This window comes from Glycine max, chromosome 14 (genome assembly GCF_000004515.6).
Source record: "Glycine max cultivar Williams 82 chromosome 14, Glycine_max_v4.0, whole genome shotgun sequence".
In the NCBI taxonomy this organism is placed as follows: domain Eukaryota; kingdom Viridiplantae; phylum Streptophyta; class Magnoliopsida; order Fabales; family Fabaceae; genus Glycine; species Glycine max.
Window position 1 is genome coordinate 11,128,180 of NC_038250.2, and position 72,089 is coordinate 11,200,268.

At 34.2% G+C, this 72,089-nt stretch overlaps 5 protein-coding genes and 1 long non-coding RNA gene across 10 annotated transcripts in view; 4 read left to right on the top strand and 2 right to left on the bottom strand.

The window, feature by feature from the left end:
- LOC100796601 (uncharacterized) overlaps nucleotides 1–3,034 on the bottom strand; it is a 5,232-nt gene extending 2,198 nt beyond the window's left edge. The window contains exons 1-5 of one of the 5 annotated variants that reach the window (XR_005888331.1): nucleotides 2,276–3,021; nucleotides 2,098–2,190; nucleotides 1,742–1,858; nucleotides 1,096–1,151; nucleotides 1–829 (exon numbers count right to left, since the gene is read on the bottom strand). The exon at nucleotides 1–829 is cut by the window's left edge and continues 487 nt beyond it. Coding sequence is in view for 1 of the 5 variants with exons in the window: in XM_014767164.3 (XP_014622650.1) it covers nucleotides 1,742–1,858; nucleotides 2,098–2,190; nucleotides 2,276–2,278 (213 nt within the window). In the remaining 4 variants the exon portion in view is untranslated. Of the gene's footprint in view, nucleotides 830–1,095; nucleotides 1,152–1,741; nucleotides 1,859–2,097; nucleotides 2,191–2,275 lie in introns of all 5 variants that reach the window. The other 4 variants (XR_005888332.1, XR_417947.4, XR_417946.4 and 1 more) reach the window with 4 other exon arrangements.
- Nucleotides 3,035–14,797: 11,763 nt separating this feature from the next.
- LOC100820594 (ubiquitin carboxyl-terminal hydrolase 18) lies at nucleotides 14,798–22,066 on the top strand. Its single transcript, XM_003545369.5, has 11 exons — nucleotides 14,798–15,308; nucleotides 15,731–15,944; nucleotides 16,558–16,646; nucleotides 16,750–16,835; nucleotides 16,914–17,076; nucleotides 17,211–17,334; nucleotides 18,336–18,493; nucleotides 19,357–19,441; nucleotides 19,707–19,919; nucleotides 20,037–20,098; nucleotides 21,159–22,066. The coding sequence occupies exons 1-11, from the start codon at nucleotides 15,040–15,042 to the stop codon at nucleotides 21,883–21,885; spliced, it is 2,190 nt and encodes a 729-aa protein (XP_003545417.1). The 5' UTR covers nucleotides 14,798–15,039; the 3' UTR covers nucleotides 21,886–22,066.
- Nucleotides 22,067–25,941: 3,875 nt separating this feature from the next.
- LOC121173426 (uncharacterized) lies at nucleotides 25,942–26,329 on the top strand. The gene is made up of 2 exons (XR_005888333.1): nucleotides 25,942–25,979; nucleotides 26,063–26,329. It is a non-coding gene; the product is annotated as an uncharacterized lncRNA (long non-coding RNA).
- A 7,870-nt stretch (nucleotides 26,330–34,199) lies between these two features.
- On the top strand, nucleotides 34,200–36,585 carry LOC100797130 (F-box only protein 13). The gene is made up of 2 exons (XM_003544527.5): nucleotides 34,200–34,496; nucleotides 35,079–36,585. Exon 2 carries the CDS (start codon nucleotides 35,103–35,105, stop codon nucleotides 36,324–36,326), a length of 1,224 nt encoding a protein of 407 aa, XP_003544575.1. The 5' UTR covers nucleotides 34,200–34,496; nucleotides 35,079–35,102; the 3' UTR covers nucleotides 36,327–36,585.
- Nucleotides 36,586–39,239: 2,654 nt separating this feature from the next.
- On the top strand, nucleotides 39,240–42,335 carry LOC100798732 (E3 ubiquitin-protein ligase AIP2). Its single transcript, XM_003544530.5, has 5 exons — nucleotides 39,240–39,597; nucleotides 40,574–40,799; nucleotides 40,906–41,108; nucleotides 41,753–41,968; nucleotides 42,112–42,335. Exons 1-5 carry the CDS (start codon nucleotides 39,451–39,453, stop codon nucleotides 42,259–42,261), a joined length of 942 nt encoding a protein of 313 aa, XP_003544578.1. The 5' UTR covers nucleotides 39,240–39,450; the 3' UTR covers nucleotides 42,262–42,335.
- A 1,611-nt stretch (nucleotides 42,336–43,946) lies between these two features.
- Nucleotides 43,947–48,093, bottom strand: LOC100797674 (RNA demethylase ALKBH9B). Its single transcript, XM_003544528.5, has 6 exons — nucleotides 47,757–48,093; nucleotides 47,174–47,662; nucleotides 45,643–45,728; nucleotides 45,196–45,506; nucleotides 44,972–45,043; nucleotides 43,947–44,885 (listed from the first exon to the last, which is right to left on the bottom strand). The coding sequence occupies exons 1-6, from the start codon at nucleotides 47,956–47,958 to the stop codon at nucleotides 44,477–44,479; spliced, it is 1,569 nt and encodes a 522-aa protein (XP_003544576.1). The 5' UTR covers nucleotides 47,959–48,093; the 3' UTR covers nucleotides 43,947–44,476.
- Nucleotides 48,094–72,089: the final 23,996 nt, after the last annotated feature.

The following is a 72,089-nucleotide window of genomic DNA, read 5'->3' on the forward strand; positions in this document are numbered from 1 at the left end:
GAATCTGAGTATTTTACCTAAAAGACTTGAAGTAATATTCAAAGAATTGAAGTAATATTCACCTAAAAGACTAGCGTAAGGCAAGGAGATAGACTGCCCAATGAATAACACCCAAGTAAAAATGAAATAACACCCAGTAGGTGAGAGGAACCAACAAGCAAGTAAGTGCTTAAATCTCAGCAAGTTAATTATCCAGAACAGGGGCATTCTAAACTTGAGCAAAAATAAAATATCAAGACATAGATTTCAAGTTAATTATGGCAATGCCTTGTATCACTGGACAGCAGCCCCCACCTAAAGAGAGAAAAGTGAAAAACTAAGATCATTTACAAGCAAGCACACACATTGAGAAGGTCTTGATAAATCGGACAGCATCTAAGCCTGCCAGATCATAATAGTTATAGATACCCCCAAAGAATGAATGCAATAATACCACGAATTATGCATCCAATTCTCTATAATCACAATCCAAAATTGATTTCCAAATAGCTCATTGAAAACCCATGGCACTGAAATCAACAATAAGAAAATGACACTGAAATCAACAATGATAAAATAAAGGTTTTCTGCTGGATTAGGAAACTTGCCTCAAAAAAGGTGTCACCGTATCACGGTTGCCATAAAAACTTAATTACGTGAGTTAAGAAATTAACAAAAGGATAGAATAAATTGAGAAAACTTAAGTGCCGTCCCTTCCCAGTTATTTGAAAAATCTCAAAGCTTAGACTCTGTCCAATTAAAAAGCAAATTGCAATACTTGTAACAACAATTGCCATGACATCGTCTCTCTATAGAGCCTGGTCAAAATTCTCCTTCAAACTGCGCATTACTAGAGAGAAAAAGAATTTAGCAGCATAGAGTAATCTTAAGCAATATGAAGAAAATAGAGTGATAATGAAAAATGTGGACAAGGAAACATCAAGGGAGATACACATGTAGATATCAATTAAGGGAGATAAATTCATGAATGATTATTATACAAAGCATTCTTAACTGGGGGGTGGGGGTTGTTAAGATATTAAAACAAGATGCTTATGGGCTGGTTTAAACTTACAAACCAAATTTCAGAAAACTAAGTTAATAGTAGAAGCCTACTTGTGACTTAAGTGATTATAGCAAGAATCAAGGGCCATAAGGTTCCCATCAGCAACCTATAAAACATACATTAAAACGAACTCAATCACACTTCAAAAGCTTGTGTATCAAAATAATGATTTGGTTAACATACGCTTGCTGAAAATTAGAGTTAAAACTCATTAAAGCACCAGCAAAGGGAAGGCTACAGACGAGAATTTAGACAAAAGCATAACCTTAGGAAAATAAAATATTTTAATGAAGTTATAAAAACTAGAAAATATATCTTCGTAGTATTTCTAAATATGGGGTGTCGGATTAAATAATATTTACTAAATTTTACATTAAAAAATGGACAATAAATAGCAAAGAAAAAACACAAACATGAGACTTTTGCCACAAATCCATAGACATCACAGCATTTTTTTTTTTAAAAAAAGGACTCAAGTCAAGGGGCCAAGCCTACTCAATTTTTTCTCTATATAGCCAGACCAATCAATAAAATAATGACACAGTTCCTCTTCATTTATGATTATGCCAGATGAGTAACTACCAAAATTAGTCCAGAGTCATATACATCAAGTCATCAATGTATGTGTTCTCGCATTACTATAATCCCAATAAAAAGAGCCATCAAGATTCAAGATAAAAAAGAAAGCAAACTTACATAGTTCCGAAGCTCCTGTTGCAAATGCTTAACTAAAACATTACTCTCTGTAGAAGCAACTTCTTGAAACATTAAAGTAGATAGCTTTTTTTCAACTTCAATCTTCTGATGCAAACACTGGAAATAGGAATCATGATGCAATGCAATCATAAGATAATAACCCTACTGGAAAAGGGAATACAACAATGAAATGAAGCATGTAAAATACATTCCTCAACCAGAAAAAGGTCTACATGAATTTCAGAGGCTTAACACCAAATCAAATTTCATATTGCAGAGTGAGTATAGCTTTGTTCACACATGATATTCTTAAAGGAACAATAAAAGCCAGCAAGCAGCTAATTAGAGATCCAAACCTTATCAAGTTGATCCTTAAGATGTTTCAGTTGTTCTTTTAGCAGCTCTGCTTCTCTCTCAGCATTATTAGCTCTGCATTCCATTTGTTCAAGCTACAAGAAAAACAATACACAGCTCAAATAATAATGCATAGTTGTAAATAGCTTTTGAGTCTGAACAACAAACATAACCACTTACCATCCCCTTTCCCGCTACTCCTCTTCACCTCCTCGCCCTCACCGTACACTCCCACCCTTTCGTCCCTCCTCCTGCTCTTCGAATCCCCCGCCGTCTTTGACTTCTTCAATCCCTCCTCGCGGCCATTCCACTGGTCTCCCCCGCCTCCGCCATCCTTGTGTCGCTTCGACGATGACGCGTACTCGTCGGAATACTCCCCGTTCCAGTGTGCGTCCTTCGAATCCAGCCTCCGCTTCTCCGCGGAACTCGAATCCTTCTTCGCGCCGCCGCCGCCACCGCTCTCCTCCTTGCTCCTCCGATCCTTGGCGCCGGAATCTCGCTCGGAGTCGGAGTGCTCCCTCGCGTCACGTGAACTGTGCTTGCTCGATTTGTGCTTTGAACTGTGTGGCATCACGAAAGCGAGACGCGGAACAACAAAACCCTACTCGGCGAATTCGAATCGGGAGAAGTTTGGTGAATCAAAAAGGGAAACCCTAATTTGGAAGGAAACGAGTAACAAAGAACAAAACCCTACCCGACTCTCTCTCTCTCTTTATTTCTTTTTCTCTTCGGGTGTGTTTATGTGAACTTGTGAAGGGTGTATTTTTTGCTTTATCGGCGTTAATGAATAATGAGAAATGGAGGGGAGGGTCTTACTCTAGGGAATGAGAGGTGGGTTTGGAGTGTGAGGTTGAAGGAGGGGTCTGGAGTGTTGAAGAGGTTGGAAGGGGTAGAGTCGCGTGACTTAATTATTTCCAAAACAAAGACGATCCTATATAAAACCCGTCTTCCAACACTATTTCACAAATACATTCTAAGGCGGTTTTATAAATAATCGTCGTAGAACACAAAATCGCCTTTGTTTTAAATTTCAATATTTACAAAAATGTTACCGGCATGCATTTTAAGACGGGTCTATGACAATTATTGTCGAATCCGGGTCATAGAAAGTAATTTTTTTAGTAAGTCTTATTTAAAACCTTGATGTTGCCACCGAAATCACGATCACAGACCGATATTTAAAACCCTGGTCTTAAGAATTGGGAGAGAGCCTGTTTGAAGCAGTCTTCAAAAGCACCCAGGCGTCAATGCATTGTCCCTTGGCAGGAACCACCTCCATGTATGATCAAATGTAATGTTGATGCTGTCATCTTTGGCCCTCAAAGACTTTTTGGTGCTGGTATGTGTCTGAGATTTTTGCTTGCAAAATCAATCTGTTTGGAGGATTCTATTCAACCTGTGGAGGCGGAACCAAGCTATTCCTTGGTTGCTAGAGTTAGGTTTGCAACATGTTATTTTTTAGTTATATTTCAAAACAATGGTAGATGGTGTCAGGGGGAGTGGTACAACACACTCTCGACTTGGTCTATACTTTTTTTTTTGCAAAATACTCATATCATTTTGTTTAGAATCAAGTGTTGAATACATGATAAAACATGATCAACATTATGGAGACTAGGAAATAAAAGAGCTGCCCTAGCAAGCTCGTAAGCTTCTCTATTAGCTTGTCTTCTAATAAAAGGAACTCGATAAGTTAGGTTATCTTCTAAAATCTCCCTACAACTCTAGATGATGCTTCCTAGTTTGGAATTATCTATAGTCACCAATGTTACTCTTTCAGCTACCGATTTATTATCAATCTTCAAAATGACTTTTTCAAGGCCAAAGGATTGCAGAAACTGCAATGCTGAGAGAAGGCTCCAAGCTTCATCTTCAGTGACTGAAAGAAACTAGCATCTACATTACATTTCAAAGACCCAGGTTGAGGAGGAATCCAAATATCCCTAGTAGGTGATGTTTATTGGCATAGACGTGATCCAATTTCCCTATTCACTCTCGACCAAGACTGGAAGAACTCATCTCCTTGAGCTATCACATGCGAATCTGGGTAAGCTTTGTTGTCCCACACTTTATCATTCCTCCGCCTCCAAAGCAACATAGCCATTTGTTGTTGATGATGATCATGCAAGTCGTTGAAGAGTGCAAAGATGAATTCTGCAAAAGTCTCAACATTAGAAGCAATATCCTCAACAAGGTGCCTTAAGTGCAAATGATTCCAGCAACTTGTATTTGCATTACATAGGGAAAAGCAATGGAATGTAGATTCAACATCTTCTTCACAAAATTAATGGACAGATGATGGGGCAATCCACTCCACAAGATTTTAGGTTTATTCTGGTAGGGATACAGTGCCTGCAGGATCTCTGCAACATATTTTTAACTCTCGTTGGAACCTTCAAAGCCCATAATTTCTGCCAATCATCGAGAACATGGAACTCACTTACATCTGTTAGGTTAAGCATGATAAGCTTATAGGCACTTCTCATAGAGTAGATGCCATCCTTAGATGCTTCCCAAATAATAGAATCTTGTTTTGACAAATCCAAGATAGGCATTCGAAGAATAATTAACCTCAACATCTTCCTACACAAAAATTTGAGAGATCCTATCAATCCTCCTACAACAGTTAACCTCATCAATAAGCTCACACACCCGTAACCCTTCCAAGCCTTGTTGCACTTGGGTGTATAAATAGATATGTTTGATATTGCTGCAACTAATCAGTGGCCAGCCGTGTAAGTGCTAACTGAATTCTGGTAAAAAAATCCTAAGTTGTTATAACAAAATTGTTGATAGAATATTTGGGAAGATTCTTCAGCAATTTTGGTGATTTATGATCCTTATCTCTTTTAGACTAATCCTTGATGTGCGCTAGTTTATTGCGTATCCTTTGGGGCTTGTGCTCATGGGCTGTTTTGCTAACAACACCCTTTTCCGAAAAAATCACCTTGTCCTCAAGGTGATATTGCAACTTTAGGTCATCCTAGTGCTCCCAAGTGGTATCTTTCAGAGCTAATCCCAACCACTGAACCAGAACGAGCTTCGAAGGCGAAACACCAATGGTATCCCATTTCCAGTCAAGGATTGTTAAAGGTTCAACCACTGGGTGGTTATCAGAATTCGTTGGGGGCAAAGTATCAATATCCTCTGGTGGTTGTCCCTAATGGGTCATGCCCATCAAACTGCGGTACCTCAAGTTTCATATGAGGATGAGTGTGGGAGGGGGTGGGGTGATCTTGGGGTGAGGGTGGTTGGACTGTAAGTGTTGCAAGATGCTCTAAAATAGAGTCGATCTTAATGTTCATGATGGACTGAGCTTGCAAGATGGAAGCATGGTTTTGAGTAAGGCAATGAACAACCTCCTCGAGGTCGTTCTGTGGTGGCCTACCTGGTATTGTGCTCAGACATAAGGATGACAGGTTGGACCAATTGTTATGAACTAGCTAAGGAAGAAGAAGGAAACAAAAAGGTAATTCTCTATATTTTATTTATGCATTGAAGTTGTATATATAGATATGTTTGATATTGCTACAACCAATCATTAGCCGGCCGTAAAAGTGCTAATGGAATTCTGGTAAAAGAATCCTAAGTTATTATAACTAACAAAATTGCTAATAGAATATTTGGTGATTTCTGATCCTTATCTTCTTCAGACTTAATCCTTAAGTGTTGGTTTGCTACGTGTCCTTTTGGGCCTGTGCTCATGGGTTGTTTTGCTAACAAATTATTTCACATATAATCAAGGCAAAATTGTATTTTTGGTCCCCCTAGTTGTCTCCAATTTCGATTTTAGCCTCCCTTTAAATTTATTCATGAATTTAATCCCCCAATTATGTCAAATCATGTAAATGTGGTCCTCAAGCCTATATTTTTGAACGCAATCAACATTCAAATATGGGCTTAAGGACCAAATTTACAGGATTTGACATAATTGGAGACTAAATTCTTGAATAAATTTAAAGGGGAACTAAAATCGAAATTGGAGATAGGTAGGGAGACCAAAAATACAATTTTGTCTATAATCAATACACAAACAATTTTTATAACAATACTTAATAAAAAAATAAATATAATAGCAAATGAGAGTTTAGAAAAAGCTAAGTCAGGGTCAAAGGGCGTTATGTAATAAATTATAATCAACCCCGTCGGGTTAATCGTGTGCAGTAAATGATCTATAAATAAAAAAACACCAATACTTCTTTCATTGCATTGATATGATTTTGAATTTAGCCTCATATGAACTCAAACTCTATAGATAAAATAAAAATGTAAGATATCTAAGAACCCAACAAAAAGGTAATTACACATAAATAAGTTAAGTTAAGCATGGTGGCTTGCGTTTGAAACATGATTTACTGCCAAATTAAATAACGAATTATAATTATTATTTCTAACAATCACCAAAGGAGAAAAGAATACGAGAGAAAAATCTTGTTCATGCAAAACTTGTTCGAGAGTGGAAATTATGACTAGTCTCATGCAAAACTTGCATGATCAAACGCACCAGATTTTCTTAAAAAATTTCCAAACCATGATTGTAAGATTTGGATATTATTAATGATTATAGTATGTTCTTGATAACTGCTAAATATGAGTTATTTTGATAATAAAAATATATTGAAAATATCTTTACAAATATTTATTTAGCAGTTATCTTTGGCTTAAATATTAAGATTTGATATTTTTCTTATTTATGCGTTGCAGATATGAAAATGATAGATTAATGGAGAAAAAGATCCATAAAATATCCAAAATATCAAGAAATCTCAAGAAGATATGATTACAAGAAAAACAAATCCAAAAGATATCAAAAATATCAAAAAGGAAGATTTTTAGCTTCAAGCCCTCATTCATTCTAAAGCCCTCAATAGCCATGAGTGGCTAAACCCCTAGTTAGGGCCTGAGAGACCTAAAAGCCAAGCGATGTATGATGTACTCACTATTTATCAATGCAAAGGTGCTTTCTATTCTATTATATTTTCTGCTTTTATCTTGCATTATTCATCTTTATATTCTGTTAGGGGTTAGACGTTCGAAAGAGGGTAACTTCTAATAGAACAAAAAGAAAGGATTTCATAAAAAAATCATTACTAGGAATAGAATGATAATTTTATGCCCATGCATTCTTGCAAACATCTAGAATTCATACTTTATGCATTTTATTTGTTGAGTCTTTGCAAAGGAATTTGGAAGATAGATAAATAAAATAGCCTTCGTGAGGAATCAGGGGCAAGTAATTGAACAGATGTGGGTGTAGAACAGAATCACCTAAATTGATAAAGAAAAATCATAAACTCATACATCCTAAGCAAATCAGGCAGGCTAGGTCCCAACCTTATCATATTCTGATTTTATTTCTTTTATCTTCTATTTTTATCTTTTATTTTTCTTATCTTATCTTTTCTTATCTTTATCTTAATCTTTTATTTTTCTTATCTTTTATCTTCTATTTTCTCTTATCTTTATCATATCTTAATATTTTATCTTCTATTTTGATATTTAAATCTTTTATCTTTTCTTTTAAATCTTTATCTTATCTCCTATATTTTCTTATCTTTATTTTAAATTATTTATCTATTGCTTTTAAATTGGGTTTGCATTAATATAAGTACAAATAAAGTTTGTGTAGATTCGACACTCGAACTTCCGAGTACTTTACTACTTGTGACAATTTGGTACACTTGCCAACGAGTTAACAAGTTTTTGGCACCGTTGTCGGGGACTTTGTTTTTCGTACTTGATTATTTGCATATTTCTATTTTAAAGCAATTAATTTTCACTTTTATTTTTTATTTTACTTTCTTTTTTTTTTCAAAAAAAAAAAAAAACTTTTTCGTGTGAGTCTATACTTGCAGGATAAAACCTTAGAAGAACTTGATCCATGGGAGACATTTCCAAGATGGAAGATATTTATAAGAGGTGGACTAAGTATCTTGTCAGCACGCGATCAAGGGTCAATCACCCACCACCGGTAAATTGTGATTTTTGTGGAGGAGAACATTTCAATGATAACTGTCATCTCTACTCCATGAAAAATTCTTGGTGGGGACAGGAGATACACCCTTACAATCAATATGAAGAAGAAAAAACTCTAACTCTTGAAAGTGTGTTTGCAGAATTCATGGCATACCATGCTACCTCTACAACCAATCAAAACTCGATACAAAACTAGAAAATTCAGATTGGCAAGAGCTACTCTATGGAAAATTATCAGTGGGAGCAAGAGTTACAACCCTACAATCACTATGAAGAAGAAAAAACTTCTAATCTGGATAATTTGTTGATGTAATACAAGGAAGTCATTGAATCTACTCAACGAGCATTTAAAAGTCTAGAAATTAAAGTTGGTAAGCTAGCATAAGAAGTGACTAAATTTGTGATCAGAAGAGAAGAAAACTTTGTAGAGGTTGAAGCTCATGAGGAAATCCTTGTAGAAGAACATGACTCAAAAGAAAGAGATGAAGAGAAAGAAGAAGAGAAGAAAGAATAAGAAGGAGAAAAGAAGGAAAAGGAAGAAAACGGTGAGGAGAAAGTACAACAATGGGAGAAGCACTCACAAGTAGAAATTCAACAAGAAAGTATTCTCCAAGTCAATACCCCTCCTCATCAACTAATTGTCAAGGAAAAAAGATATGGAGAACATGAGAAAATCTTAAGTGTCATTCTTTCCTTGATCGCTACCATTTCTCTTGCAATAATGTGGAAGGTGCTTCCAAAATACACGAGTTTCATGGTGTCTCTAACTAAGAGGCGAAAATGCAAGGAAGATGTTTATGTGACCTTCATGCCACCTTGAAGGCATTGGACTCGTCAAGCTAATGACTTTAAAGAAGCGCTTACTGGGAGGCAACCCAGGATTTCTTACCCTATCTTTCTTTTAGTTAATTGCATTATGTGTTATTTCCTTTCTTTATTTTGATTTTGTGCATTTTAATTTCAGCAATTTAATTCTAGTAGTTTAAATTTAGTCATTGAATAAAGATTGCATGATATTTGTGAAGTCACTATTTAGGCTTTTTCCGAAGGATTCAACACTTGAAATGTTGCTTGACAATTGGGAAAATACTGGTTTCCTAGAAGCAAGAGTCAGTCAAACAGTGGAACATGAATCACAAAGAGAGAAAAGGTTAGCTTGATGGAAAGAAATCATGGTTCGGTAAGCCGATAACTTTATCTTGTCCCGGTGAGCTGTGTGAACTTAATTATGAGAGAACATCTGTTTTTAAATTTCTAATTTTGCATCATTCTTAGACTGTTGGATTATTTGCATAAGGTGGATATGATCAAGGCCATGTTTCTTTTTATTTTAGCCACTCAGCACCTATGATGAATTCATCCCTTGCACCCTTGTTGAGCCAAAAGTAATAATGATTTGTTTGAATAAACCCCTGAGCCTAATTTTGATATCCTTGACCTTGTTTTAGGATTCTAAGAGAGCATAAGGGTTTCAAGTTATGATAAGTCCTTAATTTGGGGGATTGCTAAAGGAATTTTCCTTAAAATAAAAAAGCAGCACACAATATGGCACCCTCAGAAGCTTGTAAGCCCAAAGTATTCTTATTAAAAAAAAAGAAAAAAAAATTGCAAATAAGGGCATAAAAAAAAAAGGTGCCATAAGTGCTAAGGTAAAAAAAAAGTAATTTTGAAATAAGGGCAGAAAAAGAGAGGTTTCATAAGTGCCAAGAAGAAAAATGTTGTTAGAGGAATAAATGCTAAAAAATAAATAAGCCTAGGCAAGAAATAAGTGAAAGTTTTTCTAAGGATGCATGCTCTCTTATAATCCTAAGTTTTTGAAATCCCAGACAAACCATGATTTCTTGTTTAGCCAGGCCCCGTTACAAGCCAATAAAGGTCCCTAGTGATCCACCAAGTGTAAGTAAGAATAACTTTAACTGAGAAGAAGTGCAAAATTTGGGAATCTTAATTGCAGGTCGTAGAATTTCAAACACTCACCCCACACACTTGTGCACAGAGAGAAACACTAACCTTGTGAGGAAAGTGAGGCAAGCCAACTTGATTAATTTTCGATACTAACTATTTTCATCTCGATGTTGTTTGTGCTTCCATTGTGAGATTATGGCAAATGCGGAAAGGACCAGTTGAAAGAATTTGAAAAAAATTACAGCTATTGAAAGTGTTGGAGCATTCGGAGCCTGCTCTCATTTATTTTTGTTGTTTTTGCTTGAGGACAAGCAAAGCTTTAATTTGGGAGATTTTGATAACTGCTAGATATAAGTTATTTTGATAATAAAAATATATTGAAAATATCTTTAAAAATATTTATTTAGCAGTTATATTTGGCTTAACTATTAAGATTTGATATTTCTCTTATTTATGGGTTGCAGATATGAAAATGAGAGATTAAGGGAGAAAAAGATTCAGAAAATATCAAAAATATTTAAAAATCTCAAGAAGATATGATTACAAAAATTCAAAAGATATCAAAAATATCAAAAAGGAAGATTTTTAGCATCAAGCCCAAGTCCACTACAACAACTATAAAAAGAGAGTCAAGCCAAGTAGAAAAAACACAACACCACATAACCCCCTCTCCTAGGGGTTTCATTTACCCCTCTTATCCCATCATTTCTTATACCTCATTCATTGTAAAGCCCACCTCATTCATTGTAAAGCCTCCAATGGCTATGAGTGGCTAAACCCCTAGTTGGCCTAAAAGCCAAGCGATGTATGATGTACTCACTATTTATCAATGCAAAGATGCTTTCTATTTTATTATATTTTCTGCTTTTATCTTGCATTATTCATCTTTATATATTCTGTTAGGCGTTAGACGTTCGGGAGAGGATAACTTCTAAATAAGATTTAAAGAAGGTATGCATGCATTGATTTTAGAGGTTAGACCCTCAGAAGAGGGTAACTCCTAATAGAACAAAAAGAAAGGATTTCATAAGAAAATCATTGCTAGGAATAGAATGATAATTTTATGCCCATGCATTCTTGCAAACATCTAGAATTCATACTTTATGAATTTTATTTTATTTGTTGAAAGATAGATAAATAAAATAGGCTTGTTATCCTGAGGAATCAGGAGCAAGTAATTGAACAGATGTGGGTAGAACAGAATCACCTAAATGGATAAAGAAAAAATCATAAACTCATACATCCTAGGCAAATCAGGCAGGCTAGGTCCCAACCTTATCATATTCTGATTTTATTTCTTTTATCTTCTATTTTTATCTTTTATTTTTCTTTTCTTATCTTTATCTTAATCTTTTATTTTTCTTATCTTTTATCTTCTATTTTCTCTTATCTTTATCATATCTTAATATTTTATCTTCTATTTTAATCTTTAAATCTTTTATCTTTTCTTTTAAATCTTTATCTTATCTCCTATATTTTCTTATCTTTATTTTAAATTATTTATCTATTGCTTTTAAATTGGGTTTACATTAATCTAAGTACAAATAAAGTCTGTGTAGATTCGACACTCGGACTTCCGAGTACTTTACTACTTGTGATAATTTGTTACACTTGCCAACGAGTTAATAGTTCTCGCACAAAATCATGACATGTCAAACTCATAGCTTTTCTCTTGAAAAATAACATGTAATTAGCTATAAACATTAGGTAAATTATGATAATCTCCATAGTGCATGACCACCATTCCTCCTTTCGCCCCTTCACCTCTACCATTAGATCTCGCAGTTGCATCCCTTCCGCAACCACCCCATCATCGACACTTCACCTTCACCACCAAATCTCACTATCACACCCCTTTTGCAACCACCCCCACTAGATCTCTATTGGGGTTTCCCCATCTATATATATTGTTGAAAATATTCTAAACAAACCATGAGTGGAAAGAACCACATCTCATGGACCATGCATTACATAGGAATCACTAAGGGATTAGAATGCGCCTTTGTAGGGTGCTTTCAAGTGATGGGTTGTCTTTGATTATCAAGCGTTGAAAGTATAACACCTCTACTCAATCCATGTGTGCAACAATCGGAGAAAAGTCTTGATGGTAAACATAGTAATATGGTTTAATACACTTATCTCTATCAATTCATGTATTTTCACCTCTCTCGTATATACAAGAATAATCTGATCCACATCTCACTCATATCTTATCAAATCTTATTTGATGTTGATAATCATCTTATCAAATCGTATTTGATATAAATCTTTGATCTTATGAAATGTCATTCGATTAGATATACAAATTTATGTGATCAGATATATAAATAATTAATTAAATCATATCTAAATAATTTATCTTATCAAATTCTGTCTTTTTAATTAAATCTTATTTAATTAATATGTAGTTAATTAATTAAATCATATTTTATTAATTAACTATGAGCTAAATTAAATCACAGTTGATTTATTCATCTGCTTCAATTGATTCCTCTATGCATGCGACACTATAGGCTTTAACTAGAATGGCAATAACATTATCTTTATAATATTATAGACAATGATTGACATCTAGCAATACATTGTTGTCACATAAACCACGAGAAAATCGGTGATTTGATTTCTACCTTAGCACAATCATTTCATTGTGTAGTCTTTGTCCCTTCATCCAAATGTCTTTATCGAACACGAGACACAAAAGTGTCACCTTGTTAAGTCCAATCATCTATTTCTCGATACCCAAGTGGACGTGTACACACAAATGAGTCCTATATTTCATATTGACCCATTTTCGCGTGGTCACACATGTAGCGCATCCCACTCTTTCAAGGGACCCATAGACATAACTCCTGCTATGTAGGGGGAATGATTCTTATCTACATCACTTACATTTCTCAACATAATTCATTGCACACACAAGTATTACTTTTATGATCACCTTGTTACATATGACGTTTGATGACATTAAAGCCTACATGTAGGGATCGTAGTGACTTCAAGTTGAATGATTACTATCACATAATGATTAGCATGATAAGCGTTTATGACACTTGCATAACTATTATGAAACCTTTTCATGGTGAGTCAATCTAGTATAAATATTACTCCCAATGTTTATACCTATGTGCTGACTTGATATTTCATATCCATGACATGTGAGATGCAGTCATCCATCTACTCACACAATAGTCTTAATATATTATCGTCGTCATAGTTAACAATAATACTCTTCTACAAACATTTAAGAATAACATTTTATCACTCAATGAATCTCACATCATTGGATAATTCACCTATTCTAAGGATGTTACCTTATTATTCAACAAATTAATAATATAATGATTGAAATGCATATAAACCAAAGTCATGATATAAAATATAGTCTAAAATGGATTGACCACTAAGGCTCATTCCAACAATCTCTCACCAGCACTAGTGCCATCGGGCATAAACCTAATACCTATTGGTCTAGTGTGAACATTATGCTTTTGCTAAGCAATGTGTCTCCATAAGTGGGTTAACGACCTTCTCTAATGTTAGCTCTCTACATATCTCTCGAATGAAATGGAAGCGTCCAAGTATATGGGTTTAGATAACTAGTGAGACCTAGGTTCCTTAGCCTGCGGGATTACTCCTTTGTTATCACAATCGAGGTCAATCAGGCCTGCGATGCTAGGAACAATGCCAAGTCCAGTAATAAACATCCCGATCCAAACATCCCACTCCTCAGCTTGCACCAAAGGCATCTATATACTCAGTATTTGTAGAATAATGGATGATTGTCCCTTGCCTGGAACTCTTCCAACTTACAACTTCACCATTAAGGCAAAATACAAACCCTGATTGCGATTGAGAATCATCCCTATCTCGAAAGCTAGTGTAAAATGAATCCTTAGTCCTTCCCAAGTACTTTAGGATATTATTGACAACGGTTTGGTGACCTTCACCAAGATTAGTTTAGTATATGTTCATCATACTCAAAGAATATGAGACGTTTGATCGAGTACACATCATGACATACATGATAGATCCTATTGCTAAAGCATATGGAATCCTACTCATGTGATCCCTTTCATCTAATGTAGTAGGGCACTATCCCTTGGAAAAGTATATGCCATGTGACAGACAAGAAACCTTTTAATTTCTTAATCCCCACGTACCCTTCATATAAATAAATAATGAAGATTAAAATATGTTTAATTCCTACTAAATAACTAAATCTTGTATTTGTTTATTGATAAATTTTTTCTTTACATTGAGTCCCTAATAAAATAATAATTTTGTTTTTTTTGTCATTGACACTTTTCTTAGTTCATAATAAATTAACCAATTTTGTTTTTATTCCATGATATTCTTTTCCACTTTGTTATTAATATTTTTCAAAATAAATAATAAAAAATAAATTTTTTTACCAGAAAATAAACATAAAATTTGTTAATTTATCATAAACATTAAAGTGTCAAGAATAAAAAATACTTTATTTTATTTTATCAAGAAGTAAAAATGAGTTTTTTTTATTATAGAGTAAATATAAAATTTAAATATTTAAGTATCAGGAACTTTTAGCTAATAATCAATAACAATCTTTTAATTAAATTAAATTTGATAATTTTACCTCGCTTTTTTTTTTTTCTGCTTTATTAAGTTGTTATCACGCTTTTCTTTCTCTCTCCCACGATCATTCCCATATGATATGATAGGGCAATAGGGTATTCATTGTTTAAAGTATGACATTAAAGGAAAGTGAGAAGAAAAAAAATACTGTTATCTTATATTATCATATAGTAGTATCATATATTATATTATATTACTACATAATATTATAATTATATAATATATTATATTAATTATTATATATATTAACGAGTTTACGAAAGTTCCTGGTACGAAGCAACAGAGATTCAGGAGGAGCCAGAGTGAGTGATACAGAGAAAGAAGAAAGATTTAAAATTGGAAGAGGAACAATTGGAAGGAGAAAACCCTAATTGGAGGATGTGATTTATTGCATAATCGATGGAAAAACCCTAGATTCGGAGCAGGGGGCGCAATCGACGACGCCGTAGATGCTTGTTGCGGTTGGAGCGTCGTGGGATCTGAATTGGTTCCTGCAATTGTTGCTCTCCGTCATCGTCGTGGCCATTGGGGTTCACTACTTCGTCAAGGTCACCGCTTCCAAATACTTCTTGGTCGACGCCAATTTCGAAGGGGACCACCACCACGCCCTCGCCACCGACGCCATGCCCGGTGCCCTCGCTGCCGCCGATCCTCTCTGTGCCGTCTGCGCCACGCCAGCCCCTAAGAAGTGCTCGCGCTGCAAAGCCGTTAGATATTGGTATGGTACCTTCCTTCAATCATCAATGTGATTGTGATCGTTATGATTATGAGGAGTTTTATTAATTGATTGATTGATTGATTAATTAATTAATGTATTTATTTAATGTTATGGTAATTTAGAGAATGGTGCTTCTTTTGGTAGTATTTTTGATTCGTAGGTAGCTGAGGTTTTACAATAACTCATACTCGCTATCCAACCAATTGAGCTAGACCCCCTTCGTCTTCTTGTGGTAGTTTTTGGTTGTTACTTGTTGGTTAATTAAGTCTTGGTGTGAAATGAATTCTGGGTTTGCTAATGAAATTGACGAGTTTATTTATTTATTTTCTTAAAAGAAATTTGGTGGGAATAGTAAGTGTTTGTTTTTAAATGGGTAAGAAGGGGATGGCTGAATTTAATTTGCATTTGTGTGGATTTTGCAGTTCGCAAGCATGTCAGCAGTCTCACTGGATGTCTGGGCATAAGACAGTGTGCAAGGATTTTCGTGAGACCAGTGCAAGAAGCTCGGCTCAGAATGGGGTAATTAATCGTGGGTTTAAGGCTTCTGCTGCTGGGGGTAAAAGCTTATCAACGATTGCGCTGATACCTGGCTGTGGAGCAGGAGCAATTTCCAGGCCAATCAAGCAGGCTAAAGATGTAATTTTCTATAATGGAAGTGTTAAATAATTTCGTGTTATGGGCTTTTCTTATTGCGGGTAGTGAGAGGGAAAGGGAAACTTTGAGTGCTAGATTTTGTTGCCTTGAGATGATGTGCCAAAAAGCATGCACCTTAGTGAAGAAAAATACTAATACATGTGGCTATTTTTCATTAGTCTTCCTTATTTCCAATTTGCAAAACAGTAAGCTACTTGCTGCAAAGGGGCCTGGAAGACTGAAGTTGTTAGTTTTATTATTTTACCCCTTAGCATCATGATTAGAATGTTAAATTGTTGGGCTTTTTGAACTTTTTTTTTTGTTATAATCGATCAGTTATCGATCAGAGGTATGTCTCCCCTGAACTTCATAAAGCACCAGTGCCGTGCTCTTGATTTTTGTTTTGGGGTCTTAGACCCTTGAATTGGAAGTCACATTGGAATGACTTGCTCTTTAGTCTTTACTCATCAGGCAGCTCCTCAATCAGCTCAGGGTGCTGACCCTTTCTAGTGCCTTGCCTCAGTGTCGTTGAGTCTCTGACATTATTTTGTTTACAGGCTAAATCTGATATATTTTCTCACCTGCGCATTAAAATTATATGCTTTGTCTTGTTCAGGTTCTTTTTTCTTACGATGAATTTGTCAAGTTTTTCAACTGGGACAAGCCAGGATTTCCTCCTTGTGGACTCTTGAATTGTGGAAACAGGTTTGCCCTTTTTCACGACTGAGCTTCAGCTTTATTGCTCTATCTGTGATAATAGTGATAAGAGGATATGGAAAGTAATTTTCATTTATTGCAAATTTTTTAGTTGCTTTGCAAATGTGGTTCTTCAGTGCCTCTCATTCACAAAGCCACTTGTCGCCTACTTGTTGGAGAAGGGCCACCGTAGAGAATGTAATGTCATAACTCTGACCTTGTTTTGCTGGATGTCAACTATTATTCATGCTTATGTTGTTGTTGTTGGTTCTTCAGGCAGTTGTAATGATTGGTGCTTCCTATGTGAATTTGAAAATCATGTTGAAAGAACAAGGCTAAGTTCACAGGCATTTTCTCCCATGAATATTCTCTCTCGTTTGCCTAATATTGGTGGTACACTGGGCTATGGAAGACAAGAGGATGCTCATGAGTTCATGAGGTTTGTTTTTCCTTGCAATGTTATCGTTTCACTTTTTTTAGTGAATTGTTTTGAATGATGTCTAGATCTTACATTGTGTTTGGTAAGATGTAGAAGGTAAGTTTTTTGTTTTTTTTTTCAATACCTTTTTGTAGGTTTTCCATTGATACTATGCAATCTGTTTGCCTTGATGAATTTGGTGGAGAAAAAGCTGTCCCTCCTAACCTTCAGGAGACCACCCTTATTCAACACATTTTTGGTGGTCGTCTTCAATCTGAGGTTAGACATCTAATCAGACTGAAATAAACATTTCTTGTTAGAATGAATGCCTTTCTATTGTTTCATTACAAATATAATGTAAATAGAGACTAATGATTAATTTGTCATGGGATTATTAAGTGAAACTTGCTGTGTTTTTTTGCCTATCTTTGAACTTTATAAGTTAGTCTGACTAAATGCTAAGACTCCAAATCATCCAACTCTATTTAAGGTTGGACTATGGAGAGTAACCTAATATTCTATTTGATTTCTATTTTCAAGAACAATTTTATGTTTTTAGAAATAATAAATATTAATAAAACCTGTTAGAATGAATGTTTTCTGGTCTTAATTTTTGTAAGCAGTTAACAGGATACATGTGTCAACAAGAAGAATACAATTACAGTAGTTTATGGTTTGGAAAAAATAAAAAAGCATTAATTTATGGAAATTTTGTAAATTTGTAACTAGCATGATGGCTGTCAAATCTGGATTCATAAAAATATTGTGTATCCAGGTTTCATGAATCGTGATCAATAATTGAAGATGCATCTATATATTGGCATTTCAAAGTTGAAGGTAATAAAGGGAAATATAAACTTCAAATTAGATCAAGATTCAAGTTGTAGCAGTCTCAATGACAGAAAGGGGGAAAAAACAGTGACTGCATAAATTCAGCTTTATAGCCCATTAAATAAACCAAAAAATTAAGCGTCTCACTATTTCCTATTCCAAATGCATAATCTAATGATCATCATTCTTCATCCCCACAATTAATGCCATTTAGTTCATCCTTACGGAAATGCTGTGGTACTTTCTGTTATTCCAATGTTTGTGTGTCTGTGATAGTGACATGGCAAATTCTTTGAAAGATAATTGTTCTGCAGCACTCTAATGGAAGAAGCCTTTTCAGTTTACTAGGGAATAACACGCTTATAAAATGTTATAAAATGCATTTTGTTATTTTGATACTGACATGGATGTGACCATATGTCTTATTCTTTTTTCTTGTGAAACTATAGGTGATTTGCACAAAATGTAATAAGATTTCAAATCAGTATGAAAATATGATGGACTTGACAGTTGAAATTCATGGAGATGCTGCTTCCTTGGAGGAATGTCTAGACCAGTTTACTGCCAGGGAGCGGCTTGATGGGGAAAATATGTATAAATGTGAGGGGTAAGGATGCTCTTCCTATTGAAAGATACTTGTACCATAACAATGTTTAATATCACATTAAATATTGTTTCTTCACCATTGATGTCAGCATCCCTTAAAAATAATATTTAGTTATAATAACTGTTTTTGTAGTTTGATTAATTGAATGTAGAGGATTACATGATGTTTTTAGATTATGAATTGAAATGGAAAGCATCCCTCTTCCCTCTAGGAAGAAAATTAAGTTCACGAAGATGTTCTGTAGTGGTAAACCATGAATGGTAACAATGTAATGAATTAATAATATTATTAGCTTCAAAACTCAATTCCAATAATATAGTCACTATATTAGTCTCATGTGCTTAAAGTTGACCATAGCCCTTAATTTTGACGACCAAGATATCAAGGCTGTTAAGACTATAGGCCTTCTATAAAAATTTTGTAATATGATAGAAACTTTTTGTACTGACCCCTGTCCCCTTAAAATGATACAAACTGATAATTTTACTGTACAAACATTTATTGGATTCAATTATGTATGTTATGCGTTCAAGTTATCCATTTTTTTGGTTTAGCTTTTATTAAAGAATTTGGAAGGTGGTGATTATACAGTATATCCTGTCAAGTCATGGTACTTAAGTTGATGTATGAAAATGGCTTTGTAGTTTTCTGGCTGTAGCAAAATATGTTTTGCTTGAGAATGAACCATAAAATTTATCCTTAATTTAGCAGTTGCTTTTGGTCTGATTATGCCAGATTTCTTATTTATTTGGCCGGAATCAAGTTTTATCAATGAAAATAGAATGCAAACATTTGCTTTTGATAATGCATTTTTGCTGTTAGGAAGATCCTGCTCTTAAACAAGTTTTCCTGCTGCTTGTCAGGTGCAAGGATTATGTCAAAGCATGGAAACGCCTTACTGTGAAATGCGCTCCAAATATTCTTACAATTGCCTTGAAAAGATTTCAGGTATTGGTAATTTGATCTAGACTGCCTGGCTAAGTTGTCATGCTATAAGTTGTTTAAACTTTAGATATCAATTGTATAATTTCTAGTACTTTCCCATCATGTGCTTCATGTGATATGAATTGTATGGATATGGATTTAGCATGATTATATACCATACTTGATTTTAATCCCTACTAGTATATAAAACCATGAAAGGCTTGTATGCATTGTGAGCTATTCTTATCATGTTTTCTCATTTCTTTATTTTGGTGTTGTGTACATGCAGAGTGGGAGGTTTGGAAAACTTAACAAGAGAATATCCTTCCCTGAGACTTTAAATCTTAGCCCTTATATGAGTGAAGCTGGAGATGGATCTGATATTTATAAGCTATACGGTGTTGTAGTACATATTGATATGCTAAATGCTTCATTTTTTGGTCATTACATCTGTTACATCAAAGATTTCCAGGGAAACTGGTATAGGATTGATGACTGGAAGGTAGATTTCTTTGTCTCCCGATACAAGTTGTAATATTTTTCTTTTTAGTCTCTAAGTACCCTGTATAATGTGCTTGAACTGTCAGTATCCTCATTTGTGTTGCATGACATTTCTCAGGTTATGACTGTGGAGGTGGAAGAGGTACTTTCTCAGGGAGCATACATGCTCTTGTATAGCAGGTATTCCTTTGATTATGTGCTGAAGAGGCTAATGCTCACTTATTTCTCTCTCTCACACAGTATTTGTGCTTCCTATTTTCACTTCTGCTGCCTGAATGATGTTTCCCAATTAGCTGGTTCTGTTAACATTGTGTTGAGAGCTTGTGAGTACAACTTTGAGTGTCTTTGCCTTTGGTAGGTGGTTTTATGACTAACATGGCCTGTGTTGGATTGTTTGGTCTTTGGAATCATGGAACATGGCAACTGTTAGAACACCAGCTCTACCTTTTTATATGGAGTAAATTATCAAATCACTCATTTTAGTCCTTGAAATTATGAAGAAAACAAAAGTAGTCTCTCAAATTGACAGCTAGTGATTATTGAAGCAAACAAATACCTGATGTTAGGATCTGTCAACTTTAATGTGCATTAGTAAATCTGGTCCCTAACATCTGGGACCAAATTGACTGGTGGTTGTCAAATTCAAGGAACAAATTGATTGATGTGGTAATGTTAGTGACAAAATTTTGACCTAGGATGCAATTTTGGGACCTAATTGATAGGCTGTTGTTAAAGTTAGGGAGGGATGTAATTTGGTTATTTATAATATTTAAGGACTGGATTTGTTTGGTGCCAATTTCATAGATTAGTTGATGATTTAGATACATCTCCCAGAGAAAGATTAAGTTCTGGTCTTTTTTCTTTGTTAAGCTTCATCTTTCATTGTACTCTGTCATGGCCTTTTCTTTGTTTTACATGGGCAACCTGATGTCTTGGTGATAAATTCAGTTTTATCTAGTTTGCTTAGATAATTTGAGATTGGGTGTGTAGTTTTGCATTTCGATGTGTGTAGTGGCATTTGCTCCGATTTCTAGGTGTGATTCCTAATTTTTGGAACTGAAGTTGGTTTGCACCTATTGATAACTGGTTATTTGAACCTATGACCTATCTTTATGAGGTTTGATGATATGAATGATTCCAATAATTGATGTGTCAAATGCATGTAACTTTTTAATAGTAATATTTGTCAATTTCTTTCTGAGAAAAGTGGTAAAGCATTGCTCAATTTGATCCTGGGCAGGTGTAGTGCCCGGCCATCAGGCCTTCAAATTCAAACTAGTGAATCTTCAGGGATAGCAGAAGTTCAAACAGAAGTGGAAGTGGAGCCTGGACAAACTGAACAAGATGAATGCCTCTCAAATATGAAGGCTTTGACTTGTAGTAGAGGTTCTGAGGTTTTGCCATCTGATGTTAGTCCAGAATTGAAGGTTTCTTCCAGCTATGACTGTGAGTCTTTTGCTGGATTGAACTCACCAGTCAAAAGAGAACAGTTTAATGATGTGGACATGATGGATGTTGATTCAACTGGTATTGTGAATGAGATTTCTTGTGGTGCTGTTGAATCATCTTATGTGCCCATTTCTCAAACAGACAGTGATTTGGGGGATGTAGATATGGGCAGATCATTAGAAGAGACTTCAGGCTGCAAGGAAGAGCAAGATGATACTGATATGGTTAGTTCTGGTCTTTGTTCGGGTCCACCAAATGACAATTCCTTTGATAAGCACCCTTCCGTTTCACGTGATCATCAAAACATGGAAGAAGATTCAGAACATATCGATGTGGTTAACTGCAAGTTGATTACAGCCAAAGATAATGCATGCTATTCTAATGGATATGTCAGTGCAAATGAGCCTTCAATTCCAGTTGAAGACGCAGGCTCACAAATTTCTGGCATCAGTTCTTTTCCCACTGAAAATGACAAAGGAAATGGAATTAAGAAAGTGGAAATATCAGCCGACATCTAGATGCAGCTATTTTTGTTATCTCTTCATATCATTTAATTATCCCATCATCGAAAAAGGTGGTGAGTTGGGAAATTTTTGTCCGGGGTTTCATTATTTGCAGGACCTTGGATCTTATTTCTAACATTTTTAGATGGATATCCTATTTTAATTTTACTGATAGAATACAAGTCCTTTGTCCTTATATCCTCCCTCCAATCTTGTACATACGAGAAACATAATTCTTCCAAGTTGCTGTGGACCTCCATTGTCGGGTTGGTTTAATCATTTTGACTAATATTTTTTTCCCAAGATTTTAACCATATATATATATATATATATATATATATATATGTATATATTAAAATTCAATGTTTATTAAATTAATTAGTTACACGCAAACGTTGTTATATGTAATTGATGACACGAGTTTAAAATGAGCATAATGTTAAACTTAATCGTGTGGCATCTTCCTACATTTTAACAATCTCAACCTACACCATTTGTACATTCCAAGTTAGGTAACCTGGAATATAAAACCTTCATTTCGGATTAACCTTTGGGAGTTGCTAGGTGCATCCAGCAATATTGTTGGTGCACCCAGCAATTTATTGAAACTATCATTTTACCCTTCATTAAAAAAGTTTAAAATATTTAAATAGTTTTCTTCTCCTCTCTCGGAATCACTCAGCCACTTCTTCTTTCTTCTGCTTTTCTTCCTTTGCTTACCTCTTCCGCGAGCCTTCTCCTCCACCGCGAGCCCACCTGCTGCTTCTTTCGGTTGGACGCCATTTCCGTTCGAGGTAGGTGTCCCTAATCTTCCCTTTGCTTTTATTATGCACTGTAGTTGTAGCATTTAGGGTAGGTTAGAAGAACCTTAGGTTAGGGGAACCTTAGGGTAGAAGACGAGAGCAGGAGACGCCGGAAAAAATGGGGAAATGGCTGACGGCGGAGTCTTCCGGAAGTTCCGGAAGAACCTTTTCCGGAAAGTTTCCGGAAGAAGTGTTCTTCCGGAAGTAACCAAACGTCTTCCGGAAGAACACTTCTTCCGGAAGACTCCCGGAAAAGGTTCTTCCGGGAACTTTCCGGAAGAAGTGGTTCATCCGGAAGAATTTCGGAAGACGCCCTCTTCCGGAAGAACTTTCAAATTTCCGGAAGACCTTTTCGGAAGAATCACTTCTTCCGGAATGTTTCCGGAAGAACCACTTCTTCCGGAAGTGGTTTTTTTGTTTTTTTTTTTTGCTTTTTATTTTTTTTTTAATTTTTTTAAACAGAAATTGTTTTGTTTTTTTTAAAATGAATTATTGTATTTATTTTGGTTATTTTGTTTTTTAGATTTTATGAAAAATGAGGTTTGGGTTTTTGATGTGATGTTTTTTTTATAATTTAAATTGTGTATTTTTACTAAATATTAATTTGTAAATTATTTGTTTTATTACAAATGAAGTATTTTATTTTCTAAAAAAATTGTGGATGTTTACTAAATAATTTTTTTTACATTAGTTGTTTAATTTTTTTTTAAAATTAAGTTGTGGATGTTTAGTAATGAATTATTTTTATATTAGTTGTGTTTTTTTTTTTATAAATGAAGTTGTTTATTTATTTTTTTTAAAAAAATTAACTTGTGGATGTTTACTAAGTAATTTAGTTGTGTTTTTTTTTAGAAATGAAGTTTCTTATTTTTTTTTTAAATTAAGAGTTGGATGTTTACTAATTAATTTTTTTTACATTAGTTGTGTTTTTTTTTATAAATGAAGTTGTTTAATTTTTTTTAAAAAATTAAGTTGTGGATGTTTAGTAATGAATTATTTTTATATTAGTTGTGTTTTTTTTTTATAAATGAAGTTGTTTATTTTTTTTTAAAAAAAATTAACTTGTGGATGTTTACTAAGTAATTTAGTTGTGTTTTTTTTTAGAAATGAAGTTTCTTATTTTTTTTTAAATTAAGAGTTGGATGTTTACTAATTAATTTTTTTTACATTAGTTGTGTTTTTTTTTATAAATGAAGTTGTTTAATTTTTTTTTAAAATTAAGTTGTGGATGTTTAGTAATGAATTATTTTTATATTAGTTGTGTTTTTTTTTATAAACGAAGTTGTTTAATTTTTTTTTAAAATTAAGTTGTGCATGTTTATTAATATTTTTTTTTACATTAGTTGTTTTTTTTTTATAAATGAAGTTGTTTAATTTTTTTTTAAATTAGGTTGTGTATGTTTTAAAATAATTTGATTTAAGTTAGTCTTATTTGTTTATAAATAAAGTTGTTTTTTTATAAAGAAAATTGTGTATATTTTGACCGAAAAAAATACGTGTTCGACATGATTTACAGATCATGGCCAGAACACGAGGTTTAGGTCGTGCCATAGGTAGAGTTGTAGGCAGAGATAGACCTGCTGACGAGGATGCTGGCGATGTTCCCGAGAGGCGTAGCCCTACGGCCTCAGCCCGTAGGCTACGCGTTCATCAGATGACTACGGAGGGACGTAATATGGCTGAGGACGTCGCTGCCATGACTAATGATGTCCCTGAGCAGCCTACGGAGGCACCTGAGATGCGTGCGGACGCACAGGGTGCTGATAGTGGTGAGGGGTCAGATGGTGATGATGCTGCAGAGGGATTCCCTGGTGGTCCACGAGACCCGTCAGTGCTCACATCATTTGCCGAGCATGTTGCACATGCCGTGTGGAGTGGACAGGTATTTTAATTTGTTAATTATTTGCCATTGTTTATTTATTTGTTTATGATTAATTTTTTTTAATAATTGTATAATTTGTACTTCAAATCAGGAACGTCCTGATTTGAAGTTAGTGTCACATGGGAGGAAGGTGACACTGATTGGGAGGCCAGTGCCTGAGATTGAAGGCCTGGTGGCTGTCACAGGATTAAGTCCAGTGATAGATTGTTCAGTTATTACTGGCGATCCTGGACTTATATTCGCATTTTGTGGAGAGGTGACACAGTGAGACTAGCACCTTCCACCTTCCTGTAGGAGAGCTGACGATCACATTGGATGATGTGTCGTCAATCCTACATTTGCCCATCACTGGCGCCTTGCACAGTTTCCACGCCCTTTCTACGGAGGAGGCCATATTCTTGCTTACGGAATTGCTGGAAGTGTCTGCGGAGGAGGCCAGAGCGAAGACAGCACTCACACGTGGAGCATATGTACGATTAGGGTGGGTTCGAGACATATATGAGACCAGATGTCAGGCCCGATGGTGGATTGTCGCTGCTCGCGCTTATCTACTGCACCTTGTCGGTTGCACTCTTTTTGCTAATAAGAGTGCAACATACGTGCATGTGGTCTACCTTGACGCTTTCCGGGACCTCGCTCATAGTCATGGTTACGCTTGGGGGGTTGCGGCGCTGGTTCATATGTATGACCAGTTAGATGAGGCTTGTAGGACCATCACCCGACAGCTTGCGGGGTACTTGGCGCTACTTCAGGTAAATTTTGTGTTTATTAATATGTTAGGTTCGATTATGATTTAAACATGTTTTTATGTTATGTTAACCTCAATTATTGTGTAGTGCTGGATCTATGAGCACTTCCCTAGTGTGCACCAGTGCGTGACTGACGATACATACCAAGAGACGTCCCCACGTGCTTCCCGGTGGTTGACGTCGAAGGCGCACATGAAGGGCATCACAGGAGTACCCTACAGGGCACGTTGTGATGGTTTGACCGTCACAGATGTGTCCTGGTTGCCGTACACGGAGCATCGGGGTGTTAGGGCGTTTCAGGAGATTTCATCGTTCCAGGGTCAGCTCAGATGGGGTCTTATGATCGTCACAGTTCGACCGGAGAGGGTGGTACGCCAGTTCGGTTACATCCAGAGCATCCCTCCGCCGCCTCTTAGTGCACGATTGTCACACAATCAGATAGATGACATGTGGATGGAGTTTGCGGATCACTTACTACCTGCGGGTCAGCTTTGTCTAGTGCCTGGGCAGGTATCTGTGGATTACATTGAGTGGTTTTTCCGCATATCTCACCCTTTCATGACACCGACCCAGGCAGCTGACCAGCAGAGGGATGCACCAGCTGCAGACCCTGAGGACTACATACAGCCGCCCAGCCCCCAGGTTCCAGTGGCATTTGACCCCCCTCCACATGTGGTAAGATTATTTGCGCGTTTAATGTTTTATGAGTTGTTGTTTATTTTGAATTTCATAATAAATGTTTTTAATGACTTTGACAGGATGATTACGAGGGATATGAGGCGATTGCACAGAGGTTGGAGCGTGTGCTCAACCTTAGGATAGTCACTGCAGGCACAGAGTTATATGACATTATGCAGGACTGCCTGACGATCGCGAGAGGGGGACCCAGTGCTGATGGGACGATCTGGGCTCGTCAGAGACGCCGCACGGACCATTGATCATTGTATTTATTTTGTTGTGTTGTAGTTGACATGAATATTTGTAATTATTACAGTTTTTGTTTAATATAGTTGACGTGTTTTGCACAGTTTATTATTTATAATATAGTTTGTTATTCCGATTGTTTGTGGTCCTTAAGCGAAGTTTACGGTTGTTTTAAATTTATTTTTAAAAAAAGGGAACCTAGAATTATGAGTTTTGTTTGTAAGAATTACATAAAAAATAAAAGTTTTTAAAATGATTAATAATTCATAAGTGAACCCTTTTTCCATGTTCAAGTACCCATGTTTGTAAGAATTACATAAATGAACCCTTTTTCCATGTTTGTAAGAATTACATAAAAAACATAAGTTTTTAGAATCATGAGTTTTGTTTGTAAGAATTACATAAATGAATCCTTTTTTCATGTTCAAGCACCCATGTTTGGGATTTTTTTGCGTGGGTGTGCCAGTGCCCTGAGACAATGGAGGGCGGCCATTTGTCATGTTTGGACGTCAAAGAACCCAAAAAAAATAGTCCCGTTCCCCGGTTCCGTCAACTAACACGTGAAAACAAAGCCTCAAAATCCAAAAAAATAGGAAATGAACGCTTTTTACATGTTCAAGTACCCATGTTTGGGATTTTTTTGCGTGGGTGTGCCAGTGCCCTGAGACAATGGAGGGCGGCCATTTCTCATGTTTAGACGTCAAAGAACCCAAAAAAAATAGTTCTGTTCCCTGGTTCCGTCAACTAACACGTGAAAACAAAGCCTCAAAATCCAAAAAAATAGGAAATAAACCCTTTTTCCATGTTCAAGTACCCATGTTTGGGATTTTTTTACGTGGGTGTGCTAGTGCCCTGAGACAATGGAGGGCGGCCATTTCTCATGTTTGGACGTCAAAGAACCCAAAAAAAATAGTCGCGTTCCCCGGTTCCGTCAACTAACACGTCAAAACAAAGCCTAAAAATCCAAAAAAATAGGAAATGAACCCTTTTAACAATTAATTTTTTGGACCACTAAAACAACACATTCAACTTTATTATGGGAATTAAACACGCCATAAACAGATAAAGGTTACATTAACAAAAAAACAAAAAATTAAACATCACATTCAGTTGTTTAGCGACGTCCCACTGAACTCGTCTTCAACATATTTAGTAAAGACAGCTAAAATTTCTATTGGTCCATATTTTTTCCAGTAGTTAGATTGTACTAACACCTTCAGCAGTTCGGCGTTGGTGATCAGCTCATTTATTTCATATTTTATAATCGTATCTGAATACTCAAACCGAGCTGGTTGGCGGAAAAACAATCGTCTTACCGTTTGTGATTCGTGAATTCCAAGTGGGGGAATCCCTTTAGGTGCAACTTGCTTGATTAAATTCTTCAGTTCATCGATGGTACATGTTGAAGGAATTTGAAATTTCTTAGGATTTTTTCCTGTGTACGCGCATCCAACAAATTTGTTCTGCGTTGGCATGTTCCATTTGCCGTTGTAATACAGGATCGCGTCATGAATACGAGGCATAATGCGTTCAAGTAAGTTTATTATTCCATCTGGTGTTCTTCCAACGGTGCATAATAACTCAATCGGACCAACACAAGAAAATTGATCATTACACATTAACATTGTGTTGACATCGTCATCATTTATCAATTTGATACACTCAAAGCGAATTTGGAAGTAAACCCCAGTATCATTGTGAATAATCGATCCATTTGGATAAATGAAAGCCAACCTTGAGTTGACAATCGTCTAACTGCTAGTTTCTCCTAGAAATGCCATAGTTTGTGTATCAGTTGGGAGATTATTTGAAAGCAAGATAATGTGTGATTTAGTAGCCTAGTCTGCCATATATATAGATGGTTGTGACCGAGCCTTTGTTTAACTTTGTTTACAAAAAAATAGACACGCGTAAATGTGTAGTCAAGTCAGCCAATGTGTTGTCGCTAATGTGTAGTCAAATCAGCCAATGTGTTGTCGAGCGACTGCTAGTTTCAAAATGTGTATTGAAGTCAGCTAATGTGTTGTCACGCTCAAACTGTAATACGCATGCATGTCATTATATGTTGTCAATTATGACAATGATGTATGCTGCACGCGTAAATGATTTTTGTTGGACCAACAATTTCCTTGCTTAACCAAACGAGTACTTGATAATATTAATTGGTTAGTAACGGGTTACAACAAATTATATCGCATAATGAATACAATTACATAAACAATGCATGTTTAGTCTTCATTTAGGTCTACATAGTGTGTTTTGAATGACATCAAGCTTGTGTATTGCTGCATTCTACTAATATATAGAATTGCCCACTGCTTTGCCTGAGAATAACAATTGCTTGACCACAACAGCGCTGGAGGCGGCAACAGACAATGGTCTTTCAAATAAACCTGTTGTACATGAACAAACATTATATCATGCGTTGACCGTGCCAAACGAACCAACGAAGTCATTGCATAATTGTTACATTAATTATATTCAATGTACCTGAACAAAATGATTTCCAAACATGTGACCGACACATATGATGCGGTGGCCAGAAGAGTCAGGTGGTGGTTGACTTCTAAGAGGGAAAAATGTCATGCTTTGTTGTTGGGACAACGATACAAGGATTACGTTATACCGTGAAGCAATCACATATCCCATGTCTGTTATATCCACCCACTTGTCCACACTAACCTGAATGAACCAAACATACACATGTAAGTAATTTAAACATTGTTATTAAAAAAAATTAACCTAAAAGCATACCTTTGAAAAGCCATCAACAAGTAGGGACAACTTTAATTGTTCAAATCTCTCTGTGCCACCGAAGAGGTTCATGTACTCATGCGACCACCTGCCAAGTTCTTTAAGCAATTCATTACGCACTAACGGCCACGAATCTTCCCCCATACCTAATAAAGCGCCAATGGACCGATATCCACAGTTACCGTCCGCTTTCACATCCACAACGTCACGAATGAAACCTTGAAAGAATGACGCAAATTAATCCAACATCGGGATGATCCTTGTTGGCTGACGCGGTTGAGAACATGATGCACTTCGTTTCACTGGAGAGTTGCTGCTTTGAACAGAATGAAAAACATCAACATACTCCCAGTAAGACGGATCACGCTTTGTGGATGTTTGACTTCTTTTCATCGGTTTCTTCGGTGCACCTTTAGTGTTCACCTTTGATGGAGGAGGGCACATAGAGTTATGATCAGGGTATGCGATTTCTCGAAGTTTACTCTTCAGAGTTACTTTGCCAGCCACATCAAGTTCATCAAACCTTTTAGATATGACCTCTATTTCTTCCTTGATGGTGACTTCCGTCTCACATAACCCTTGGTCTGAAAAGCAAAGTCTCCTCCAAAAAAGATGGACTGACTCCAATGGGATGCTGCCAGCAGTATACCTAGAAAGCTCACATGCACAAGGAAGCCCGTGCGTGCTTCTCATCACACAACCACAAGAAAAGAGATTGTTGTCGAGATAACGTAGACGGTCAATCTCAGAAGCAATATGATTTAAAGCATCCCTCGAAACCATCCCAAGAAGCCTCTTGTATAAGGTTTTTTTATATACATGGCCAACCACATGCGTACTGGTTTCAAAGGATGCTTTAATTTCGACGTGTTGCAGCGTGATCATGTTGTTCATGGCATCCCAAACACTACATAGGTCTCCAATGCTATTTTGTAGTACTCTTTTGAGAGCCCAATGAGCTGATTCAACCCTACATTTAAAATACACAACAAACATGAAAATATACAACAATTAAATACCATTTAATATTAATCGTTACTAACAAATAAAATCAGTTGTTAATACCTGTTTGTTGTTGTGTTGCCTAGGTGCATGACCTTATTCGTCCATGCTGTAATAAATTTTTCCTTGTGGGGGATAATCCATGTGTCGTTAACATAGTCAACGAACATCGGCCAAGGCGAACAAGCAACTTGAAACTTCTGATGTGACTCATGGAACTCGTATTCGGACGGAAAATCAACCAAAGTACCCCAGCTATCCATTACATAGTCCCACACATTTTTTTCCCCGATTAAAGATTTGCACTTCGCCTTCACATTCTTATCGATATGAAACCTGCACAACAAATTAGTAGACTCGGGAAACACAGTTTTCAATGCATTCATCAGTGCTAGGTCTCTGCCAGTGACAATAACAAGAGGGAGGCGATCGTGTCTTAAAAATAGGCCTCGAAATCGTTCCAAAGCCCATACAATATTATTAACACGCTCAGCCTCCAGATATGCAAACCCAGCAGAGAATGTCATCGCTGTTGGTGTCACTCCAACAAAGTCAAGTAGTGGGAGTCTGTACCTGTTTGTTTTGTAGGTACTGTCTATAAAAAACACCAGATGACATGCATTGCATAACTTTACTGCATCTGGGTGACACCAAAACAGATCACGCACAACAACTTCATCCTTCAATCTATGCCAATGAATGTATTGATCACGTTCGAGAAGCTTCATCAGATGCTGCATTTCGGTATCAACTCCTCTTATTGAAGAACGATATGCACTTCTTGCATTGTAAATTTGCTTTATCGTGGTGTAACTGTCGGCATTGTGTTCCTTCAACGTTAGCAAGATGTTTTTCGGTTTCACCATCGACTTTGTCATATCAGCAATAATTTTCTTTTCTTCCTTAGTCAATCGCCCGGCGTATGGATGCCCAACTAAGGACTTCGTCAATTCATGATTATGAATCCCACAGATCAACTTCACCATCCAACCTTCCCCTCCACGCACTGGTTTCCCACGAAGCCTGAAGGGACAACCACATTTCCTACTCCCGGTGTCTTTTCTAACGAATTCTTTATTTCTACACTTGTACGTACCACTCCTTTCACACCCAATTAACACAAATGAACTTCTTCCTCTGCTACCGGTCTCTGTGTCAGATCTCATAATCACTGCAACAAATCCATTTTCATGGGCAACTGTTCGAGCCCATTGCAAAACACCATCTCGAGTAGCGAATACCTACAACACAACCCTAACATATTAATTTTCATACAAACCATCAATTCAACCAATGACTCAAATTATCTATGATTATCTGAGATGTATTAAAAGCATTTGAACAATCGACATGTGGTTCATTCACTCCACATTCTTCTTGATTATCATAATCATAATCCATATGAACTTCTTGTGACATCGCAAAGTCATACCTCCATTGATCTTCGTCCATCTTAAGGACATATGCATCATACACAAGTACATTCAAATTATCATATAACCACATCCAAAAATTTACTACACCTTAAATAACAAACATATTAATAGCACATATGCATCATACACGACTATATTAAAATTATCATATAACCACATCGATAAATTGACTACTTATTAACTAACAACTAATACAAATATATTCTAAATTTATAACTACATTATTTACTTAAACTAAACTTATCACTATAATAAACAACTAATAAAACATTTTTGTACCATTATACATTTAAGTTACCTAAATCATTTAATATTATACCATTATACCTAATTAAATCAATAATCCACAACATATATAAAACAGAAATAAAAAAAATTATAAAACAGAAATATATATATATATATATATATATATATATATAAATTATAAAACAGAAATTTAAAAAAATTGCTAATAATTTAACATTCCGGAAGACTTTCTTCCGGAAGTTACTAAGCCCAATTCCGGAAGAAGGTCTTCCGGAAGCACTTCTTCCGGAATTGGCCTTCGTAACTTCCGGAAGACCTTCTTCCGGAAGTGGTCATTCCGGACCTTCCTCCTTCTGTGCCTAAAATTTCTTCCGAATACACTTTTTACTGTTTTTCTTCTCTATAAACTAACCGGAAAACGAAATAAATGCGTACCTCCCACGAAATAGGAACAACAGCCACTAATAAAACTTCAAATACGGAACACGGGACCACCAAATCTTCAAATAGTTCACGGGACCACCAACAGACTGCAGAAGGGACCACCACCGAAACAACAGCAAAAGGAAGAAACAAACAAAGCAAACGGAAGAAGAAACAAAGAAGAAAGCGCAGTAAAACACAGCCTGAACACGTTAATTTAAAGAAATTTACACAAGGGCAAAATCGTCATTACATATGCATTAAATATTATTTTATTTTTACTTATTATTATAAAATGAAAATTCTTTTTTCTTCATTTTGTTATAAAATAATAATCATTTTTTTAGTATATATTAACTTTTGTAATAGAAATTAAATGTTATCATAGTAAATAATTTATATTTTTAATAAAATTTATGAATTAATTAATTTTTATGGTTTAAATTATACTAAATTGTCACACAAATTAATATTTGACATGCGCGTAAAAAACAAATTATAAATATTAGTCATAATTACGTTCACTAATTATTTAATTATTTATGTATAATAGTATTAATTATTTTATAAATTAGTTTATCCAATTAAAAGTAAATTATTACAAAATAAAATATTTAAAAAAAAAAAACTAACTTCCGGAAGAAGCTTCTTCCGGAAGAAAATGAAAATCTTCCGGAAGAAGTTTCTTCCGGAAACATTCCGGATGACGTTCTTCCGGAAGTTGTTTGTGAATACTTCCGGAAGACACAAATTCTTCTTCCGGAAGAAGGTTCTTCCGGAAAAGTTCCGGAAAGAAGTTTTCCGGAAAGTTTTCGGAAGAATCTTCTTCCGGAAGAAGAATTGCTGAAGGGCAGTTTCGCCACTTCACTGTTTGCTGGGTGTCCCAGCAATAATGCTGAGTGCACGTAGCAACTCCCTTAACCTTTTCGTAATGAAATAGGGTGTAAGCTGAGATTTTTGGGGTGCTGGAAGAAGAGACCCATCTATTGACTCGTGTTTAGGCCCATGAACTAGATTTATTTCAGTAACTTGACTAGATTCCATAGGAATTTTATTTCAGCCTTTTTCTACTTCCTTCGGCAGAGGCCAATTTAACCAAATGAGGCTTTTGGGGGTGTGTTGTGAGCATCTTCTTGAGCTGAAAGCACACGAGGAGCAAGAAAAGAAAAAGAGCACAAATTAACGGCTTTTGCTTTTCAGCATTTTCCCTTCACTAATCTAATCCTCTTTTGTTTGTTTCTTCAAATATAAAAAAAAAATACTTGTCTTGTGGATGGGGCTTGAGCATTGACTTGTGGAAACACAAACATATCAAAGCAAAAGAAGACAAAAGATTCCTCAACGAGGAGCCAAAAGGGAGCAAGAATAGAGGGTTGCTTCTTGCTTTTGCTCTAGGAAGGAAGGTCAGCCGAAAACCACACACACGAGTCCCAGGCAAAAAACCAAACCCTTCCCTTTGACAATTGACATTGTTAATGTTGATCCACTTTGAAACAAAACAACTCAGTAGTGGTCCTTTCTTTCTCCTTTTTATGCAAGGTAAAATGATTAAAAAATAGCCCGCCCCCCAGCAGTTTTTTGTTTGCGTGCTGAGTGTGTACTCTTTTCCATTTTTCAACCCGAATCCAAAGCATAGATATCTATCTAGTAGTAGTGGCTAAGGCCATTAGGCAAAGTCAACGAGTTATGTTATTGTTACCTAACTTCTTTTTTTTTTTTCAAATGCTAATTACTATAGGATATTGGTTAAAGAATTAAAAAGAATTTTTTTTATTAAAATATACAAAATTATGTTATTTATAATTTTTTTAATTTTTTAATCAATGTCCTAATAGCATTAATTAATAATTTTTTTTTATCATATACATAACTTTACTCGTGATTAGTTTTCATTAAAAATCCTTACTTTAATTATCTTCAGTTGAGTCATTCTTTTGGATGAGACTTAAACTTAACATCCTAATTAAAGATATTCAGTAAACCAACCAACCAACCAAGTACTTGTGAGTATCTAAATTCTAATCTAACGGCATAGATATGCACACACAACATAGTTTGCATCGAATGTTATGTTTTTAAGAGTAAGCCACACACGGGTGTGTGGTGTGTGCCTGTCATCACATCACATGTTAGTGTCAACCATCCAATATCCAACACAAAAGAGTTTTCCCGAGGAAGCTTCCTACCTCTCTTCCTACTTGTTGGGCTCCTTCTCTCGCTTTCCCTTTTACCCTTTTTTCACTTTCTTCTGATTTCCTCCTCCAAAGTCCTTTTTAAACACACAAAATTGTGTGTTCTCCAACACACACTCACTCACCACTGTGTCCGTGTGTTTTGTTGGTTTTCTTTTCCTATCCACTCTCAACATAACAGCAGCTGCTGCTGCTTCAGTTTCTATTTTCAGGTACTTTTCTAACCTTTGATTGGTTTTGTTCTTGTGTTGTGATTATTGTGGTGTATTCTGGTTACTTATGAGTTTATTGAAATGAAAGTATGAAACCCCTTCTTCCAGTGAGTGTGTCTTTACCCTTATTGTTATCCCTTTTGTTTCATTTATCCTGGTGCGAGGGTTTCTTCTAAAAGGTTTAGTAAGGGAGAGGGAAAAAAGGAAGAGGATATTGCTTTGCATTTTGAAGTCTCAAGTTTCATGCTTTCTTCTAAAGGATAGCTTTTGAAGCTACGAGGGTTTTTTATTTTGGTGGGGGAGGGAGTTTTGCAACTTTAATTGGTTATCAAAATTCAAGAATGAGCCTTGCAATTTTGGTTGTAAATCTTGATGGGGTTGAGGAAAGAAAGGGAAAGTTTTAATCTTTTTGGGTGCAGCTAAATAACCTTTTGGGTTATTACTTATTAGTTCAGGGCCACCCATTTAATTTGAAAGTCTTCATTCACATCAATTTGGTTTTTTTCTTATGATGGTATAGGCTTTGAAAGTGGCAAAATTGATTTCTTGTTAACGTCTAAGCCCCTTTGTTTGTTTCTGCAGTTGTTTGCTCCAAGTTTCTGATCAATGGAACATAGTTTGAAAAGAAAGTCTCCAGAGAGTGGAGACAATTTACTCTTCAGCAGCTTTTCTCTGGATGACCTTAATGAAGATCTCTTGGAGAGGGTACTTTCATGGCTACCAACTTCCTCATTCTTTCGCCTCACTTCGGTGTGCAAAAGGTGGAAATCAGCTGCTGCTTCTGTTAGTTTCAAGCTTGCCTGCTCACGAGTTCCTTTGCGGGATCCTTGGTTTTTGATGGTTGCTCCCAATCTCAACCAATCTATTGTCTTTGACACTGCTGAAAACAGTTGGAAAAGACTCAATCACCCGCATCTTCCGCTCAAAGACTCTAACATTAGCTGCATGCCGGTTGCAGCCTCTGGTGGCCTTGTTTGCTACCGCAAACTTTCAGGAAACTTCATTGTGTGCAATCCTGTTACCGGATCTTGTACTGAACTCCCTCCATTGCATTTCACCCCAGAAAACCAGTCTCTCAACGCGGTTGTGATGAGTACAACTTTCAATGATCAATTGTCCTACAAGATTGTGTTAGTCTTTGGCGAACTCCCTAACCTGTTGTTTAAAGTCTACAACTCTAGCTCTGGCTGTTGGGAAGATGAGGCTGCGCTGAGGAGGAATGTTGATGACAATTCCCTGGATTGTGATTCAACTGATGATGACAATGTTGTGTACTTCCTTAGCAAGGCTGGAACTGTTGTAGCTAGTAGCATGCATAGAAGTCCATCTAAGCAATATTCATCGGTTATTACTAACAAAGAAGGTCAGGAGACAGTGTATTTTCTCAGCTCCTCAGGGATGGTAGTAGCTTGCAATTTGACATCAAAGTACTTCTTTGAGTACCCCAGGTTGCTGCCTGTTTTCAGTGAGTACTCCATTGATATTGTGGAGTGTGGCAGTGAGATGCTTGTTGTTTTGCTATCAGAATTCTTGGAAAGCGCAAGTCTTAGGGTGTGGAAATATGATGAGGCCAACCGATGCTGGAAACAGATTGCTGCAATGCCTGCAGCAATGTCTCAAGAGTGGTATGGAAAGAAGGCAGATATTAACTGTGTTGGAGCTGGCGATCGGATATTCATATGCTTGAACTCCCCTGAGCTATGTGCTTATGTTCTGTGTGATTTGGTGACCAACAAATGGACAGAGTTGCCGAAATGTTGCTTGAATGGAGAACTCATGGAGTTCATGTCTGCCTTTTCATTTGAGCCAAGGATAGAGGCTTCTGTATGACACTAAAGTGCCCGTCTGGTAACTTGATATTGGTTTTGTGTTCTGTTAGATTGATTTTCTTCCCACTTGTACTATAATTTGTCATGCAAAATAGCTAGGGCTGATTGGTATGAAAGTAGAGATGGAAGCTCTAACCAAATGATTGATATTTGATTGCTAACTGAAATATTGTAATTCTCTCCATTGATCGTTAGATGTACACTGTTTCCAGTGAATGCTATTATCAATTGAATGCCTGTGTTGATGATTCATTATCCAATGAACAATGTCATGGTTTGGTCTCAATTAATTGTTTATGTTAGCATCCATTTTAGATCTAAAAAATATAGGTAATATCAATTTGGTCTTGGAAGAAATTTTACTAGAATTTAGTTCTTCATTTAAGCATAATGGTAATTAAATAATGGGTAAAATATGTATGGGTTAGTATAAAGTTTGAAAAGTATTAATTTTGTCTTCATAAAATTTTCATATTAATTTGTCTTATGTAAAAATAAGATATATTCTTATTGGTCTTTAATAGTAATTTCATTAAATGGTAATCTAATGTGACTAATTAATTTACATGTCTAATTTGATCACGGATAAATTAAATAATTTATGGCAGTAAAATTTCTAAAATGAATTAAATAATTTATGATGGTTAAAATTTTAAAATGAGTTAAACAATTTTTGACGGTTAAAATCTATCACAAATTATAATTTTTTGTCACTTTAGGTCGATTTTATCCCACTTTTTGATGAGATTAAGAGGAAAGATGTACTAATTGTAGATTTTTGTGTCTTCTAAGTGTGCTTAAAAAGGTATAAAAAAAAAAAATTAAGTCCGCAAGTCATATTAGGAAATTATTTAATGAAATTATCATTAAAAATCAATAAAAATGTGTTTTATTTTTTATAAAGATCAAGTTAATATAAAAAATTTATAAAAATAAATTTGGTATTTTTTAAATTCTAAAGGGACCCAAAATATATTTTGTCATATATAATAATCCATTTTGACACGGAAACCCTGTTATTGAAAACGTTTAAGAATCTAATTATTTCAACCATAAATGTGACTTGTGTGCAAGACAGCAATAGGTCTTATAGACTAAAATTAAAAGTCATAAAATTATATAGATTTTGGATTTTATTTAGCAAGTTTTACCTGTAATTTTTATAGTTTTTCATAAATTTTATTTAATAATAAAAAGAGTGTGTTGCTGATACATTTCAAGTAGAGAAATGCATTTGCATATTTCGGAATTCAGATACTCTTTCTAACAATTTTCATGTGCTACCTCAGAATATTAACATTGCTATACATTATAAAGGATGCTTTTTACGGTCATCTCACTGTGTGCTGCACTCTTTTAAGTTTTAAGTTTGACGATTGAAATGAAAGATGTAGTTACATCTGATAATGTTGAAATAAATTAATGTAAATTCATTTTGCAATGTTGATGCATTAAACGCCACACATTTTTTTGAAGAATCTAACTCACGTTGTGTCTCCACCTCTATTTATCTCCATGCTATAACATCTTACACGTTGCACTATAGCATCTCATGTATGCTACCTCTTATCCCTGTTGTAAAATAGTTGATTGACAATTTCGAACATATTCACATAAATGTTTCACGATATTTTTTTAGTGAATCACTAATTTAATTCTTGAAATTATAATGACTAGTTAAACTAGTCCTTAAAATTAATAAAATTATAATATAGATCTTTAAATTGTACATTACTGTTAGTTCTTAAAAGCGTGTGATTAGTCAAATTAGTCTTTGATTTTTTTAAAAAGACAATAACTTTGAAATTGTAAATCGTAAATCAATCAAATTTCTTGGTTATTAGCTAGTGTCATCTAACACCATCAAAAAGACTGAATTGGTATATTAAATGTTTGAGTGGCACGCATATATAGTTATCAGTCACAAAAAATGATTGAAACATTAGTAGACTAATAATTGATTTTTTTTTTTCATTTCTTATGTCTTTGTTCTTTCTTCACCCATTAGTTTTGTATTAATTTTCAAATCTACCTAATGAGAAAAAACCACCACAGGGACTCCTAAAATAAAGGTGTGAAATACACAATTAAACAAGGGGTCTCAACCTTTTTAACATCATTTAACTATGCATGATTCATACAATTAAGATTCATGAAGGATTCTTAGAGTATTATGCTTACACAATAAAGATTTTTTTTATCGCCAAATATAGTTAATTGTCAGTGATGTACTCGGTAACCTTTTAGGGATGTTGTCTGAACATCTTGAAATCATGCATATGTTCTGTGTGGAGGGGAGCAGGAGCATTCAAATGATGATTGCAAGTTCTACTTCATGAAAAATTTCTTGTGGAAGCAAGAGTCACGCCATCATAATGAACTCAACGAATCAAATGATTGACATTTCAATCTTGAGAATGTTGGATGCAATTCATGGGACCAACCCAAGTAGGATTCAAAGCCGATGATAATTTATTTAAAAATCTTGAGATTCAAGTTGAGAAACTAATAGAACAAATTGCTGAAAAATCTTTTATGATCATAAAAAATATTACAGCAAAGGTTAAATCACATGAAGAGAGTATTGTAGAAAAGCAGGATTCTAAGAGAGTTGTACATTGTTAGTATAGTTATTATTTATTTACAATTAAAATATAAAACCATTTAATTAAAATACACTATGTAAATATTTATTGCACTATAATTTAATTAAAAATTAACATATATTATATGTTTTTTCATAACTATTTTAAAAATTATAATGGAAATATTTTCTGATTAATTAATAATATAATTTATTTTTATAATAACGATACATAAAAATGAAACTGTAAATGCTGCAAGAATTACAAACTAATAATGTTTACTTCGAATGATGTGGCATAAAACAATTGGGAGATTCACCCAGATACTAGTAGGCACCTTCGTAGGCGATCAGCCCTCCTGGTTTCCCCTTGCAGAAGAAAAACGATTTCCCATGGAAGCATATAAAAATTATCAAAACACGCAGAAGAAGAAGAACAACAACAAAGGGCTTCTGAATTATCGTGTTTTGATCAGAATCTGAGGAGAAAATCACATAATTTCGAATTTGAGTTTTCGTGTAGAAAAAGGAAGAGAAGAAAATGGAATCGGAGGATTTGGTCAAACAGGAATTGGAGGAATTGCAGAAACAATTGGGGAAGAAGCAAAAGTTTGAAGCTTCTGTTTCGTCTCTTAAAACCCTTCTCCAACGCACTTACCCATCAGCTTCCCCGGCGCTTCGTAAATCCGTACGCTCTTTTTTCGTTTCTTTTTCTCTATTTATGTTCCAATTTTCTCATTATAATTTGTTACTAATTGTTGCCACGTTCTTCAATTTAAATTCTTAATGTTTCAGCCTTTCAGGGTTTAGTTCCTTTTCCGCTGTTTCGTTTCGTTTGGTCCCAAAGAATTGATTTTTGATTTGCTTGGATTGATAAGTATGGTTGTGTATTTAATAATAATTTATAAAAATAGATGTTTGGTGAACCTAGCTCATATGGTTATTGTGCCAATCATTGATTCAACTGAAAAGTTTGTAGGTCATGTCATGTGTAAGCACCTAGGAAGCATGAAGCATGAACAATTTGAAACCATCTTGAATATTGTATTAACACTTTGAAGTCTTCTAGCTGCAGTTTATGCCTTGTATTTTTTTATTTTTGAATTCCAAAACAAGTTGGAACATCACAATATTATATCTATATCAAGGTTTTGAAAAACAGTTTACGACTGCAAGGTTTTTGGGGTGTCTGCAATTGCATCACAACTGCAATCTGCAATTATGGCCCTGTCAACCGCATTTCTGTACAATTTTCTGCAATGTGAAAGATTGTGACAAAACCGCAAATTAGACTGTAACCCACAATTTAAAACATTGATCTAAGTTGACTCTTGCTCATTTTTAAAGCATTGTTTCTCTCTTGTGAATTATGATTTAGAATTTTTATATTGTTAGTTTTAAATTAATTTTATATGCTCTATTATAGTAGTTTAGTGTTTAGTGTCTGTGATGTTAAAAATTTCTCGTACGTGTAGTATTGCATTTGTGTCATGTATTGTATCCGTGCTTTTTTGGTAGGCACCCTTGTGAGGCTTGTGACAGGTGTGACCTTTGAATAGGTCAACCGTTCCTCTCTCAACTTTGATGTAAAAGAAAATGTTAGTTATTGTTCGCTGAAAAGCTAAAAGCTAGGAAATTGACTGTGTTGTTGCTGGTGGTGACAGTTTTATTCAGTTCTATGCCGAGTTGCTACTGTGTTGAAGACCAGGTATACAGCACCAGGTTTCTGGAATGCTGGACTGGGCCTTTTTGAGCAGGCTCATTTGCTTGTTTCTGATCCTTCTGAGAAGGAGCACTTGAAGGCTTGCATTGCTCAGGCCAGGGAACATTTGCATCTAGAAGACAACCCATCACAAACTTTACGACCTGCAGATAATCAGGCAAACAGAGGTGATTTCTTTTCAGAATAGTTGCATTTATGTGTTGTGCGTATCCTTCAGAGGTTTTGAAATCATTGACCCTTGTCTTATGTTCATCACATTTCTCAATGATTCAGGGTATCTTTTTGAGGGCCACCTTACGGTTGATCCTGAACCACCTCAGCCGCAATGGTTGGTGCAGTCAAACCTCTTGACAACAGCTGCTACACTCTTTGCTGCTGAATCCTCTCAAGCTTCAGAAGCAAATGAAACCACTCAAGATGATGCCACAAATATGCTTGAAGATCTTCTAAATAGATTGGAAGAAGTTGTGCCCTTGGTATTTATTCAAAATATTCCATGTGCTTTTGATTACCATCGCTCATTACAGTTACAATTTTACGCTCTTAAATATCATAATGGCTTTGAATTTCTTGGTCTAGTTTCTGAAGTTGGATAAGTTTCTAGAATGAGGTATAATGTGGCTTAGTCAATGTTTGAACTGAACATAACTACATAAAACCAGGCTATTGTAGATTCATTTGAGATCATTGACAAATTGTCTAAGCTTTACTTGGAACATACCTAGTTGACTTTGAACAAGAATTTCTTCAGGTTAAATTTAACAAACCAAGCTACTTGAAATTGGTTCAATAGAATGCTTTTCCGCAATAGGTTAAAGAATCAATGCTAACAGGCTAGGAATCAAGTCAACTTCTTTTTAAATCCTTATGCATTCTATCCCTTGTCGCAGCCACTTTAGTGGATCTGTTATTGATATTGATGCATCTCTGAAGGGTAACTTGATATAAACAACTTACTCAATTCAACTCATTTTGTTAATTCTTTGGTCATATTGTAGCTCTTTTCAACTTGCTTTTTGATTGATATATATTTTGTCTATTATGAGCAGCCATTCCATTGTTACACTTTGCACTGTTCACTCAAGGAAGACTTGCTGTAATTTTTACTTTTTTGGGTTAGATGGTGGATGTAGGTCCTGTAGCTCCAAGAGCCCCTCCTGCCAGTAAAGAGGTCGTGGCAAATCTTCCGGTCATTACTCTCACAGAGGAAATCCTGGCTAATTTAGGGAAAGATGCAGAGTGTGCAATTTGCAGGGAGAACTTGGTTTTAAATGACAAAATGCAAGAGTTGCCATGCAAGCACACATTCCACCCACCATGTCTAAAGCCATGGCTGGTATTGTCCCTAACTCCACAGATCTATTGGAAATTTTATGTTCTTCTTTTGAAATCAACTTCATGCATTTTATTCTATGGAATTCTTGAAGAAATGACATGATTAGATATAAGATGTGTTCAGTTTTATCCTTTATGTGGCAGGATGAGCACAATTCTTGTCCCATCTGTCGGCATGAGCTGCAAACTGATGATCATGCCTATGAGAGCTGGAAGGAGCGTGAAAAGGAAGCTGAAGAAGAGAGGAAAGGTGCTGAAAATGCAATTCGAGGTGGTGAATACATGTATGTTTAAATGGCCATTCAATGTATGGTTAACAATATGGTTGTTCATGTAACAATGGATTTGAAATCTTTATTTGGTGAATAGTTGTGTATTCTTTATTGTTTCAAGCAATAGAGATATCTCAAATTTTTAGGGTTGTTCAAGGGTTTAACAATAGTTTCATGAAATGCACCCAATTAACAATTTAGGTTATAACTTTTTGTGTGTGTATAACAGTGGCAACAAGATTAGAACCTAAGATCTGTGCAAACTTCCCGAACTCCCTGTCACTAAGTCTATCCTAGTGGGTATTTAGTTTATAACTATCCACTTAAAGTTAAAATGTAAAATTGTAATGATTTGTAGAAAACCTATCAACGTTGAGTGGTAAACATGACACTGAAAGTGGGTTCAGCCTCACATAATACTTCTACGGAGTTGGTGTTAAGAGAATTAGGGACTACAAAGCTTAAGGATCATTTTTGGAAAAAATAAACAATTTCTTTTATTTTGAGGGACAAATAATATATTTGGAAATTTTACTAAACTACCCGTTAACCAATAAGGTCGCTGGTGATTAAGTTAACACTAGCCAATAGTTATAGAATTATTTCTTTTTAAGATTAAAATGCATGTCACGTGAAATTAATCTGAGTTGTTATCAAACTTGTCTATAGTTACTAAGGGAGTTTAACTCAGTTGATTTAATAGGGTATGTGAATTGCTGTAAACTCCTTCTGTCTTCGATTTTTATAGATAAAAAATTATCTACAGTTTCATGTGCTTAAATAAGGATGCATAATAAATAAAACAAGTAAAGAATATTGAATTGCGCATCTAAAATAGAAAAATGGTATAATTTATATGCTTTTTTTTTTGCAAGAGCTATAATTTATATGCTGGAATGTGAAGAAGGCCTATAAAAGAAATCAAAGAATTCTTACTAATATTTTATTGAAAGATGATGAAATTTGTCTGTTAGTTTGAGATAAAACCAATGCCCAAACTAAAGATGAATCCTTGATCTTGTTTGCTGGAGTCACTATTCTATCAATGGGATGGTGTCACTCACTACCTTTCAAACTAGCATCTTCAATGACCATTACTCACAACCTTTCAAACTAGCATCTTCAATGACCATTACTCAACCAATCACCTCATCGCTTACATACACTACTTTGGGAGGGTTTAAAACCCAATTTAAATTAACTTCACCGTGAAGTATTAGAATAGACTCTGCTGAGACAAAAAATATTGAACTATCAAGTTTTATAAATATGTGAGTTAATTTTAACTTACATATTGATCATATGATGAAACTTTCAAGAAATTAAGATACGCAAGTTAATTTTAACTTGCATAAAATTTAATTCATCATTTTATTTTCTATTCCTATAAATTATCCAAATAAGCCCCAAGTATGACGGCGTCAAAGAATGTTCAGCCATTGAAAATGATATTGCAACCTTTCCATAGAAGTTCCACATCATCTCAAACGAACTATACTACAAAGTACAAACAAACGTAAACCTGCTTAATGGATAAAAAAATTATTAGCATATTATACCAAAACCTTCATAAAACAATCGAAATTAATGTGGTGAACATCCACCAAAGTAAACTGTATAAGTACAAATGTAGAACCTCTCATTCACATGTAAAGAAGAAGACTAGCAAAAAACGAAAGTATCTCAGTGATGTATTTAACAGCACTCTTCAACCAATCTTTTCATAAGCAAGCAATTTCGAAGTAATTTGATCCAGCTGCTGCAAGTCTCAACCCAGCAAATCTAGCAATGCTGAATGCTGACCTCACAATGCAACCATTATTACCTCAACAATGAATATTTTCTATTTAGTCATCAGTACTGTATAAAGAGTATCAAGCTTAAAATATATCAAAATGCCTAATATAGCCCAGCCACATTTTAGCATGGCACTAAAAAACAGACGAATCACAACTTCTAGCCAAATTGCAACCATTATTAACTCGAAAGTACACTCAAATATACACTAGCGCCAGAGGCTCAGGAAACAAAGTTACCACAGCAGCACCGCAATGACTTGTGAATACACTGATAATAAAATAGCTGCTGCGCAAAGCTTCCCCAGAATACAAAGTGAAAATACCTCCATAACAAACTTCTTGATATGTAAAGGATTTCTTGAACACAACCACACATGGTTGTTACGATCAGAAAACTGTGAACCACAGGAACCTTGGATCCTAATAACACAGCATCTGTTAACTACCAGGTTTCCTACTCCACCTATTTGCAGATCTTGATGAACTTAGATTCGAGTCACGGGGCTCTGAGAACCTATCATTTCTAGTTGCAGATCTAGGTGAACTTAGATTTGAGTCACGGGGCTCCGAGAACCTATCATTTCTAGTTGCAGATCTTGGTGAATTTAGATTTGAGTCATGGGGCTCTAAGAACCTATCATTTCTAGTTGCAGATCCCATTGCATCATTCCTGCCACCTCCTCTCCTGTCTTTATGTCTCTTTGTGTGACGACTAGGTCTGTGCCCACTTGATTTCTTTTCCTGCTCAACTTCATAGGCCAATGGTTGGATCCCCTGAAGATCGGGTTCTGGAACATACCCAAAAGGCCGCTTGGACACATCCATTCTTCTAAATGTGATTGATATCCTAATAAAAGTTTAACAAAAAAACAATACAGATCAATAATACGTTATTTGTTTAAAAACCACATAGAATACCAAACCGGTTAATACCTTTTGGTAGGAACTGCAGGCACGCAATGCTTAGCTACATCAGCTCCATTTCCGTTCAAGACAAGTACAGATCTGGAGAAAAAAGACTAGGTATAAAATCCTGGTCTATAAAAGTAAGAAATTTGATGAAGAATTCAATCTAACTAGATATAAAGACATGTAATAATAGTTGAAATTTTATAACAAATAAGAATACAGAGGATAAATCCATATTGAATACTTACCCCATAGGTAACGGAATAGCAATTGAGCCATCAAATTCACCAGGGCCTACAATTTTTAAGTTTGATCCAAAAACTATATTGCACTCACTAAGAAATGATACAGTGCAAAATGGTCGAACAAAGTCATGGTTATCTATATGTGGAGGTATACAGTCCCCTTCTTCATAGATATTAACAATGCAACTATCTGGCACACAAGTAGGAGGGAGTACATGCCACTTGATAAGACGTCGAATAATGACCTTGAAAAGAGCAGGTATAGGATCAACCATTCCATTCCCAAGAATACCAGGTGGGTTACCATCTCTATCCTGTAAGCAGAAAGTTACATTTTAAGAGCTAAATCACTTTATCAAACTCATCAACAATTATACTGTGCTCCCAAGCATTAAGTTACTCTATTTCCAAATAAAGAAAATGTAAAAGAAGGACGAGAGATAGACTTACCACTGCATAATTGTAACAGCACCCAAATTGGATGGTTTGGCGTCCCTTACCCCTCATCCACTTTTGGGGAGCTGAAAACGTTTGCTCTGTAAAAGAGAAGAATTAACATCATATAGTCCATCAGAAATAACACCACCAAACAGATTTACTAAATAGTCAATAAACTATAGACAATTGGGGTGAAAAAAATATTATTTTCGGTATGTTAATGTGTATAGGTAGCATATGCATCGAGCCCACTGAATCATGATGACTTTCAGTTAATGACTTTCAGTTACAAAATAGTCAATGTTTTCTTATTTTTTAATTACGAAAATAGTCAATGTTTTCGGTTACTTAAGCAGTCAATGTTTTCTTATTTTTCTAATGTTGACAATTTTCTTCAGCGAGGCGAGACTATTTGATAAATCAGAAGCAATTATATCACTACAAAAATATTAATAGAATAACTGACATGACAGAACAAACATGGTATGGATAATTTGTAGTGTCAGATACAACAGAATAGGAAGACACACATCATTAATATAAATCTACAGCGAGTCGCAGTTATAGATAATCAAATTCATGATATTACTTTACACCAGTTAGTGGTTGTGCTTTGGAACACTATAAATCATCTAATTACATTTATATTAGGAGTAAACATATAATTCAATCCTTGAAATATGTTATTTTTGTGTTGTTTTAGTCCCCAGGAAGTTTCTGTTTATACAAATTGGTCCCCAGAGTTCTCAAGTTGCTAAGGAAAAAATCACCCCACTGAAGTTGTTAGCATGTTAACAAGTTCGCCCATCATGAGAACAATTAAACTTGCAAGACTAAAACAACACAAGCAATAAACGCCAAATCGTATATTTACAATTTTCACAAAATTCGTAGCACTAGAAGCCATTCAGAGTGACTACAATTTTGGACACAATTGTACTAGGTACATGTTATTTTCTTCTGTTCTTTCGATGCACAATAATGACAACGAGGTTTAAACCTAAGGCCTAAGCATGTAGTCAAAAGTTCAATTTTTAGGACCATGTGTACAAAATAACACATCTGTTGGGAGAGGTCAACCCCCCTTAAATGTGATCTTAGTACCTCAAGGGATTAATCGTACTAGGTACACGTTATTTTCTTCTTTTCTTTCAATGCACAATAACAGCAACGAGGTTTGAGCCTAAAGCCTAAGCATGTAGTCAAAGGTTCAATTTTTAGGTCCACGTGTACAAACTAACACATCTGCTGGGAGAGACCAATCCCTTAATGCTTCTCAGTACCTCGAGGGATTAATCTATGACTCTAGGCTGGAGCATATCCTGATTTCAGTTCAAAAAACCTAAGACTTCATGCAAACTATCCAAACCCCCAGTTCGTCATCCTCTTCTTTAATAAGAAAATGTAAATATTCATAGAAAAACATCAAAACAAAGATGGAATTTTAGTCAAAAGGTCAGTTGATGCATCACTAGACAACTACATAACAATGAAATAAAATCACATAACAAAAACACTACCCTAAAAGGATGAGATAACAAACCTTTCAATTCCCCCTTTCTCCCCATTTCCTGCAACGAGGCGACATAATTAACAATCCTCTTCTGCTCAGCAGCACTGAAAATCCCAGTGTGCAGCTCAAGCCCTTCAAGAATGTTCACAAGCTTCCCGTTAACCCTCTCAAAGCAGATAAAGTCCTTCTTTCGCCTCACATTCATGAACCTAATGTACTCCCTCTGCTCCCTCGGCAGAGTAGGCTTCTCAGCCACAACCTTAGCCACATGAGAGAAAGCATTCGAATCACCCACCGCAAAATTCCCGCCATTGTTGCTGTCTTCTTCGTCGCCGAACTCGTCATCTTCTTGGGCCATGTCGGCCCATGAAATCCTCTGGCTCGGAGTCTCCACATTGGAGTTATTCACCTCCGCCCCGTCCTTCCAACTCCCGAGAGAATGCGCGTCGCAGTTGTCGCAGTTATCCTCCACGTCGACGTCGTTTTGGTCACTGGGGATTTCGTTTTGAGGCGCTTCACCTGAAACCAAAGGAACGAAATGGTGTGAGAAGGAAAACGTTTATACCCAGATGGAAAAAACGAGAATTTCGAAGGAAAGTGAGGGTATTGCGACCTGGGTCGATGGAGCGGATGCGATCGGAGAGGGACAGGGTGCATCGAGTGCAGAGATCTCGTGAGAGGAAAGGGAGCCACGTGGCGAGAAACTCTGAAGCGGTTCGGAGATCGGAGGTGCTGTAGTTGAGGAGAAAAGGGTCGGCGTTGGAACCGTTGTTGCTGTTGGGTTGAGGTTGTCGGTGTTGTTCTTGGTCGTCCATGGCGCACTGAGTCAACTCGGAGGGTGGAATCGGAGACGAGAGAAACGCAGAGAGGAAGTAGAGACTGCACAAGAAGAAGAGAAGATACTCTGCTTCCTTCCTTCCTTTAAGATGCACACACACTTAATTTGCTTTATAAAGTTTTGGTTTTCAAAATATTTATAATTCGTTTTTCAAAATTACTTTTTTTCATCAAAACAAAATAAATCAGTCACATAGTATTTTTTAGTTTAAATGTAATTATGATTCTCTTATTTTATTCTATCCACAATTTTAGAATTGAAATATTTGATTTTTTTTTATTTTAAAAAATATGTGATTTTAGTCTTTTTATTTTAAAATAAAAATATTTAATCTTCCTATTTTAAAAAGATTACAATTTTGGTCAAAATTTTAGTTTTTTTCCATATTCTTTTTCAATTAATCATAAATCTAACATTTATTTAAGATATTATCAATAAGTAATTTTTAATTAATTACAAAATAAGAAATAAAAATAGGAAAAATTATGGGTTAAACCAAAATGGTAAATTTTCTAAAATACAGGAACTAAACTTATGGATTTTTTTTAAAATAATAATGAAAGTAAGTTAGTACAACAAATCATGCATCATTTGAAAACTTACTCATGTACCATGGCATTCACATCTCATACATATAAGAATCATGCATCACATGATTCACTCATTTCAATATACATAAAGTCATGTTCATACTCAAAAGAAATAATGTTCCCAAACATAATTCAATCACAATCAAGATTATCAAAATCGAGAGTCTACACAAACTCGTGAGAGCTCCGTAGACGTGACTCCTAGACTCATAAGAGTCTACTTTGTAAAAAACAATACCTATGGTTAAAATGGTCTTGCAACCTCTTCCAACATCTTCTTTACTCTAGTCAACTTCTCAATTTCCCTGCCTGAAATTAGTTAAGAATAACAATTGATAAGAATAAGGCTACTAGCCTACTACACAGCCAGAAAAAAATTCAGTAAAAATTTGTCAAGATTCAATAAGAACAGTTATATAAGTCAAAATGGTTAGGAACTAGGAATCAATCAACTATCCAGAGTCAAAAACAATGATTTACTCATTATACCAAAAATTAAGCTCATATAATACTTCCTAACAAGAAACAGTTAGCATGGCATGCTTCAAACTGCTTGCATAAAAATTACAAGTCATGTTGTCTCTTGTAATTTCATCTAAGTTATCACAACCCAGTCGAGAAACTACTTCTGCAAAAAGAAAGAAGCCTTTAGGACTTGAGACAAACATTTTAAACCACCCCAACCTCCCATTGCTTAACAAAAACTGTAAACAAAAAAACTAGGGAGCGTTGTGTACTTTGAACTGAAATAATAGCATCAGTTGTAGCATATCCAACTCTGTATTTATCGTACAGAGCACCAAGTTCATCTTGTACCTAACAATCTAACATCATTTATCAATTATCAGAGACATTAGGAATTTAGATTTACTGAAAGAAGTTTGTAAACTTGGGCCACTACACTTTTTAGTTTTCACAGCAGGGAATAAACCTTTAGGTATGATCCTGAAATAGATATTTTAGATGAAGCACTCCTGGGTCATGGTCGTGGCTCGTGGTACTCGCGACTTCGAAGCTTCTCTTGAGCTCGTCGTTGACACTAGTAGCAAGCTGCCAAGCTTCTCTTGAGCTCGTCATGTTCATGGGTGGGACTCGTGGCTTCCAACAGAACTAGGCAACCACCGCACCGCACTGCCGTGTCACGTGTCGTCTGGTCTCACACTCTCGCGTTGCATCGCTGCTGAATAGCTCTAACTCGCCGTGAATGAAGAACATGGACAAACACAAAATGAAAGAAGCAAAATCCCTAAATCAGAGTGAAGCAGTGGGCACAAAATGACGCCGTATCGTGGAAAAAAATTTTCCAACTGAACTCGTGTGACTTGGGCTAGACTTGCGAGTTTACACGAGTCTACCGCGAGTCCACCGAATCTATACAAAAACAAGTTTGCTTCTGAGTTGACTCGCAGGGACCAAGTAAACTCTTAAACTCGTAAGAGTCTACGAGTTGACTCTAGAGTTTGACAACCATGATCACAACCATCCTTAAGCACACTTGAATAAGTAGTACACTATTCAACCCATCCAAATTCTATATATTTTTCTATTATAGCAATTATCTATTAACACCAATAATCTGTATATCATTTCTTAATTTCTTAGGGTACTACTTCCTTTATTTCCTTTTATGTCCTATGACCTCTGTATGGTGTAAATTCTATATTTGGAGTTATATTAACCCAATCAAGTTTATTCCTATCTTGTTGGTAAGATAAGACAATTATCTATAACTTCTATGTTCACCTCAAAAGCTAGTTTAATCGGCTACTATGCCTAAAATCAGGACGAACATGAACTAATTGCATAATCCTAACGTATCGACCTTTGCTCACTAATTGTTCTACATATAGAGTTACAGAAGTCCAAATTAGGTTAAACCAAAGTCATTTGTTAACTAACATGTAAAGCTACATTTCTTATAAAGACACCTAAGCCTAGTTCAGTTATCTTTCTAACTCGTTTTTGTCACTAAAATCACGTCCAATTAAAATATAACCGGGAAGAGTAAAAACATACACCAACAACTAAAGAATGCAATAACTTGGTGACATCGTCCACCACAATCCCTACAACTCTATTGCAAGGAGACAAACTTTGCACAAACTTTGTGGCATCGTCCACTACAATTCCCACAACTCTTACTAAGGCTAAAGCATGAGTGTGATTTAAAACACGATCCCACACCACCTATATACCTCGAGTTTGAAAACTCTTAGGGGAAAATAAAAAAATATTAACTACCAGGGGCTCCGCGCTTAACCCTAAGTTCACTCTATTCTTTTGTGCTCCTAAGGCTTGGTGGCCTCCTCTATATATAGGGGAAGAAAGGGATTCATGAGATTATTTTGCCCAATGTGAGACTTAAGGTGTTTTTCCTGATCAGGTGGCCTACTTTGGAGCCGATTTTCTCTAAGATAGAATTTGGTTTACGAGGTGTTGGGACGAATTACAGCTTTTTCAGCAATCTTTCCAACTTTGCAAACAACACTAGACCTAGACAATTTTTCAAGCATTCTAACTATAAGAACTTAATCTATTACTCCTCTAATACCAAATATAATAACTACAATACTAACATGATTATATAACACACATAACATAACATAATATAATATGATAAAGACGACGATGACAACAACAACAACAACAACAATAACAACAAAAATTTATAGAAAATATGACATGAGGATCTTAATAAGGTTTCTCCTTAAGTTATATTCCTAATTCTCGAAGCTTGGGGGTGTTACATCAATCATACCCTACGAGTTTCAACCTGAATTGCCTTTGTACTTGTTATCTTATTTCTTCTTTTTTTCTTGGTTCACTCAACTTTCTTCCTTTTTCTTTTTTCTTTTATTAAACCCATTTATGCTTTAATCAACTGCCACTTTTTTCAAACCCATTACCGTTTATTTATTTTACTTTACATTATTATTTTTTCTGTTAATTTTTAAACCAAATTCGGTCCGCATAAGCCTAATAGTTGAATTTGCTTTTGTTTCCTTTGATAATTTTTCTTTCCACGTTGAACTCATAAAGAAAAAAAAAACAAAAATAATCAACAATAAAAACAAAATAGAACAAACATTAAATAAATATAAGTATATGCTACATGAACCCTAACGAAAAAGGAAAGTTTGGTCAAACATGGTAAACATAATTCCCATATAGTTTCAACGACCTTTAATGTAATTAGAGTAACAAAGCCATTTTTTACACTGAACTAGTTGTATTGCATGGACCTCATTTCCGAACGAATGCCACAATAATAAACTAGCAGCAAAAATAGGTGTCTTATTTGAGCGGGCATGACTTGCATACTAAAATATGCCTTCATTGTCCTTGACTTCCCTGAAACTTACCACTTCTTGTACCAACTCCTTTGCAAAGTTAGTTGATGTGATCACCTTACATATAACAAACATTATTAAGCACTAAGAGCTGTTACAACTATATCAAGATTCATGAACACATGAATTTTTGAGAAAGAGAGCATTATGAACAAGCAGAAATCAAGATCAAATATTTCACTATGAGCAACCACCCCCATAATAGAATTCAAATACTTTATGAAATTGAGAAAGTGGTGATATCTCAGTACCATACAAATACTATAATATGGAAAACAAATCTGTAAAGGAAGAAAGAAATATTAAACATAGGTTGATAAAACAAAATATCATCATTCTAATAGAATTATGATAGAACCATGGATAAGACAGTAATGTCTCTTACCTCTTGATAGGGCAATCAACATGAAAGTTAATAATATCAACATCAGTTTATTTATGACAAGTTAAAACTTTTGCGTCAACCTTATCTCAAGGACATCATGAACATAAAACTAAATAAAGTCAAATGTATTGTGCATTAGACATGTCAATAATGCAATGTATGTAAAAAAAAGGGATGCCAAGAAACAACTTGTGAAGGTCAAAACTCAACACAATTTATCAAATACAACAAAACATAATGATATGTGATAAAGTGTTACAAATATATTATAATATAGGCTAGCTAGTAGCTAAGCTTATAAAGCCTATGTGACTTTATGTAATTAGTTCAATTTGTACTATAATGCTTGGTAGTTGTCATAAAAATGTTTGTTAGTAATCACTACTAGCTAGTTCATCGAACTACATAATAGTTCCAGATTTAACTGATTTGTTAGGAATCTTATAAACGACTATTTTTCTTCATTGAAGATTCACTTTATTAAATGTCTCATATTTGTAGTAAATAGTAATCACACAATTCTAAGTTTTCCCTTACTTTTCTCTCATTATCTTGTATTACTTGATACTATAAATAATTAAGAAATGTTAGTAGTTCAAAAAATGAATACCGAACAATTTAATTTTTCTCAATTGCTATGAATTTTACAAGATAAACTTTACTATAGGTGCAATCTCTCATTCTAGACAAAATTCATCACTCGTAGCAATTGTCTTTGGGCAAGGGAGATGACCACATCACTATAATTAGTCCCAATTAGATTAGACAACCTGAAAAGATGCCAATATTTTTCATAATAAGGTATTTTCTATAGAACATCATAAACAAATGCAAATATATCTCTCCACAACCAATATTCAAAATTTGCAATAATCTATACTGAACCAACAACAAAGGCATGTCACTTATTTGAGCGAGCATGACTTGCATATTGAAACTTGTCATTTCTTGTACCAATCTTCTTTTGCAAAGCTAGCTAATTTAATCACCTTACATATAACAAGCATTATTAAGTAGTAAGAGTTGTTGGAAATATATTGTGATTCATGAACACAAAAAATTTGGGAGAAACACAACAATGTGAACAAGCAAATGTCAAGATCAAATATTCCACCATTAGGAACCAACCTCGGAACAGAATCCAAATTTGAGAAAGTGATGATATAATTATCAACACCATACAAGTAGACTATAATATGAGGAATAACTTAGTAAATCAAGAAATAAATGTTAAACATAGGTTGATAAAACAAAACAACATCATTCCAATAAATTATGTTAGCATAATGCATAAGATAGTATTGTCTCTTACCTCTTGACAGGAGAATTAACATGAAAGTTAATAATATCAACATCAGTTTATCCATGACAAGTTAAAACTTTTGCGTCAACCTTGTCTATCTCAAGGACATCATTAACCTAAAATGATTAAAGCCAAATGTATTGTGTATTAGACATGTCAATAATGTAATATATGCAAAAAGGGATGCAAAAAATAAATAAATTTGTCACTACTAAACAAATAGTTTTTTACGACGCATATTCTAAGACGATTCTAAAAAATTGTCTTACTATATAAGACAATGGTAATTTTGTAAATATTAGGTTTTTCAACGAAAACGATTTTTATAAAACCGTCTTAGAAACTACTATTCGATGACGGTTTTTGCAAAAACCGTCTTAGAAGGTTGTTATTCTAAGAGGGTTTTATAAAAACCGTATTTGTTGAAAGTGCCCTTTGTAACACCCCATTTTCATAAATAAATCAAAAAGAATTTTTATTTAAAAATTAATAGAATTTTAGAAAAATGATGAAATTTTTATAATTAAATAAATAAGGAGAAATAACTTTATCAATTAAAATAATGACTTGAAGGAAAATAAAAATGATATTTTATTTATTCATTTGATAGAAAATAAAATAGATTTCATTTTTATAAAATAAAAAATAGAGTAAATAAAAGGTTCAGAGTACCCTAACTATAAATAGAGATGTAAATAGGTCACCCTCTCTCAAATCCATTTTCTCTTCTTTCCTACCTAAAAACCCTCTCTTTTCTCCGCATACACTCAAATCTATCTCAGTAAAATGAAGATCTCGTACTCGTTAACCGTTGGATTGTCGTGAAATGTGAACGCTTGATTTGGAACTTATTTTTTGCACAGACCCACCGTTGACATTTTTGAGATAATGTGTGGTGGAAGAAATTTCCCTCGCACTGAGCTTTCTTTTTTCTCGCAGACACCCAAAATCTGTCCTAGTACAACTATGATCCCGAACTCGTCAACCATTGGATCACTCTGAAATTTGAACAAAACCTTGGAAACCCGTTTTCACACATTCTCACTGTTGGGATTTGAAAAATAATGTTTTCAAAGAGAAAAATTAGTCTTGCACCTTGACAGTAAAATGGAGGCTACAATCTCTTCGCCTTCTCTCTAACGTTGGGAAACCCTAACAGAGCAAATAGAGAAAAAACTTGAGGAATCTTAGGGAAATACTAGAGACACCGTTATCATTTCCGGACTACACACGTGAGCCCGCTTAGAGGTAACAGATGAGTTTATCGCAATTGGGATTAGAATGAACATGTGTAGGGATCCTTAGGGGATCAAATTGGGATTTATTTTGGGATGTTTATTGAATTATAATTTTTCCTTTATGATTATAAATACAATATTGTTGTGTTTGCAGACCAATTGATGTCCTGATGCGAATTGGTTGATAAAATTGAGTGCTCTTGGTGTTTTCGTGTTTTTAACCTAGGATTTTGATTCATTGATTTTGATATGATTGTGGGAAATTGTTTGAGGGGTTTTACTCCAGATGTTGTGAGAAAATTTTTTGTATAAATTGTTTGTACTTTGGACAAGATTTGCTAGATTGGCATGATAAATTGTTATATTGAGATTATGAAATTGTGATTAAAATTGTGCCTAAGTGGTAAATTGAATGTGTGATGAATTGTGAGATAACATGCTGCTTTGAGATCATAACATTGTTATTGGGATTGAGTATAAGTGCAAAGTTGAACATGCGTTGATTTGTGAGATACACATAAACATGTGATGATGGATTGTGACATTGTGATATGTTAAAATTGTGGACATGAAATTTGGTTGTGAATAAGTGTGTGGTTAACACTTGATGTGACAATATTTTTGTTGTGAGATGTGAATTATACAATAATTCAACTGGTATTTACCTTGAGAAAAGTTTTTATGCATAGTGTTAAAGGGAAAATGTAAGATCCTAGTTAGGAACCTAAAGTGTTAAATTGTAGCGCGATGTGTTAAACATGTTTGAAACACGAGTGTGAGGTCGTGGGTATTGTATAATTCATGAGCAGTGTCTATGTGCAAAAATTGTTTTAGGGGTTGGACTTGAATCAAGAAAGTGAGGCCTTAACGGATTCTTCGGAGTCTAGGCCTTGGGATAAAGACACTCGATTTGAGTACTCCTTTAAGCCTATGTTGATCCTATATGGTTGGAGCATTCTCACAAAACAGAGTGACCCTAAGTGGTCACCTTATGATTTTATTTAGTGAGAATGACTTGACATACCCATTATATGGTGTGTCTTGTTATGTACTCCTAAGCGCCTTAGTGTATTTTTTCATTGACATGGTACTACATTGCATATAGGCTTGAATCTTAGTATAATTGTTGCATAATGCTTGCTAATTGTCTATTATGAAATTGATGAGTGTTATTACATCTTGACCCGAGTGTGTGATTCACGTGTAGTGTGATTGGTGATTGAAAAATGAATTTTAAATGATAAAGTGGTGAAGTGACGTAGATTGTATTAAGTTGAGTTATGTTATAAATACTTTCATAATTTATTTTAATTACGTCTTTGTTTATTTGTTTTTTTAGAAATGTGATAACTCACTCCCTGTGTGCTATTTGTGTTTGAATCCTATGATGATCTCGAACCTTTTGTTCGTGGGAACAAATGACTAGGTGGATGACTTTAAAGAACCTCGTGTTAGAGGATGTTGGGACACGATGTTCTGATAGGATGTGAGATTAGGAATAAGTTTTTATTTTAATTGCATGATGTTATTTTATTTTATTTTACCTCACTGATTTAACAAAATTTATTTTGTAAACTTTGACGGCCTTGTTCTAAGCCGGATATGTTTTTAATAAGTTTTATTTGGTAATATTAAAGTGAATGTGATCCTTTTACTCATATGAGCTCCTTTATGTTAATTGAATAAAATCATTTTAGTTAATTCCATATTTTTATATGTTTTTCTTATTTATATGTATGTCGGGGTAGAGGGTGTCACACCCTCTACATATTGCTTCTGACTCTCCTTATCACTCTCACTCTCATTCTCATTTGATTTTGTCACGAACCCTAGGACCTCCTTTGTTCTTTTCATCTTCCACTCTCCCCATCTTCTTCCTTTTTCTTTTTCAAATTTGTGTCTTCACAACTCCACCGCACAAGTCAATCGATCCTCTCCCTTGTTTATTTTGCATCTCCCTTTCCCTCTTGGTCTCCGATGGTAAAGGGAGATGCGAAATAAAGGGCATGGTGGTGGTGTGGAAAGAGGCAGTGTGAGTGAAAGAGAAAGGAAGTAGGAAAAGGAGAGGCAAATGATAGGAAAGAAAAGGGACACCATCACATATGACGGTCGAAAATCACCGTGGCAGTGCTTCACAGAGGTTTCTCATGACTATGTTTTTTCTTTTTGTTTTTTGTTTTGCTCTACTTCTATCTTTGTTTACACCGTGAAGCTATATATTTTTTGTTGTTGCAGATCTTATTACTAGGTTTTTGGTCTTATGGGTTCTGTTTGTTATTGGTGTTTTTCGTTCTATTTTGAGTTGAATTCGTTGTGACAGTGCCCAAGAGTCAAGTTGTGTAGGGCGATGACTGTAGAGCCATGAGTGTTGCTGCTACACTCATGTGGTTTCAATTGTTTGTTTGTTCATGTTTTTTGCAGTGTGATTCAATTAATTATTTTATTCTTTTGTTGATTTTGGGTTTTAATTGTGCTTTGGAGACCATTGATTTTTTTGTTTTCAATTGTGTTTTGTAGACCGAGAAGGCTTTTCTGAAGCAACCAAAAGTGTTTCTCAAGTAAGCTTAGTGTTTGTTTTATGTGTTGAGGAGGGTTAGGCAAGGTTTTCTATTCTTAAGAACACCTTGGTATCAAGGCTTTTTTGGAATCTCTTGATGAAATTTCTTTTCTGTGCAGTACCATTGAGAGCACCAAAATGGTATAAATGTCCTGTTGGTGTGTCTTTTGGCTTTGGAGGAAAACTTGTGTCTTTTCATCGCAGGTCATCTATTGCATGTTCTCCGGTTGGCGCTTCAGAAGTAAGGTTTTAGTGCTTTGATCATATGTGAATGGCAAATTTCTTAACACTTTTAATTGACTTCATTCTATTTGTGATTTTCTAGGTTTATGTGCATAACTTGGTCACTGAAAATGGTCTAGTTAGTCTTTCATCTGTGGGTCATTTCCATTTTTAGTAGCAATGATGAGCAATGATCTCTTGATCTTAGTGAACACTAGACCATTGAAGTTTTGGAAAAAAACCCTTGCGCTTTTTTGTGATGTAAGTCTCTTTGGTCTTTGCTGCTTGTCTAATTTTTTATAGTAAGATTATGAAGTGCTGACATCATTTTAGTATTCCTATCGTTCTTAAATTTATAAAAAAGGAATGCCAAGTTACCTAATGAAGTTTTACTAGCATCTCATACTCACCTTCTCTTCTTATTATACCCTGGGTTTCTTTTAATAGTTTATTATTTCTTGTTAACATATTGCCATCTCTGTAATTGTCGCATATTGAAAGCCTGCATCTTTTGGCTTCACCTTTTGACCATTTATTCATATTGTTGTTACTAATGGAGTAATGGTCGTATTAAGATTGGATTAAACCGAGATCAAAGTTTCTCTTATAGTACAAATTAGAAACTTCATATTAGCCAGAAATTTTCGTGATTGAGTTATTATATATTACATATTATTCATGTTATCACATATTAACCGTTCGTTCAGAGATGAATGGACTATGCTTTGTGACATACTTGCTTCAAAACTCATGGGGGCTAGCAATACATTAGCTGCAACTCTGTGTTATATATGTGTTGAAAATATTGATAAAACTATTGAAATTTGGTCAAGGAGCCTGTCAAATGAGCACGAGGGAAAATCTTATGTTGACCTTCTTCAGGTAAGATTGACCCTCTTGTTGTAACTGTTATAAAATTCCCTCTTACCAATGTTGACCCTATTGTTAGGATTTAATGGAAAAGACTATTGTTGTTGCCTTGGCATTTGGACAGAAGCGGTTTAGTGCTTCTCTGTGCAACCTTGTTGAGAAACACCATAATTATTTGGTAATTTTCATATGTTACATTATTCTCATTAAAAACAGGTCATTTGTTAACCACATTTAGCGTGTAGAGCTGCAACTCATTAAAGTTAACTTTCATGGAGGAACACCATAATTATTTTGTTATTTAAGGATTCTTGATTGGAGAGACCTATTTTCATATTTTTTTTAGTTATTTGATTAATTATTATCTTGTTACAAATTCAGCTGCTAGGTTTCCATTTTTTAATTGTGAAACTTGATGTACACCTATATTTTTTTTCCACTTTTTTTGTTTCTTTTTCAAATGGTTATTGCATGCAGAGAAATACTTCAAAACTACTGCTTTTGAAAGTTCTCAATCAACATAGTGGGTCCTATTATGGTGCTGATAATTCCAATTATAATAGCAATTATTATTAGGTAGTTACTTAACTTTGTTCTTTACCATTTTCTTTTTTGGTGCAGAACATGTGTTTTTACAATTTAAAATTATTCCAAATAATCTTTGTTGTTTAGGAGCCAGTACCCACTCAAGTGCAGCATCGTGTTTCTGGAATTCAATATCCTGAAAGCTATCAACAACCATTTGGTCCTAGATATGGAAGAGGCTATGGTGTTCCTACTCCACCCCCAGCAACCTCTGCAACCTAATTTGTTTGTTCCTCCATAGACTAACCAGGTTGCGCAAACTCCCCACGAATGTCATCATATCATGTTACATCTTAAAAAAAAAAAGAATCCTCGTCGTGTTTGCGGATAATGTTTATGGAATTATAAGTCAGTGATAATTTGAGTTTTATTCAAAATATATTGATAGTTTATGGTTGTTTTTGGGCGAAATAATTGTTTTTTTTAAGTTCCTTTTAGAGGATGAATTTTTTTTCCTAGATAAGTTGAACCAAACATGCACATAGTGTGTGAATTTTGACTTCAAATGATTGATTTTAACATAGAAGAAAAGTTGTTTTGGGATGTAATTGCAAACCCAAGGCGTGGCAACCATTTGTTTGACATACAAGAAGAACTTTGTTTGAAATTTAAACTTGGGATGAGATCCCTCCCAGCCCCCCTCAAGTGCAACCTGTGCAACCACCTGCGCTCCTCCTCCTCCTCCTACTTTGCCTGATATAAAAGCACATGATCATTTCAAATTGCAACAAAATAATATAAATTTGTCTGTGTTTATTTTAAGATAATAAAAAGAGGGATAAAAAGAGAGAAGATCATAAATAAATCAAATAATTAGGAATAAGAAAAAGAGAGTGATAAAAGATATCATTAAAATAATTATACAAATATTAATATAATACAAATAATATTATCACTTTATTTTGTTTATAAACACCTTAATTAGAGTATTTAATATGTATGGAAGTTTTAATCCTCTTAGTTAGAGCTGCTGGTGACTAGTTATACGTAAAACTTCTCACTCTTCTTCATGCTGATGAGGCTTCTAGATAAATTTAGCAGTGAGAGTTTGACTAATATGTACCAATTCAAAAACCCTCTGACTCAATATAAATATTGCAAAAAATAAAAATAAATCTGAAACTAAGAACTCTTCCTCTAACGATCAAACTCTCATTATTGAAGTTTTTTTTTACATTTTTTAAAGTTCTAAGGTACTTGTTTAGAATAAGTACTTTACGTGATCACAATTAACCTTTTCTGTTGTGATGGTAATGATTATTATTGTGATGTTCCACATTTGCTGATATTTCTCATGTTGGACATTTGTTGACATGATCCAATCTACAAAAAATCTGCACTGAAGATGATGTTAAAGAGTATTGTACTTTAGTTTCAGTGAAGGTAGTTGATTTATATGTCTTAAAAAATGAATAGAATTGCTATTTTTTTTGGAGGGTGGATCTGGGAGGTGAAGGTTTTAAGTAAACTTAGCCCTTGCCTAGTAGTGTTTTAAAATAAGGGGGGAAAAGTTTTAGATATAGTATCAATTTATCCTGCAACTCTTGAAGCCGCCTCTGTTATTAAATTTTATGAACATATCAAGATTCCCAAAAACTGTTTTGTTTTTTAAGTTTAACCAACATATAAAATTTAGTATTTAATTTTTTGTCACTTAGTCTTACCCAACTCACACATAATTACTTGTGGTCTAAAATAAAAATAAAAACAAAATAAAAGTAACGAGTGTTCCTACCAAAGAATTGGTGATAAACAAAATTAGACAAATTAAATGTCAATTGGGATTTAGGAGACATTGAACATTAAGTCTCAATGAATTGTGTAATGGGGACAGGCTACATCCGATGGACCGGGGCTCACTCTTCCTAATTCTCACAAAATCAACCAATCAACCTAGAATAATACTTTCTCTATGAGAGTCAATTGCACTATAACAACGGGACCAAATACCATATATATAGTATTGTGTACATCACATCAATTCCAAGAGATTTGTATGGAAGAATACAATTTTACCTGTAACATGTAAATTTCATGATAGTCATTAACTTATATGGTCACACATTTGTCATGTAATATCTATTATCCTAAGGCATATATAATTCATGATACATAGTAATCACAATGCATGAACAATATTAATATATCCTACATCATTTTCATTTTCTATACGAAGAAACTCATGATACCCAATATATATATATATATATATATATATATATATAACAGTAGAGTTCTATATAACTATTGAACAATATACTGATTTTTTTTTATTATAATAAGGAAAGTACCATAATAATACCAAGTAAGGTAATCTTTTACTTTGTTTTATTATCTCTTTTTTGTCATTTATTTGATACAGCAATGGATAATAATTATTGTAGTGGGAATAAGAAAATAATTTATACTATTTTTGTAGAAAAATATTGCATTTTAATCCCTTTCCCTGATTGCAAACAAACCATGTTACTTCTTAGAGAAATATGATGTGTTATAGGGAAAAGGATAAATTAGTATCAAATCATTCTTTCTCTTAGGTCTTACAATTTTTACATATCCTTTCTTTTAAGCTTTTAAGTAGTACACTGTAAAATTATTATTATATAGTACGGGATAGTAATTAAAAACTATTATTATATGTATTTAAGCTAAACTGTTTAATATAAAATTTAAAAACTTTATACTTATAAATTATAACCAAAAAATGAAATCTACTATTGATTTCACAATAATATAAAATCATTAAGTAAAATGGGAAAATAGAACAGACATATATCTCTTTATATTTTACATAATAATTATCATATTTTTATAGTTTTCTTTATCACAAAGTAGTTATTTTTGTTTTTTATTACTAATTTATGTAGTACTATTCTATGTATTCATTTGAAAATATTTATTATTATTTATATTCTTTTAACAAAATTTTCATTTTTTATATGTTATATAGTTAAAAATTATATCATTTTTTATTTTAATATTACTTTTACATTTGTATTTGTCTATTTTTTTAGTGTCCAGTACAAGATGACTTTTTATGGTTATAATATTATTTTATATATGTTTATTGATTACTAATTTTATTGTTATTGTAACATATTTTTCTGGTTTTGATAAAAAAATATAATTTATCAAATAGTTACAATGATATTTATCTTTTTATTTTATTGTTATTAGTATCTTTATACTTTATTTATAAGTTAATATTGATATTTTATTTTAATATTTTACAAGTTATAATATTACTTTTTTTGTATTAATATAATATTATTTAGTACTAGTATTTAAGTATGGATGTTTTATATATAATATTGTCTTGGTATAATATTATTTTATTATTTTTATTTAATAAAACCTTTATAGTTTTTAATTTTTATGTCTGATTTTATTATTTAGTATTTTATAAGTTGTAATTATTATAACATATATTGTTATTATTTTATTATTGCTATTATTATAATTTTATATTATCATTTCTTATTTCTTATAATATCATTTAAACTTTTTTATTGATTAAAATGATCAATTTATATATTAAATAATAATAATAAAAATATAAAATGTAACAACCAATGAGACTTTCATTAATATATTAATATTATATTCATTTTATAAGGTATTATCTATTAGTGTGTCAAAATTATATCTTGTTTATCCTAATAATGATTTTTTTCAATGATATGTCTTTTCAAGGGATTGTACATTAATATATAACTTAGGAATCATAGACAGTGTCAAATAATATATAACTTAGGAATCATAGACAGTGTCAAAGCCCCTTGACACCATTATTACTAATGTCCACATATAACTCAACTTTTTCAAACAAAGTTTTATATGTATAAACTTTTAATTCAACATCATATCATGCTTTACATAAGAGAAACCATCGTTCAAAATATCCAAGAAAAAACTTGTTAATATTAATTTAATTTTTAGGTTGATTTTCTACAAAATATGTGTTCGACTTGTGATTGGGATGCATGATGTGTCAAGATAAGTATTTGACACATGTTGCTTCATGTTCAAAATAAGTTTGGAATTCAGTTCACATGCACACTTAATAGATATAGATAGAAGTTTTAGATGAGGTATATATGATCATACAAACAAAATTACATAAAAAGAAGTGATGTTAACCAACTACTTGTACACCTCACCTCCCAATATAACGTTAAAAGTCAAATGAAACATACCAAACCCTAATTCTTGTGGGAATAACGGTGTCATATCAAGATGATCCTCCAGAGTTTTGTAGCGAGATCAACAAGCCAACATGAATGATTCATGAATCATTTAAATTGAGAAGCATATCAAATCAAATCAGATAAGTTAATGCATGCATATTACCATAGGTGACATAGGTAAAAAAAAAATAATGTGTGGATCCGAGAAACTTTATTTGTAAAGGATAAGAAGTTACATACTTGCATTATTTTGTAATGTCTTGTTGTTAGAGCTAACAACCACTACAATTGAATACTTTTAACATTGCCACTTTGACATTTTTAGATTTTTGATAAAATCAATGTTAACAAAAGGACAATGACATATTTGTAAATAATATGAGTTCATTAACATTAGTTGTTGAAGAACTGATATTATTTTTTACTTGTTAACATCGATTTTTAAAAAATCGATGTTATTTTACGCTTGTTAACATTAGTTTTTCAAAAATAGATGTTGTGTTTTGATGTTAACGTCAGTTTTTATAAAAACCGTATTTTTGTATATTTAACTTGTTTCGTGCTCACTCTCACTCTCACTCTGTTCAAGTCCTCACTCAGCACTCTCACTTTCACTCACAACTTTTTGTGATGCTCTTCCACTTCTCACTCTCAGCAGTCTCACTCTCGCTCTCTCTCTGACTGACAACGCGACGACGACGAGGTTACGAAAGGAGAGGTCATGAAAGGTTAAGATTTCACCTTTTACTTTTAAATCCTTTCTTTTCATCTTTTTGTTCTTTTCTCCGAATTTTGATCCCCTGCTCTGCTCCTGCTTTCTCGATCTTCCTTTCAACTTTTGAACTTTCACAGGTAACCTGACCGCAAATTTCGTATTCTAAAGGGTTTTTCATTGAAGGTCTTTCGTTTTTCTTCAATTGTTTCAGCTTTGGGATTTGAACTCAGCTTCTCTCGGTTTCTGTTGTTGCACAAGGTAAACTCCTATATAGTCGCGTATCTGATCTTTCATCTAAATCTTTTATTGTGATGTTAATTTTGTATTGGATATTAGCATGTTGATCTTGGATGATTTTGTTCTTTGGATTTTAAAGAAAAAGAAAACTATTGCTGCTTTATGAAATTATTTATCATTATTTGTCTTTGGTAATTTTATTATCATCTGATACATTGGTTGAAGTTGAAGCTCACTCTTCTTTCGTAAGTTTTCTATCTTTTTCTCCATAAGCAGCAACTGCCTTATGTTGGATCAAGTGGCCTCAGAATAATTAAGAAGGGGGGTTGAATTAATTATTCCTAAACCCTTACTAATTAAAAATTTACTCTTCTAAGGCTTTTACTTATGTTGTTAAGAGAATAAGGAGTAGAAGAGAAATTTAACCAAAAGTAAAAGCGGAAATTAAAATGCACAGCGGAAAGTAAAAGAGTAGGGAAGAAGGAGACAAACACACAAGAGTTTTTATACTGGTTCGGCAACAACCCGTGCCTACATCCAGTCCCCAAGCGACCTGCGGTCCTTGAGATTTCTTTTCAACCTTGTAAAAATCCTTTTACAAGCAAAGATCCACAAGGGATGTACCCTCCCTTGTTCTCTTTGAACCTAGTGGATGTACCCTCCACTAGAACTGATCCACAAGAGATGTACCCTCTCTTGTTCTCAGTCAACAATCCAAATAGATGTACCCTTCAATGTGTTAAGACAAAGATCTCAGGCGGTTAAACCTTTGATACTTTGTGAATGGGGATACAAAAGAATTCTCAGGCGGTTAGTCCTTTGAAAACTTTTGTATAAGGGAAAGGGAAGAATCAAAAGAATTCTCAGACTGTGTCATTTTGAATTCTTTGACAAGGGAGAAGGGAGACACAAAAGAATTCAGGCGGTTAGTCCTTTGTTCTTTTGGAAAAGGGAGAAGAGAGACACAAAAAGAATTCAGGCGGTTAGTCCTTGGCGAATTCTTTTTGGCAAAGGGAGAAGAGATGAAAAGAATGAATAGCACAAGTTTTCAAGGTTTAGAAAACCAGAAAACTTTGGAAAGCTTTTGGTACAAAGAAGAAGAAGAAGTTCAAAGAGATTCAAGGCTTGTAAAGGATTGTATAAGATTAATTGGATTGATTTAAAATGCAAAACAAAGCCTTGCTTTTATAGACTCTTCATGTCTGGTCAAAAGGACCATTTAGAAGAGTTATGACTTTTAGAAAAACTTAAAACCAATTTGAAAAAGTCAAAAACCATTTGAAGAGTTACATCTTTTGATTTATTCAGAAACAATCACTAGTAATCGATTACCAAATCAGTGTAATCGATTACACAAAGCTTTTATGTGAAAGCATGTGACTCTTCACATTTGAATTTAAATTTCAACATTCAAAGGCACTGGTAATCGATTACCAAAACATTGTAATCGATTACAACTTTTTTTTAAATCAATTGGAACGTTGTAAATTCATTTGAAAACTTTTTCGAATCCATTTTGCTATTGGTAATCGATTACAACAGTCTGGTAATCGATTACAACAATCTGGTAATCGATTACCAGAGAGTAAAAACTCTTTGGTAAATATGTTTTGAGAAAAATCCATGTGCTACTCAGTTTTTGAAAAAAAACTTTTCATACTTATCTTGATTAAGTCTTCTCTTGATTCTTGAATCTTGAGTCTTGAATCTTGATCTTGATTCTTGGAAGCTTGATCCTTGAATCTTGATTCTTGATTCTTGAAATCAACTTTCCTCTTGAATCTTGAAGTGTTCTTGATTCTATCTTGAACATCTTGAACTCATTCTTTGATTGACCTTTGAGCTTTTTCTCATCACCTTTGTTATCATCAAAACATCTTTGAATCAATCTTGATTCTTCATGAAGCTTTGCTTCTACACCTTATGGAGCTCAATTGATTCTAAAGAAAAGGAGAAGAGTAGAAGGGAAACGAAAAACATATTTCAGGTACCTAAATTGGATTTGCCTAAATTGAACACCAGGATTAGTGGTTTATCTGTTTTCTCTATTTTTTTGGTACACGAAGATGGTTTTCCTTCTCTTTTTCTTGGTTGAATTCATTAATTGTTACTAAATAACTTAAATTAACCAAAAAATAGCTTGTTTGTTGAATTGTATCATTTGAATTCCATTCTATGTCTTGGGTGATTCCCATATATAGTAAAAATAAGGTATTGGATATTAGGTATTGCATATTATTCATATTTAGAAACTAAACTAAAAATAAGGTGTTATTAAACTCACAAGCATGAGATTAAGGAAGGTATGAAACATATGAACTACAATTGGTATCTTTTTTGCAAATGACTTTACCAACTACTTAAAATTTTGAGTCCATGCAAAACAACTAAGTAACGAAAACATATGAAATTGATCACTTGGTTCAACCTCATTAGGGATGATTTTCCAACATTAACTTAAAAAACATGAAGACTAAGTGGAAAAATTGTAGCTAGCTATATAATATACATTACCATAAAGGTTAGATGAATATTAGTTGATCCACATGTTAGATAATCTTTCTTTGAACCATCTTTTATTCTTTATTGTAATTTTTATCACGTTAAGTATTAACATCAATTACTAGCTTAGCCTCTTCATTTTTTGGTGAAATTCCGGTGCAGATGTATATATATATATATATATATATATATATATATATATATATATATATATATATATATATATATATATATATAGAGAGAGAGAGAGAGAGAGAGAGAGAGAGAGAGAGAGAGAGAGAGGTAAGATATCTCTATCATGTTAACAGAGTGCTAGCTGCTGATAAAAAATTGGTAACTCACTTCCAAAATCAAAAGATCATACAAATAAATTATTTTATAGGTAAAATATATACAAAATATTAGGTAAGCAATACAGATTCAATTTATCCTTTCCACTGAAACACTCTTATAACGTTAATATCTATTGAAGTTACCAAATATCCATGAAACACATTATAACTAACACCAAAGATAATTTTATCAATAAAATAAAAGGAGAGCATGTTGTGTTACTGCTGCTTCAGGTAACTTTACTATTAAATAAATTTCAAATTGAAAAGGGGAGTTAAGAATCTATCATTTGTTTAATTCATCATGGAAAATTAATAAGCTTTAGGTGCTAAATATTATACAAACAATATTCACCTAATAGAATCCTCTATTATTCTCGTGTTAGGTATTTCCAATTTAAATTTTCCATTACAGTGCTTCCTATATGTTTAGTTTTCATGCACAATCATTCCTTGTGATATTTTTACCCCTGAAGACATGAAACCTTGCCACAAGATCTATTTAGTTTTCATGCTCAATGCACAATCATATATATTTAGTTTTTTTTTACATATATGGTGTTCTTTTTTTCCATATATCATCTTTGGTTTTGTAATGAATTTGAACAGACTAAATGTAAACTTTGATTTTTATTTGCACGCATTACTTGTTTTGGTTCAAGAGTTGTGCTTCAATTGATGGCAAAGCCTGAGTTTTGAGTTTAGATAGGAAGATATCATGAATTGAACAACTCCTCCAATTGTGCTGCTTATAAACTTCTTATTCCATCTCACATCTCACATTTTTATTAAGAATAAAAAGAGAAAACTTGTTGGTCTTCTATTCATGCTTTTACCTTATCTTTTGATGGTGTATTATTTGATAGTAATTATTCAATAATAATTTGAGTATAATATAATTTATTGTCTAGATTTGTACTATTTTCAATCTGCAGGTTTAATTAGGATAACATTAACAAAATAGACAAAATATTTTTAAAAAAAATGCAAAAACAACATCAGTTTTTATCAAAACCGATGCTATAATTCTTAAAATATCTATTTTGATCAAAATTGATGTTGTTTTTGCATTACATCGGTTTTATCCAAAACTGATGTTGTTTTTGCATTTTTTTCTTTTTTCTTTTTGTATATTTCTTACTATATGACATTGGATCCTTTGTTGTATAATGAAGTTCAACATCGATTTTCATAACCGATATTAAAATTGATACTTTTAACGATGATAGTTTCAACATCGATCGATTCATAATCGATGTTGAAAGTCTAAAAAATCTATGTTAAAAGTCTATTTTCTAACCGTGAACATACCAAATGTAAGTGTCAAAGTCTGAAAAAAAACATTTGCTTATTTTATTATGTGTGATAGAATTCAAACCCAACCATATGTGTATTTTGTCCAAACCTTTGAGAAACATTGACTTTCATGGAACAAATGTTGTATGGATTTCAGCTCTGGTAGGCAACCATGGTACATGAATATTTTCCACTCCTCTTTCCAAAATAAGCTATTTGCGCAAAACTCACATAATATCTTCTAGTTTCATCCTTACAAAGATACATGAATAGTTTTTCTTTTCCTTTTTTTAAAGGCAAGGATCATGATACTTCCTTTTTGTCATGTAGATAACTAATCTTTGTTGAAAAATTTCGTTGACCACCTTTAACGTAGTCTTCTCTCTTAATTTTTTTTTTTATCTACAACTTAAAAGATCTAAGCTTAGTACCATTTGGACCAATGTAATTGAAAGCCTTATTACTAGGATATTGGGCTTGAAATAACTCAACCTTGGTCAAGGCTCATAAGTTTGAACAATTAATGTAATGTAACCAAACGTGCCTTGTCTTTGGAATTACTTGTGCGCTTCCTTATTTGGTCCAACTTCCTGGCATTGTTAGATGATTTAGTTTAATTTTTCTCCAAGTCATGACTAAATTTAGGGGGAAATCAATCTGCGCACTTGTTTAAGTTTGTTCATCATGATGCCAATCCCATCTAGTAAATTAAAGATTAAAATAAAAACAAAAAAATGTAGGTTGTAATAATATATCTTCATAATCTACCTAAAGTAATTCTAATAACATAAAATTTTATAATGATTTTACTTATCACAATCACAATCGTAGTTCAAATAGATCTACCACTACCACTAAGTAACTTTTTTTAAATTGTCAAATGCTGACATCTAAGTGATTTTGTAAGGCTAAAGGACATGTACTATTTGTTAGTACATTAAATCCCAATATAAAATAAAAATAGCAAAAGAGGAAGGAATGTATTATTGCATGCACCTCATCTATATTGTATTTATCATATCGGTGTGCACAGGTTGAAGTTTCAGATTAAAACACTGTAGCTAGGGAGAAGTGTTAAACAAGTGGCCTCAATAACTTAAGAGGGGGGTGAATTAAGTTTAAAAAATTTTCCCTAACAAATTTTAATTCTCTCTTTAAAAGAAATATGCAGACTTAATATGCAGAAAAGAAGTAATGAACAATTTACTTGATGCTTCTTTAAATATGCAAAGTAAAATTAAACTGCAATAAAGTAAAAGAGTTTAGGGAATAGAGAATTGCAAACTCATTTTTATACTGGTTCGGCCACGCCTTATGCCTTCGTTCAGTCCTCAAGTAATCTACTTTAGATTTCCACTATACTTGTAAATCCCTTTATAACTTCTGAACCACTCAGGGATACCATTTCCTTGTGTTCAGAAAACTTTACAAATCAAGAGACCCACTGCCTCTTGATTAACAATAGTTTGCTTTGAAGTACAGAAAAATGTTTTTCTCTCTTTTAGAGAAGAATGATACAACTTGAAGAACTTATAAGAATCCTTAATGATTTTGCAAGTGTTTGGCCAAAGGTTTTCTTGAGAGAGGATAGGACAATGAATGTTCTGAAAAAACTCTAAAGAATTTCGAACACAAGTCACATATTTATAGGCCTTTGGTGACCTTTCAAAAAACTTGTGAAGAGTTATGACTTTTCAGAGTTATTTTTGAATTTTCCTCACTAGTAATTGATTACAGATATGTGGTAATCGATTACACAGTTAATTTTGAGGATTCATGGCTTTTCAGTTTGAATTTCAAAACTATCCGTTACTGGTAATCGATTACACAATAGTGGTAATCAATTACAGCCTTTAAAATTCAAATTCAAACTTTTCTGAAAGCTGTTTAAAATCATTTTTGCTTCTGGTAATCGATTACAACCTCTGATAATCGATTACTAGAGAGAAATACATAATTTTCAAGATGTAATATTTACTTAAAAACTTTATAAGATACTTGAAAACTTAAGTCTTTTAAGGCCAAACCTTTGCAACCTTTTTAAGAGATTCTTTTAACATATAAAGGTCTATTGCAAATCGTTTCTCTTGATTTCTTGATCTTGACTTGAATCAACGTTGAATAGCTTCAATCTTTTGGCATCATCAAAATCTTCATACAACATATGCACTTACAATCTTCCCCTTTTTGATGATGACAACAATATGAAAACATGATAAACGATATATGATTTGCAATGCGTGCACTCACCCTTACTCCCCCTTAAATTTGCAATTTATTGCCTAGTTTTAGATAAGATCTACCCTTAGTTTCTCTCCCCCTTCGGCAACATCAAAAAGCTGAAAAGACTGAAGAAAATATCAAAGCCACAAAATATCCAGAGCAAGTAGCACAACGAATAACAAAAACTAATCATCCATAGCAAATATAAAATAGAAGCAAGTGTGAAATATCCAAAGCAAAACATAAACCAATCAAATGCGAAATATCCAAAGCAAAGCACAAAACTAACCAAAGTGCTAAATAACCAAAGCCAAATACAAGGCAAAAATAGTAAAATGTCTAGAAAATTAAGGATTTATAATACTAGAAATGTCTAAGAATTCACAGGAGGATCAAAGCAATGTCAAATGAAGCTCATGTCGCCTTCAAGACGTGTGATACGTGAGTCCATTGCATCAAAGCGATCACCGACGAAAGCCCGAAGATCCCATAGCTCAATTAGGATGTCATGCAATAAGGAAGAGGAGGTATCTCATTACGATGGTGGAGAGGGTGTGCGTTCATCGGGAATGAGAGGTTGCAGGTCTTGTTTACTCACCCATTGGCCATCCATATCCTTTTGGTATCCGAAGGAGGTAATAACACCAACACCAATAGAAAATGATCTTTTAACCTTAACAAAAGGTTCATCCTCTAAAAGAACATTGAAATGCTAAAGAAACAAAGTGACAAGATGAGGATACGAAAGAGGTGCATTGGCCCGTAATGCCTTATGCATTCGGTACCTGACAAGATGGGCCCAGTCAATTTGGCAACTGGTTTGAAGAGCCCAAAGCAAGATTAAATCCTCCTTAGAGGCCTGAGCAAGATTGGTGGACCTGGGAAGCAAGACTCGACAAAGGATATAATGCATGATGCGACACTCAAAGGTGAATGAACTAGCAAGCAATCTGCCGGTTATATGAGCATAGTCATTGCAGACCATTTTACAGGCATCATGACTAGAATAGACATGCTTCTAGTCATCAACTAGAGTGCCCTCAAAAGGAACACCCTGACTGCTCAGTTTAGCCAGAGAATAAAATAGATATTGATCAATAACAATAGGTATTTGATGCACCTCAGAAAAAATGACTACATCTTGAATTTTTAGATTATTGTAAAAGACTCTAACTAATTCAGGATAATATGACAGTTTTAGAGACATAAACTCAACAAATTGAGAATTGTGAAACACTTGATAGCAATCAAAGGTTTCACCATCAAAGAATTCTACATCTAAATACTTAGGATCGAGAATGACACGATTGGAGAATAGGGAATAATACCTTTGATGTTAGTCATCGGAAGAAAACAGAGTCAATGACTTGGGAGATGAAAAAGAAGGAGGATTTGGTGGGTCACCGAATGTGCCGTGGTGGCATTGGCCTGCAACGGTGGTGGTGGAGGATGAACACTTTCTCTTCTTTGAGGGTTCTTCCATTTGAATGAGTTTCTGCAAATTCTGATTGGTGGG

Excerpts from the sequence above, each read along its gene's own strand:
- LOC100820594 (XM_003545369.5), top strand. The coding sequence starts at position 15,040 with ATGCTTGTTGCGGTTGGAGCGTCGTGGGATCTGAATTGGTTCCTGCAA. Across the intron at positions 16,647-16,749 it reads CTCTTGAATTGTGGAAACAG|TTGCTTTGCAAATGTGGTTC; the intron begins GTTTGCCCTTTT and ends CAAATTTTTTAG. Across the intron at positions 16,836-16,913 it reads GAAGGGCCACCGTAGAGAAT|GCAGTTGTAATGATTGGTGC; the intron begins GTAATGTCATAA and ends TTGGTTCTTCAG.
- LOC100797130 (XM_003544527.5), top strand. The coding sequence starts at position 35,103 with ATGGAACATAGTTTGAAAAGAAAGTCTCCAGAGAGTGGAGACAATTTA.
- LOC100798732 (XM_003544530.5), top strand. The coding sequence starts at position 39,451 with ATGGAATCGGAGGATTTGGTCAAACAGGAATTGGAGGAATTGCAGAAA. Across the intron at positions 41,109-41,752 it reads TGGAAGAAGTTGTGCCCTTG|ATGGTGGATGTAGGTCCTGT; the intron begins GTATTTATTCAA and ends TTTTTGGGTTAG. Across the intron at positions 41,969-42,111 it reads CATGTCTAAAGCCATGGCTG|GATGAGCACAATTCTTGTCC; the intron begins GTATTGTCCCTA and ends TTTATGTGGCAG.
- LOC100797674 (XM_003544528.5), bottom strand. The coding sequence starts at position 47,958 with ATGGACGACCAAGAACAACACCGACAACCTCAACCCAACAGCAACAAC. Across the intron at positions 47,663-47,756 it reads CATCCGCTCCATCGACCCAG|GTGAAGCGCCTCAAAACGAA; the intron begins GTCGCAATACCC and ends CTTTGGTTTCAG. Across the intron at positions 44,886-44,971 it reads CCTGCAGTTCCTACCAAAAG|GATATCAATCACATTTAGAA; the intron begins GTATTAACCGGT and ends AACTTTTATTAG.